The following is a 69,751-nucleotide window of genomic DNA, read 5'->3' on the forward strand; positions in this document are numbered from 1 at the left end:
AATATTTTGCGGGTGTTACCTAAACTAACATGGTTAAGGCGTTAAGGCTAGTCTAGTCTCTTTCCACACTTTACAATACTTCTATGGCAGTCAAATTGACCTAGCGTGCTTACGATAAAAGTTAGCTAACATACGAGTCCATGACAAAAATTATGGCACCTATGGGTTGTGATTAGAACAAATACCCCAAAACTCTTGCGGACAAGGTTTGATGAGCTTTTGTAAGTATGAACCAAACATGCCTTATATTTGATGTCAACAAAAGGGGTACCCCTGCTCTCCAAAAGCCCAAACATGGCATGTAGTAGTGATATATTAAATTTTGAAATAAGAAACACATCCTGTATTTTATCAAAGATATGACATTTTTTTATTATTTTACTTTTCTCATTGTGCTTGGCTTTCTACACTTTCAATGTTGTTTTAGTCATTTTTCCCCTTGCCAATGTCCTAGGAGTACATTATGAGTAGTAAATTACTCTCTAGATCTGATCCAAAATAAAAGATGTGTTTGACATTTTATAGTCTCCGATGCATGAGTTTGACTCCAACTTTTAGTTATAGTATGCCTAAAATGAATAAAATAATATATGATGCAAATGTATTTTGGAAGATAAATACAATAATATTATTCTTACATTCTCATTCTATATACAGTTGCACATATTAAAATGTTCACTGCACGCATAACAAGGTGCCTTATATTTTGGAACGAAAGAAGCATATTTCTAGTAGTAGTTGTACTTTCGAACCTTTTTATTGACTCAATGTAACTAATATATCAATTTACAGGGACATTGACTCAATACAACTAATATATCGATTTGCATGGACATCAATCTATTTATTGTCTTCAGAGAGGGAACATATATGAAACTAATCAAATCTTATGCTCAACCAACAAAAATGAAGAAGAATGTGTGCATCAACGTATCCGGAGAAATGTCCTTAAGAAAAACTCTCAAAAGAAGATCGCAAGCAAGAGAAACGGCCAAAACAAGAAGTCAAATACTACCTTTTATATAAATCTGTTCCCTTGTTTAATTAACAACCCAAACACGACAGATATTTCCTCAAGGAACTGCCTTGCGACTATTTTAGCTTCGTATAGACAAAAACACACACAAAGATTATTGTCTTACTTGTTGATTTATATTTACCACTATAAGTTGCATATAAATGTGCCACACCTACAACACCGAGCAGAGAGAAACATTATCCAGAAGATATGCATCCAGAGGAGCATGATTTAGTTGGCACAGACATGCGAATAAACATATGCAGCACCTTAGTTGAAGCTCATAAACGGTTGGATCGTATCTCATACTACCTTGCGCCGAATCCACGTGCTGACTTTCTTATAGTCGTGCACAACCACCGCTGATCATGTCATGCTCGCGACGCGGGCTGAAGGATCGGATCCCGCGCAGGTCAAATGATTTTCAATCTCGTTGCTACACCGCCGATTTTTAACGTATAAACAAACAAAACCAGCGCTAAACAAACAACAAAGATAATATCCGGTACAGGAATTCTTTTCTGCTGAACCAGAGGAAAAAAAAGGGGGGGAAAGAAAAGATGAAAGGCGAGGACTAGGTGGGGGAAGAGTGTGGAGAGATTCCCCGACAGCAAAATCTAGAGGGAGGAAAGCATTTCCCGTGCCCCACGAGCTGCCACCGCCGGCGGGACCCGCAACACGCGAGACCGGGGCCCGCACATTCTCTCTTTCTTCCTTCCAGCCTCTCCACGGTCACTGGCTCTTCTCTTCTCCTGAAGAAGAGGAGAGGACTCCTCAGAGGGAGGGAGCCTTCATTCATCACCAGGCCGTGCACTGCTGGGTCATCAAATCAAATGCTTCTTCTCTCTTAATTCCCCTCCTTCTTCCTTCTCCTGCCGCGGCAGCTTAAAAAGGCATTCTCGGTGCCCCCCTGTGACCTCACTCGGTGAAACAACTCGCGGTAGTAGCAATCCTAGTATCTTTGCCACTAGTGGTACTTGCTGCTAGCTGCTGCTGTTTGGACAACGGGAGTTCTTTGTTTAGATGGAAGGAGGAGGCGTGGAGGGGGTGATGAGGGTGCTGCTGGTGGACGACTCCCCGGTGGACAGGAAGGTCGTGGAGCTGGTGCTCGGCAGCAGCGCCTGCGCCGGCTCTTTCCACGGTCAGTCAGCTATCTCCATTCATTCATTTCATTCACTCTCGATCCCATGGCTTTTTTTATAGTACTATTTCATTTGATGGCTGGCGGCGGTTCAATTTCATTTGCTGCCCATGCTGAAATTTCCGCCGGACGACGCTTTCTTATTTGCCTTGCCTCCCGTGCTATTGCTCTGTTTGCTTGTTTCCATTTCGCGGTTCGGTTCGCAAGTTAAAAAAGAAGAAGGAAATAATCTGTCTAAAGAAAGAAAAGGAAAAGTAAATCGATGCTTCTTTTCTTCTTTTGTCCTGGAGAGCGAGCATGTGTGCAAAGTACAAAAGCGGCTGCAAAATCCATCGTTCCATCTCCGAACTCTGTTTTTGGTCTTCCTTTCTCATTCTTGTGGTGTTTCTGCGCCATGATGATTCCATTAGTACTACAATCTGAACCATAGCTTGATTTCATACAGTTATCGCCGTCGACAGCGCCAAGAAGGCCATGGAGTTCCTCGGCTTGAAGGACGGCAAGGTAAGATTATACTGCAAAACAACAGCTGAGTTTTTCTTCTTTTTTTCCTTGCCTCTGGCCAATGGCGCCACGGTGGCGCACCGCCAGCCGGTGGCACGCCGGCCGACCACCGTACCGTACGTACGGGGTGCTCGCGCATGCGCGCGTGAGGGTTTCTGTGAGAAGGAATGAAAAGGTCGATACTTTTTTATGGGGAGAAAGTAAAAAAAAAAGAAACTTTTCATCTTACAACAGCGGCCCTGCCAAGGCTGTCTGGCAGCTAGATGACACGAAACCTGTAGTAAAAGGCACGGTTAGAAAAAAGCTGTTTCTTGGATTAGGCTAATTAATTGGTTTCACCTGTGGGGTTTTGCAGGAGCAGCAGGACATCGACATGGTGCTCACTGACTACTGCATGCCGGAGATGACAGGGTACGACCTTCTCAAAGCCATCAAGGTAAAAAATTGATCACTGCATATTTTTTTCTTTCGCACTTGTGTTATGAGTGACCCTCGTGCTCGTATATACTGGAGTATTTGCTCTTGCAATTTCCATAATTTCCATGGATGTTTTCAGGCGCTGAGCCCCCTGAAACCCATCCCGGTGATCGTCATGTCCTCGGAGAACGAGCCCCAGAGGATCAGCAGGTGAGCCTTGCCTTTGCTTTTCTTCCCTTGAGCATCCATTTTGTGCAAAGTTTGTTAAGCTATACGGGGGGCAAAAAAGTCTTGTCTTTGCTGTAACAGTAGGCAGTAGTGCATAAGTGCATCATGGGGATAAAGGAAATTAAAAAGATAGATTTGTAACCACTGTGCCGGCTTCGGCAAATATACTCTGCCAGCTCATTATATTGCCTGTACTTGCCTTGGCATTATAGCCTTGCCAATGAACTTTGAACGAGTGGTATCTGATGGAGATCTCACTTTTGTCGGTGCATTCATTGTATTGTAATCTTTTGATTGTACTATAGAATCCTGCGGCCGATGCCTGATAGTAACTGGTTTAACCTTTTGCTGGGAGCAGATGCCTCAAAGCTGGTGCTGAAGATTACATCGTGAAGCCTCTGCGGAGCAAGGATGTCCCACGCTTGATGAGCTGCTCAAACGTGAAACCGAAGGACACGCTGTGTAATACCGTGAGCAAGAAGAAGCTGCCTGCAGACCATATCGTCGTCGACGGCACGCCCTCGTCAGGACGGCGAGCACACCTCACTGAAATTGCCATGGCACGTCACTGCTCGCACCCCACATTCCATACCAAAACATCTCGTTATATGATGTTCCAGAACTGATCGTCTTTGCTTGTTGTTGTTTCTTCAGATTCTGCATTCGTCGAGCGCTGGGCTCTCACACTACTTCCCATTCCTCTTCAAGATCATCCTGCTGGTGTACGCCATCCTTTGTCTTGGTGAGCTCCTGCACAGATGGTCAAACGGGTGCTTCCTCTCACTGTGGTGATGATTCAGTCCATGACATGCTGCAACCCTGCAAGGAGTGGCATTTCTGTAGCTTCTGCGGTGAGCACTGAGCAGTGACCCCTCACCGTGCTTCAACAACCATGGATGGAGCTCTAGGTAGATTTATTTGCTTTTGAGATTCTAACCGGGCGTTGGTTCTTCGCCTTTGGCTGATGAGTCAAGGAAGAACCCCTTGTATCCTTGTACAAAACGCATAATGAGGCAGGCAATATCTGATGTCCCTTTTGGCGTGGATCTTGGCTGATCTGCTGATGTGACATTCAGGGAACTTTTTCTTTGCCTTTCGCTTGCTTGACGGCGACTGCTCACCTGTTTCACAGTTCAGATCCCATGAGAAAAGAACAGCACAAGTTGACTTAAAAGTAGCATCATATGCTTCTAAAAGAAAAGGAAAATGCAGATACCAGACACGTTCGCCTGAATGGTTGGTTAGGTCTATGAACTCATGGGTCGTGTAATTGCACTGAGACAGTAGTTCAGAAAGTGAAACTAGATACGGAGTAGAATGCTTCCTTTCGGATGCAGACCTTTCAAATGGACGACTTTATATTAAATATTTGCTATTTACATGCCTAGTAATGTACAAAGGTAGAGATCTGAGTCTTTGCAATCACAATATTGCCCCTTGTAAGGGGTATGGGATCAACCATATTCCTAGCTAAGTCTGATTCTTGTATCATGACCATATTCATAGTTGCAAGTTCCTTTCGCTGTTCTACATTTCATCGCTGGGTGCAAATTCTTTCAAAATCTCTTCCTTGTATGGACCTGAATCGTGGAGGACCTTGACGACATGCTTAACCTGATATTCACGTAAAAAATGAGCATTAGTTGGAAAGGGCAGCAAGGTTAATCACCGCTTTGAGAATATAAAGATTTAAAACAGCACTGGAGGAGCGGCGTAAAATCAACAGCACTGTTATTCTATGTCCATCAGTTCAAAAGAATGGACATATGATAGACTGGAGTTAGCTAAGAGGAAGTAAATCCTGCAATGGTATGGAGATTAAAGCATGCAAATTTTTGTCAGGAACCATAATAACTCATATTTGGAGTAGACAATTTCAACCCGGGCTGTTCACCCCTTTCCATTACATATTTTGAGTGCCAAATAGAAGGTCAAAATAAAATAATGAAATGGAGGCAGCCGTACTTGGTAATATATAGTCAAAATTATGTGGAAAGATGGAAAGGTCAAGTTGCCTACTGGTTAATTTCTGCTTTTGCACACCAGCATTCAGCAGTAAGTTAGAAGGAAATGTGGATCGATATACGTATCAGCATTCTTTCTGTGACAAATGGATATGTAGACAAATGTTGTGATTTAACACAATCATACACTCCTTTGCATGAGTGCTGGCCACTATGGCTTCACACTTGGCTCTCCAAAAGGTGAGTCTAATGAACGGCAACAATAAATTCTTCGGACATATACAGAAGACTGTAAGGGAAACCCCTACATCATAATTACGAGCACCAAGATTTGAATCCTAATGGATGGAGTCATGCACCCACAACTCCACCACCACACCAAGAGGTGTTTCTCAACATATACATAACTCATAGTACAATGTGATGGAGATAGTAGAATACGAACTGTCGGTCAATGAATTACACTGGGTTTAATGATGATGCATGCTGTATACAGTACAGACTCAAGTGCACTCAATCTTGCACAGCAGAGGTGCATCAGCCATAATACTATAAGGCCATAACATTGGAACAGTTTATTTGAAAACAGGGTACCAAGATTCACATTTAAGGATGCCAGATATTGTACTCTTCTGCAATAATTTTAGCTTTTGGGTGACAATAGTGCACTAAATAACTGCAGAGACCATGCATTCATATAACTGAGTAGCAACTGTGGATGAAATATATTTAGGAAATCAAATCACAGAAAATCCTATCAGGCAGATTGAAGCGAGCAGATCAAGACGGCTTAGTTATATTTAGGAAAACGCACTTTTGAATAATTTCTAGCCACTGATTAAAAAAAAAATTCACGAGAAATACCTGAGCTGTCTCACGTTCAAGAAAGTTTCCTATAGCTGTTGCAAAACCAGGTTCTAAGAAGTAGTGGCAGCTGTATGTTGTCACTGGAAGGTAACCACGCTGTATCTTGTGCTCTCCCTGAGCACCTGCCTCCACCTTACTCAAGTTTAATTCTATGGCTGCTTCAATTGCCTGAATAGTATCAATATACCATAAGAAACCACATGACCACATTGTTCAGAGTATCAGTCATATATAATAATATGTCTGCTATACATAAAAGAAACTTTTGAATTGAAACTGGCACAAGAAGTTCAATTTATGTAGAAATGAGAAGCAAGTGTGCAATTAATGGCCACCATTTGAAATAGCTCAGCTTTTTTAACTGAATGCTTTAATTAAAATGTCACAACATAAACTGAGAATGGTAATGTCAGTTTTACCATACAAAATGTGTGAGGTACCTGATAATAGCAAGCTTCAAAATGCAAATTGGGGAAATAAGCATCTGGCAGGCATCCCCATAAGCGACCAAATAATGTATCACCTCCAATAAGATTAAGAGCTCCAGCGACAAGTTTATCGTCATGTTCAGCGACAATAAGCATTACCTTGTCACCCATCTTCTCTCCTAAAAGGTGGAAGAATTCTCTTGTCAAGTACGGTCTGCCCCAGCTGCAAACAAAAATATCCCGAAAGTTAAAAAGTTTCAAGGGGGGTTATGTTAAAACTACGCATTAGTGAATGCAGACAATTTACCAGCTATTACCCAACACATGTTTCAATATATATTTCTATATTTATTTAATTAGAGTTCTTAATTACTCAGTACCCAGTAGCACATGTATTGGTGAAAATGGATTATTCCTTTAGCAAAGTTTAGTTTAATAGAATGCTTACTGAAGATGGAACCATTTTAACAACACCCTGTGAATTATTTTAGGACATAACTTCTTGGGAATTGTTTATCATGACATAAAGAAAATATAAGGAAGAGTATTATTGAACCAAACTGATTATCAGTTGTGTTGCGGTAGAATTTGTAGAAGGTATCCCAATGGCTGCTCTGCAATGAGAAAGAAAACAATGATAAGTTCATTGAATATGTAATAGTTTTGTCGAATAAATTAAAGCACTTGGGAGTCAAGGAGGTTAAGCAGGTGTTAGTGAAAGTATCTGATGATGCCAAGAAAGCTATTGGTGCCTACAACCATGTACCTTTATTTCATCTCCACGAAGTCGCTTCATTTTCAAATTTTGAGCAGGAATCTGGAAAGTAGTATGAGATATAAATGTCAAATTACAGCTAGGTTTCAAATATAGGAATATAAAATAAAGGCCAACCTTTTTGCGTTCTTGCCTGATATTCTTCCGTTTGGGCTGCTTCAAATCCATCAAAAAATCATCAAAACTGGGGGAAGGAGGGGCCAAGGAGGTGGTAAACAAATATCAGTAGGTACTGATAGACCAACAGTATGTAAGCTCATAATTTTTTACCCAAGCAACAAATGAGGGTAATGGCTCCACCATGAAGTCCACAAGATAGATATTCACACTTTTTACATACAGGTGGTCTGCATCTCCTTCTAAGGTCAACAACATTAACTTTAATAGGTTATTTTCCCTACAATTAAGATTTATATAGCTTGTTCACCACAATCTCCAGATAAACCGACCCAGAAAAAATCAAGCAAAAAGTATACCACGTTATCAACAACCTGACATCGTGATTTGTCGACAAGCGTGCGAGGTTGTTGACAAGAAATCCTAGATTTAGGGTTCTTGTGACGAAAATTTTAGGTGCAACCAAGCTGTGGGCTTGTTTGTGCTTCTAGCTAGGTATAACCAGCAGGCTGTGCTTACGAGTAAATGCAGACTCTGAGTTACAGCCTCATATGGCTGTGGAGTTCTTAAGAATCACAATCCAGAAGTAAGTCCTAGAAATCCCATGTTAGCACACCTTTTGTAATTTCGGTTTCTCCAGTGGTATTGCATGCCGATCCTCTGCATCAACCCATTACACTTCAGTTTTCCGAATTCACCTTCAGATGGAAAAGTTATATGCAGTGATGACACCTTGAGCTGAAATGGAGCAGAGAGCAAAGGTTTGTCAATTCGTTCAGTACATCTGAAGGTTGTCCTCCTCTTTAAGAGTCAAAGAAATTTTCAATAAATCAACAATTAACAGGCAACTTGCATGCTATTCATATTTCGTGCATTCCAAATCAAAAGCAAACACCATGAAGAGACAGCAGATCTAAAGAGGACAAGACTTTAAAACCTTTGCTACTTCCACACCGACTTATTGCTGTTAGGCAATTCACTGATGACCTAGCATTGATTTGGAAACACTCTAGCTTATCCATCAGCAATGCAAAGAAAAATATAAAAGCAGAAGAAAAAAAAATCTTATTAATGAAGTGAGGAGTCCTAATTAATACCACAATTCAATATGAAGCAAAGAGTTGCAAAGGCAGAATCATTACCCAATAACACAAAGACAGCATAGCATACTGTAGATTTTGTTATAGTTAATCGACAGCCATGAAACCATTAAATTAATATAAATTCATGCTGCAATTCCAATTTCATTACCTTGGTAGCCAGATTCTTTAAAGCTTTTACTAAAGCATCAAAAACTTGATCCTGGTAAGGCGTATCTCGAAGTAATATTCTTTGGCCAGTTACTGGAGTAAAAGGCACACAAGACTGTAACTTAGGATAGTATTCAAGTCCATAGCTGTAGTAAGCTTCTGCCCATGATTGATCGAATACAAACTCCCCTCTAGAATGGCTGCAAGTTCACATTGTCTTTGTTCAGACAATGAGCAAGATGAAAGGGAAGTGAACAGCAAGTAAACATGAGATGATATTGTGTTAATGGACCTTTTCAGGTAAAGCGGAACAACACCAATAATATTTTCGACCTCATCCCGTGCAACAACATGCAGAGGTAACCAACCAGTTTCCTGAAATTGGCCAAGGACATGACGGTCTCAAGGAAGGTCATAATAATTAACAATAAAGTGTAGCCCCATGCTTACTGGGACAGCACAAAGGTTAGAGCCAACAGGTATTCAAGATTTTCGGAAGTGATTTCACAGAATGAATCAAGGAAATGAACTATGCAATGAAGTATCAAATCTAGTAATCGTCCGTAATGAAGTCAATAAAGAATAACTTGATTGCCGTACGTAGGCAACACACAAAAACATGCTGCTCGCCAAACCTGGTGATGTTGCAGAATCATGTTCACTGTTCTAAGTTAAATGTGGCAAATTTATTGTCCACTACAGTGCCGACAGTGCAGATGCTTGGAATCTAGCTGAAGTGCTTAACGAAAATTTTCTTTAAAGACCAATGAGCAAACAAACAGATGCATCACACAGAGGCTCATGCATATAAAAACTTAAAATAGTAACCCACCATTGGAGTTGTTATTAAGGAATCAATATATGGTGCTTTATGTGCTCACCTTCACTGCAGAACCTGATTCTTCTAAGCTTGAGAGAAATGCATGGGTAAGAAAAGGATTTAGCTTTTCAGGCTCAGCTGAATCAACTGCACAGGCATCCCATTCTGCCGGAGGAATGTCCATGATAGAAGAAACAACAGAGATTGATACCTCACGTGGTTTCATGTCTACCTAAAATCAAGGAATGGTTAAGTAAGTCATGAATCAGGTACATAATCGAATAGGGGGTTCATATGAGAAACACAAAAACACCTCTGAGGCTGACCCTGTGAGAGTGTATGATTCAGCAGAAGGGATCAATTCACGAGTCCTCGTATCGCCCTTAATCCACCCAAAAAGTGCAGTAACCTTTAACCGTGAAGCTGAACTTTGAAAACCCAGGTTGCAAGGCGAATACCCCTGCAAGGATAGATTGAAGAAGCCTGGGTTTGGTAATATAATTTGGCACGAGATAAGAAAAATTATACAGGACAAGGAATAGTCAGAGAAGGAGGTTACCATACATTCAGAATGGATATAATTTCTAAACTCAGACAATGGAGTTCGACAAATGACTGATTGCAGTTTGTAATATGTGATTCATTTCTCTCATGCTTAATGAAGCCCGTGTTCATAAGAGTGTCGACACTTAAATGGATGAATTGGCACCTGCATATTTTTTGAGGAAACGGCACTCACATTCTTACATATTACTTCCTCCGTTTCTAAATGTACGAAGTCCAAACTTTGTCCTAAGTCAAACTTCTTAAAATTTGACCAACTTTATAAAACAATTTATCAACATCTAGAATATCAATTAGGTATACTATGATAATATATATCATGATGGATGTAATTAAACTAATTTGGAGTCATAAATGTTGGTAGATTTTTCTGTAAATTTGGTCAAAGTTTCAGAAGTTTGACTTAGGACAAAGTTAGGACTTGTTACATTCAGGAACAGAGGGAGTACCGATTTAATAATGTCATTATCTGCTTGGTGCCAATTTTTTTTTTGACAGAAACAACAAAATAACTGGTGACACGGGCATGTTTTGATCGAAGCTAGATCAAATCAACCTCACTATAAACCTAATCTTCCTGTCTGTTCACGTCAAGTGGAACAAATCCAAGAGCAAAGGAATGAAGGATTCCCCTCAAACTTGTTGGTTCGCGTAGAGTGTGCTACTCAAACTATGTAGAGCTGGCAGAACTACCTGTATCGCTATACGAGGGTTCCACGATCAAAGAACAGAATTTCGCTATCAAAGCGCAGAAATTGATCGAAACGCTCAGATAAGGGCTCAGAGAGTTTCGGCCGGGCCCGGGCCGGCGCTACGGGAGCGACGAGAGTGGATACTCACGTGACGGCGGAGACGGCGGCGAGGTGCGGAAGCGCGGACGGTCGGCGAGGGGCGCCGCATCGCCACCGCTGGCGAGGCCATCGCCTCCGCCCTCCGGCTACTCGGAGGTCCGTGGAGATTGGAGTTTCCGGGGAGGGAACGAGCAGTGGGAGACTGACACCTGGGTCCCACAGAACGCAACTCAGGGTTGTGTATCAAGCCGACGATGGTAGAGCGTGTCGTAAAAACTGCAGCCACGTGGCAACTTCCTGGACGATGAACCGCTGCGTCCCGTTTTATCTTCTCTTCGTTTCTTTCTTTTAATAATTTTTTGTTTTGTTGAGTAATTTTAATTTGTTCCGAATCACTATCTTTTCTCCTTGTTTTGATTTTGTTGTCTTCATTCATGTAGCTTACAGCTTTTAGATATGCAAGAATACTATACTAGCATGTACTGCAATTGGTGCTGAACTTGCATGATGCAGAAGACACAAAAAAAACTGCCACAGAGGAATCACAAATCATGGTGCAGCAATAAGCAAATAATACTCGCCATTAATGTTATTCTGTATAGTTACATACAATCATGCATCTGTTTACCCGCAAAAAATATTATGCATCTATTCTCAGGTGGCTACACAATAACATCAGAATCTGTATAAATTTGCTACATTCAAGAGGAATGAACTGTGAGTTGCCTAAAGTCCAATTGTTTTCTTTTGCTGACAGCGTTGTACAGAAGTTTATTTGCCGGGCTGATAGAACTTGATCAGATTATACAGGCTTCCACAGGTTCACTGGCGCCGGAATTTAGGACGAACAGAAAAAACACCAGGTCTCGTCTCATCAAATCGGTACCCATTTTCAATAAGGAAGCCCCTAACTGCAGCAGGCAGTGAAGCCTGTCCTTTGCTATGCTTGCCAATCCCTGTAAAATCGGAAGCAAATAAGTTCCTAAGTATGGTGTGTTGCTTACACGAGGTACATGTAAGAAAAAGAATAGGGATGCTATCATGTGCCAAAGACAGTGGAAACAAGTGCTAGCTATGATTATCATATAAACTGGAAAGCTTGATAAATACAAAAACAATAGAAGAACTGTATATTACCTGTGATCACCTCTAAGACAGATTGTCTAGGTCGAAGAAACACCACCACCTTCTCCGCTGCAACCCCATTTGAGCCAGGAATTGTGGGTTCAGACTTATCAAATCCTTCAGTTGAAGCTGCACTATTCCCTGGTAGCTGGAACTCTATCTTGTGCAGATGCCTCTCCAATGCAGCTACAGCTTCTGATGCATGTAGACCATGCATGTCAATCTTCCAGGTGCCATTGTTGGAGTTCCTGAGGTGAAATATTTCTTCTGCTGCCTTATTATTTAACTTTTCAGCAGCGGTCCGCTCTTCTTGAGCTCTGGCAGAAAATTCCTTGGCAGCAGTGTGGTCACCTCTCAAGAATGCATTGCTGGCAGCCTGAGAATGCTTTGTGGCGGCCCTATGACCAAAAGGAAACAAAATGAATCAGTTTCACCCGAAAAGACTCTACTTCAGTCCACACCAAGTGAGGTGTGCAAGAACCTCTGCTTTAAGAGTGCATCACATTTTCCGGGCATGTTTTTTATTCTTTTATCGTCAAATGATATATCCGTCATTTAGATGTAACATGTGCAGTTTATATAGTTATACCTAAGTTTGAAGGACCAGCTTCCAAGGGATAGCTCCATAATTCGTGCTTCTCACATTCTACTAAATGCTGTTGACATCATTGATAATGCCATCATGCTCATGCAAGATATGAATAACTAAAGTATGTTTCTGCGCAAGTCTGCACTTATGATATTTGTCCAAGTTTTCCTGAGATCTAAAGAACTGTAAAAATATTATGATAATACTAGGGCTAGAGCATTTCTAAACACATAACATAAACAAGGATTTGGAGTATACCTCATCATCTTCAATGCATCTTTCCGGTGATTTAAGTAATCGTCATCAACCTCTTCCAACTCAGGTTCCATGGGTATAGAGACCACACTCATTGGCAGTGTTAACCGTGATCCATTTGAATGTTTATTGTCTGCTGTAGCATTTCCTAATTCTAAATCATGTGCCTTATTCATATCAAAAGCAGCATGACCAGTTGTTCTACTCTCTCCTGGCGGCAAGTCAGCAGAGACCATAGCTTTCAACAAAACAGATGCTTGGCCAACATCATTATTCACACCAGCTAAGATGTCCTCAATTAAATTACTGTCGGCCCAACTATGATCATCTTTCAGGAGCTTAATTTTGTTGTCAGGTGCAGAGTTTACATCAAAATTTGATTTTGCCACGCTATCAGTCAAATTCTTATTTCTGTTTTCATTACCAACAGCTGCAAATTGAACAGAGGGGCGAATCACTGATGCAAAAGGCTTTGCCTTTGACACATTATTACTTTCAGTAACTGAGCTGCTAGCAGAACTGGAACCTCTAGAACTCGAAAGAACTGGAAATGAGTTGACATCAACATCATCTCCTCCATCATCCGTGCCACGCGACCTTCGATCGAAAGCAGCCCAGCCAGAATTGGGGACCTTCTGCCTATGCATGTTTACAGTTGACAGTTTTCTTGAAATGGTCTTAGTTTAGCTCCCAAAGATAAGACCCCAACGCTCACCACAAGGATGCTGGTCACCCTTCACCTTACTTCCTTCAATCAATCAAGAAATCCACCGATGCTTTCCTATAATGTGGGCAAATATGTCAACTCACTTAATCTAATACAACCTTCTCAAAAACTCACTTCAAAAGTGGCAAAAAAATGAAACAGAACATATCACTTACAATAAATAAATCGAAAAACAACATGATCCCTTTTTACCATTTATAAAATTTCATAACAAGGTTTAGTTAGATTAATACATGTCGCTAGATCATATTAGTACAAGCAACGCTGAAGTAGTAGTTTAGTAGTAGCTCTGAATATTTGGGAATATTTGCACTTGTTTAAAATTTCAGATTTAGAAAAAAAAAGTTACAGTACATGAATTGGAACATTGAGTAGAATGTGTAGCATTAAGCCCCATGACTGCATTTGTTTCACAAAGCCCCATCATTATCTAAGAATTATATAACGCACTTATCACACTGCAGAATACAGCTGTCCCTGTCCTGTACATTAATTTGGAGGAAAACATATAGCCTTGAAATTATTGTTGGCACTTTATTGCTTCAAAAACATTTAGGCCCCATTCAGTGTTGCCTTCGAAGATCATCCATGTCCCTAAGAAGACACTAAAGATGAGAGAAGTTGTCTAGCACCATTGCCAAGGAATGTGACGGTTGGTACTAAGCTCAAAAGGCTTCTTTAGAACCGATCGGAGCTCTCTTTCTCCAAAGAAGCAACAGCCGTTCCGAGGTTCTTATCGATATGCTGGATAAAGCTACCTGCACCTCTCTTTTTTCTTACCGAATCCACTTTGACCCTCTGGCTTACCCCAAACAGTCCGTCCTCACAAATTGAACAGCAAGCCCACCAAAAATTTAGACGAACAGCACAGAAAATCTACCTCAGAAGTCCAACCACACACAGCCTAAAACTTCCGCAAGATCTTTTACTCTGAAGCAAACAGAATCGATAGAAGACACAAACGTACTACGTACGTACCTCAGCAGAAAAAAGCTGTTATTTGGAGGCGTTGACCCACAGCTCCCTGAACCACGGCGTGGAGGGGGCCGCCGAGAAGGGCAGACCGGACTGGCGGGGGGAGATGACCGTGCTCTTCGCTTCAGACGTCCGGTTGGCGGCGGTTCTTCCGAAATCCATAAACTGCAAGAAGCGGCGGCGGCGGGCGGAGGATTCCGGCGAGCAAAACAAACGTGGGGAACTCTTTTCTTTTTGGCCGCGAGGTCGCGAAGGGGACACAAAATCGTGGGCGTGGCCGGGAAGGTCGTTATTATAACGCCGTGGTAGGGTAGCTGGTAGGCAGGCGGCTCTTTCCGATTCGGATGGTGGACGTAAAAGCGCGTGCCAATCTTTCTTTTTTTTTTGAGAGGGAAAGCGCGTGCCAATCAATTGCCAGGGTAACTTCGTGCTGGACTCGGTTTCCGTTTCCGTTGCCAGCAAGCACAGTAGGCTCTGCGGACGCTGCTGGACCCATGTCTTCTGGGCCGGGCCAGGCCGGGCTGCACATGCTTTCTTTCCTTTAAGCACCTGGTGATATTACTTGCAGATCCACTAGAAATGCCACTCAGATTTTCAAAATGCTGATATGCGTCGTTTCCAACAATTAACGAGACTACCATGCAAATGTTCACAATTTCACATCAGACATCAAACTTCAGAGTTCATATGTAGCTACTCTGATGGATTCTACGAGAACACTGAAACTAAGGGGAACGTTGACATATGATGGGTGAACTAAAAGAGCTGCCAACAGAAGCAGCTCAACCCCAGACTTCCCCAGCCCTTACCTTAATGTTAAACTGTTCGAGGTTCTAGATAGCATTAAAGGAATACTACATAACACAGGAATCGTGCCTCTCCCACACGATTGCTGTAGTCCACTTGACAAGATCAGACTCTCCAGTCTTCAGTTAACCATGATCTAGTTAATACTTCTACATCCACTGGCACTGTTCCCAGCATGTGTCCTGCACAATGTGAAATAACAAAGGCATGGTGAAGTTGAGTAGAGAGGACAAATCTGTAAACAGAATGGGTCAAGAATGATCTCATGTTTTCAGTTTGTCATCTCCTTTCTTATGGGAGGAGATTGTGTAAGAGCTGCGCGATCGCAGTCCGACAGCATATAGATATATAATTTTTACGAAGTGAGACACCAAAGTAAGATCTTCGAGGATCGAACTCTGCTGGGCTGCCTGCACACTTGCCTGGCTGATTCTCTTGGGAGGAGATTGTTAATGCCATATGGCAAACCCCAAACAATCGCAGCCCAGGACCAGATGGTTCTATTAATGAGTTCTATGAGGCGGAAGTTAAAGCTGCTCAAAGATGGTCTCGTGCCTTTCTTTCAGGATTTCTACAGTCATAGAGTTGGATGTGGAAGGTATCAATCTAGCTTATATCACTCTGCTATCTAAAGTGGATTGACCATCACAGATCAGGATTACCTAAACAGGATACGCCATACCAATCTGAAGCTGCTCACTAAGGTCTAGAAATCGGACTGCAGGACAAAAATCCTGAATTAATCTATTCCATGCAGTTCGGCTGCATAAAAGGTAAATCCATCAAGAAAAACTTTGTTCTAGCATGAGAGTTTGTGCAATGTGCTCATAGAGGAAGGTGATGATCATGCTACTAAAGTTAGATATCAGGAAAGCCTTTGACACTGTTCACTGGGATTGCATATATGAAACTTTAGGACAGGAATTCACCGAATATACTAAGCACTTAAAAGGTAAATGTGTTGATCAAAGGAGAACTGTGAGAAACTTTCAGGTTTTGAAAGGGAGTGAGCAAATGTACCCTTTATACCCCCTATCTTTTTAAAATGGTGGCCGATGTCCTAAAATTTACGTGTGTGAAGGACTGAAGGCTTTTGATCAGTGCGTCCTGAAACATCCTCCCAAAGCCACAAATTTCTTCCCGGTTGTACGATACACCGATAACACTCTGTTGCTGCTGACGCGGGGGGTGGGGGTGGTTAGTCGAGCCAGCGTTTGTTATCACTAATCAGGAACATCCTACATGCTTTCTCCCAATTCACTGGGCTGCAGACCTTTGTTCCAAACAGTATGCAGCCAGATTTAGCAAATAGGGTGGCTGGTGTCTAGGCTGCAGTATCAGTGATATGTCATGTGACTACCTAGGCCTTCCACTCTACAAGGTACCGTTAAGTCTGTTGCAGACAGTTATTCAGAAAATTGATCGATGTTTGCCTAGACAGAACAAAGACCAAACCAGTTTTGTCAGCTACTCCTAATTACTACGGCGTGCCTTACATGGCCCAAGGAGAGCATTCAGAAAATTAATAATTTGCTGGGTTTTTTGTGCAAAGGGAAGGATATAGTTACTGGGGGGCAGTGTCTTGTTGCCTATAGTCAGGTGATCCTGCCAAAAGAAAACATAATCAAGAAAAAATAGCTGGTGGCAAAACATGCTGTCTGTGACAGATGCCCTGCAGTTGAACCCATTGAATGTATGTCCTCAGGTGTCAAACTGCAACTCAGAGTTAGTCACATGTAGCTGTCAATAATCAAGCCATTTCAGCTACATCGCTGATTGCCTTCCTGGAATCAACTACGGGACAAGGCACCCGATGGTGGCACGTGGTTTTTGCGGCATATCTGGCGGAGTCTTTGAGGAACAGGAAATTGAGCCGAACATGGTTATGAGATGAATTGCCAAGTCACTCAACCTTTGGAGCAACAGGACTAAGAATCAGAGGGCTTTGACCGCTCTGAGCAAGAACCATGGTTAAGAAAGAGATCTACCGTCTTGTTTCAAAAATCAAAAAGGCTCAAGAACACCAACAGAGGCACTTACGCCTTCACTGCTACAGAGGCTACCATGAGATGCAAATTTCAACTTAATTTGTTTTCAGAAAATGTTCTCTCAAAAGGTAAATGTACAGTCACTGACCTACTATTTTAGAGTGTCGCCCATGTTCACCACCATTCCTGTGAGATCACTTTGCCCTGTATGCAAAAAAACCCTTCTAAATTGGGTTATGTAGGATTTAATTTTACGCTAAATCATGGCTGTTGGAAACTAATCTTGAGTCTGAGTTGTGAACGTGTTAGTCTAGCTGCTGTGTCTTAGTTCATGTGATTGTGTCTGAGTAGTAGTAGGCTTAAGTTCCTACGTGATGTTAGTGTTTGTGTCAGTTTAGGATTCATGTCCATGTGCAAGTAGGTCTAGTAGCTTGGCATTGGTCCTATATATGTACATGATACGTAGCTTGTAATCAAGTCGTGTGTTTTGAGTTGAGAAGAAATAAAAAGAAAATAGAGGGCACGATACGCGCCCTTGGCCAAATAATCGTGTGATCGTTTGTGCGTGTGTGTCTTCATGTGATTGATCTTTGGGCAAACCCAACATTTGGTATCAGAGCGAGGTTAAAGATTTGAACACGCGCTTGCCCTGGGGAGGCGATGTGCTAGCGCCTCGGGGCGGGTAATCAGCGGCGGAACGGCGTCCGCAGATCACAGCGGGCAAAGGCGCCGTAGAAGCGTCCCCGTATCGGATCAGATCGGGCAAATGGTGGCAGTGCGCGGAGAGGCGTTCAGCGGATTGGATCGGGCAATCGGTGGCTGTGCAGTGGAGTGACATTCAGCAGATCAGATAGGACTATCGTCGCAGTGGACCGATCTCCTAGTAACGGGAGATCATCCTGATCGTCGGAAAGTACTTGACATTGGGTCAAGTTGCGTATGTACGTTCAGGTCAGCGTCTGTGAGTCGTGGTTGTGTCCAAGTGCTCGCCTGTGTGGGACTCTGTTGCAGTGGAAGTGCGTCACGGTCAAAGTGCTGTCCGGTGAGGTGTATCACTAAGGGCGAAAACGTGCGTGCAGACAAGGTGCCGGGTGATCATCTGTGTGTCTCGGCAAGAAGATGGAAGCTCAAGAGTATTGTGAGGCGGTAACCAGTGAAGGTGAGTCTATTCAATGAGGCCATGTCTCTACGTGGAGCTATGAGTTTAGCTAGCATGTATTGTGTTAGGAGTGTACGGTGTAGTGCACAGGGTTAGCGTGGCCAAGTTCGGGGGGGGGGGGGGGGGGCACGAGGAAACGGCAAGTCAAGATCGGGGGGGAGAATGTTGCAAACTAATCTTGAGTCTGAGTTGTGAACGTGTTAGTCTAGTTGCTGTGTCTTAGTTCATGTGATTGTGTCTGAGTAGTAGTAGGCTTAAGTTCCTACGTGCTGTTAGTGTTTGTGTCAGTTTAGGATTCGTGTCCGTGTGCAAGTAGATCTAGTAGTTTGGCATTGATCCTATATATATACATGATACGTAGCTTGTAATCAAGTCGTGTGTTTTGAGTTGAGAAAAAAAAAATAGAGGGCACAATACGCGCCCTTGGGCAAATAATCGTGTGATCGTTTGTGCGTGTGCGTCTTCATGTGATTGATCTTTGGGCAAACCCAACAATTGCATCTGATGTAGCTACCACCCAATTAGCAAAGCCATCGAAATGCATTTCAGCAGTAGAATGTTTGTTCTCCTTAGCTGATAAAAAAGTAGGCATCTTCAAAACGAACACAAGCGTCAAAGCCTACGACTACCGTTATGGCGCTCCAATCAGGAGTGAGCACATCTAGTGCAGCATACCCAAACCATGGTTCTAGCCAAAAGTAACAATAAATAATCTTTAAGGGGCAAAATGTTAAGCTCTTACCTGCGAGTCATCCTGGATTGTGTGTCTTTCAGACGCTTCACTTGGCTGCACATGTAGTCAACGCTCTCACCGAGAGTGGCCTTCCTCTTCTCCTCGAAATTCCAAACCTCAGATACGACAGTTCTGTCCCTCAGCCGGCCACATTCTTTCATTTCCATCAAACAATTCACCACAGCCTTATGCACCTCTTTACCCCTGCTGCATGTAGCTCTTGCAGCTTGTCATCATGCATATCAATAATCTCCTAACCACATCCACATGAGTAGCAGTTTAAGGTCAGAATCTATCATCTTCAACAAGTGATAGAATGCAATTGAGGTATGGTCTGTACATGAACTTGGAGATCTAAATAAGATGGCATACTACCTCAGGGATGCCTCCAACTGTGACTGTCTTGAGCGGATTCCACTGTGGGTTCAACAGCTGCTCCTTCCAGAAGTAGTACAGCTCAGAAGCTTTTTCCTTAGCTTTTTTTGGAGGCAGCTTCTCAAGGCATGCCGATAGGAATGGCTTGTAGTTCAATTCACCTATGTATTTTATTGCAATATTCCGTCCTCCAGTACTGTTGATGTCAATAAATCCCTGGTACAGCAATTTGAATTTGTCATTTTCTAAATGTAAGACTTACACGTAGTGTGATAAAATTGCAAAGTATCTAATATCGACAAAGGCTGGAATTTATTATAGATATGACCAAACCTTGATCAGCTTAGAGTGGATATCACAAATCTCCTTTCGGGTATCCTCGATATCCTCATCAGCTTCTTCACAATGTCCTTCAGATTGCCGCTTCTGGTTCCACATTGATCTTGTTGCACCTGCTTTCACAGTGACAGATGCTATGAAGAAGATGCGGTATGTTCACAACACATAAAATTTATAAAAGAAAGATATAAAAGAAAAAGCCCTCCCTGCAAAAGATTCATCAGGGGATTACACACAAAAATAAGTGGTTGTATTGGAACTTTGCTAAGTCACCAAGATTCATCAGTAAGAGAATGGTCACTACACTAGTTTAGCAGTGAGTGACCCATTGAAGTAGCAGGGAGACTAGTGCACATAACGATCCACTAACATCAACCGCAGCCAATAATAGGAAGAACAGAATTAGAAGTCCATACACACCGAGGACCATAAATATATTAAACTGCACTCCACAACCTGAACAACGGTGGCTTTGGAATAAGTACAACTTAAGGTGAACTAGTTAAGAACTACTGGACAAAAGCTCTAGCCACTATGCTTCAAACTATTCACATCATCACATTCATCCAAAGCAGCAAAGAATAGTATTCAACAATGCTGGTATGGTGATAGAACAAATGAATACATATCGCTTTAGAATTTCTCTACAGAAAGTACTTACCCTTCCAGGCTGGTGATGCTGAAACCCACTTTCCCTTGCTTGGAGTTGTTCCTTTAGCTCTGAATTCCCTTTAGTGAGTTCATCCTTTTCAGCGATCAGTTCAGCAATCACTTGGTCCTTTTCAGCAACTCGTTGGTCCCTTTCAGCAACCAGTTCGACAAACGCTAGTCATAGTACCAAAAAGTACAGAACGAAGCTAAATTTATCATTTTAAGGCTTATATTTAGGTTTGAATGAACAAAAAGGTACAAGTGTGAAGTATCTGTACTATTTTTGTATAGCTTTTCTGTTGTGCAAGCAAAACTGATCTCTTGTGATATGACCTTATTATTTTGTACAGTGTAACTATATAACATGGTGTCCAACTGTCCATGTCATTGTGAAGTATTATGATCTAACTTATACTCTTTTTGAAGAAGTAAACAGACATTAGTACAGCATAAAGGAAATGTGGATCCTACAAGGGTGTTACCATTCTGTTCTTGCTGGAGCTTCCCCGTTTCTTCCATGACATGGTGGAGTGCATTGCTGATGCCGACGTAGTCATAATATGCACCTTGTAGAAGTCATGCTTGCAGCGAACATCTGAAGCCAACGCATTAAGGCGTGCAGGCAGACGACTTGCATCTCCCATCTCGGCCATACAGTCTGCAGATTCACAAAGATAATATCACAACACAATCCATTTGGGTTTCTACTACAACATATAGTGGGAAGCAGCTGCCTACATCACTAAAGGGAAGATTTGCTAATGAGATGGCCAAAATCAGGATCAGTGGTTGGAAGCAGTATACAATCCAACTGTCCCCTGAACTTAACTTGCATTATTTCTCATATTCTTCATCCATGAGAACTTACTTTGGTACTAGCCTAGGGCCCGTGCTTTGCAATGGAACCACCGAGACGAAGAAAATCTTTTGATTAGCAATAACAGTGGCGTTTAAGTCTGACGTGGGCTTTACTGAATTTGAAGTATGAATCTAAAGTCATGGAGATTGGAGAGTAGATGCGTTGAGGGGGGATGAGTGTTATCTTTGCTTCACTAACTCGCTGGTTTGCATGGAACAACTTGTGAGTGGTGAGAAGAGAATAGTCAAAAAGTAGTGAATTGACGACCACCAACTCCAAACTTTTGAACCTAGCGGTACTGGGCTAATAGGGAAAGAAAATCGTTTGGGCCGTGGACCATGACGGCCCAGTCGCCGCCAGTGCCAGCCCGCCATCTGTACCGAGGCCTAGGCCTGGCCCAGACGCATATGACATTGATTTTTGAATTTGTGTGGTCCTCAAATACAACAACATGCTATAAGGAGAAACATTTTGAATCTTGGAATAAAGTTGTCATAGGTGTGTAAAAGGAAGAATAAACAACCATTTCTCTAAGAACTAAAAGGAGATTAAAAGTTACAATCCCAATGCACATGGACGGTACCGATGGTGGGCACCGGGGAGGATAGGTATATATATAGACACACACACACACACACGACTTTTTCGTACTGCCGGGTGTAATTACTCCCACGTACGTTTCACACAAATTTGGTATAATATAGCGCAATCGGAGAATATAGAATGTATAATGTAGTATATGGATAGTATGTAGTATGTAGAGCATAGAATATATTCTATTTTTTAGATAGAATATGCAGTTTTTTAACATACTCTATTGTATATACAAATATGAAGATATTTCTAAAACATAGTAAAAACTACGTGCCAACTTGCAATTTTTTCATGTAGTTCGGTTTGAAGTATCTTATAAATAGTATCTGAATTTATTAAAACGATAAATTAGAAATAGAATATTCAACATGAGAATAACTACACCCGAGAGTATTTTGTAATTTCCATATATATATATATAGTATATAAACTCTATTACTATTACATAGCCAGGGATGCAGAATAACTATTTTACACCTGGTCTGTCTAACGAGCCGGACGCCCGGACAGAACAAGACCCAGGCCACTCGACCTCGGTCGACGTAATATGCCACTGCCCCTTATTTTCTTTCCCTCCCGACTTATTCACGATTTCAGTAGCAGAAATTCTACGGTTTAGATTTACCGAAAGTTATCGTACGGTCCAAATTTGTCACAACATAATACGAACAGTCCTAAAATAAATCAATCTCCTTGGCATGAAATCCAAAATTTTTCGTATCCATCTCAGCATGGAAATCAATCCGAACCCAAACAAAAAAATCTCGGTATCAATCTCAGTATGGAAATCAATCCAATCAAAAAATCAATGTCCAGACTTCGTCTCCATCGGCTCGTGCTTGATATATTTTCCGTTGTTGCACGGATTCTTTTGCTAATATATATAATATATAAAATCTATTACATAGCCACGATGCATAATAACTATTTTACACCGGTCCGTCTAACGAAGCCGGACGCCCAGGCCACTCGACCTCGGTCGACGTAATTTCAATTTTTTAACCGAGCCCACCTTCCTGTAAAAAAGAAGCACACCTTTCTCAGATTGTGCGTGCGGTTCGGGTGGAGCAGGGGTGTCGTGGCTGGCGAGTGGCGCGGGCGCGGCTGGAATTGCGGCTAACCTAGGCGGCGCCGCGCCGGCAGCTTCAACGACGACGACGACTGGGCCTGAGGCCGGCGGCGAGTGGCGTGGGCACGGCTTGCGCCGAACGTAGGCGGCGCCGGCGACTTCGATGACGACGACTGGAGCCTGAGCGAGGAGCAGCTCGACAAGCTCGTGCGGGACACCTACCGCGAGCTCGCCGAGGCCGAGGCAGCGCACACGACGCATACGTCTCCGACACCTCCTCGCCGACGCCGCGCTGGAGGCAATCGAAATCCGCTCCCAGGCCAGCACGCACCCGTGGCTTGGCGTCGTCGACCACGTGACGTCTGCTCCCACCCCCTCGCCAGCAGCTCCTCCCTTGGCCGCGTTTTTGACCTCGCTGCCACCGTGGCCACCGACATCGGCCAAACCCGTGGATTTCTTCTTTCTCATTTTCCCCCAATTTTTCCAAACGAGGTCGCCGCCTTGCTGTGCCTGTACTTGCCGCCTGTCGCCGCAGACGCCACCCGGTAAGTCGTCATGCTGCCTCCGATTGGTTGCTGGATGAATCGATGGAATTTTGTTTTCTATATGCTCGTTTTTATCCTTGTCTTGCGATTAAAACTTGTTGCTGCTATGAGTAGGCGTAGTTGATTGCATCAGCCATGAGAAATATCACATTGGATCAAGTTGACTTGCACCTGTTTGATGGAATGCTCGTGAGAGTGTTTTTTATTTTCTGGGTACACTGCAGGTTTGTTCTTTACATCCTTCTCTGCAAGCTTGAAACTCTGACCAATGTTACAAGATTTTACTTTCTATGGAAGTATTTTATTGAAACACTGATCAAGTTGGTTCAGCATTGGACGTTGGCAGCGCATTGGATTCGTTGGTGGCCGTCCTTTCAGACCGAGAACATGCTCGGCGACCTCGTCCCCTTCAGAACCAAGGTCCAGCGACCGGGAGGTTCTGCAAGCTTGATCTGAATCCCTTTGTCACGCAGGTGTACAACGGCAGCCTCGACCGGCAGTTGGGGATCACGGCGAGGTCCCCTTCACTTGCAGCAGCAAGGAGAATTGCATCACGCTGTTGCCTAAATTATTGCTGCGCTGCAATTTGTACAAATTTGTCCGACCTGTGCAAGGAGAAGTTCTGCAAATCGCCACCTCGTAATGCCCCAAAAGGTCCATCACTCTGACTCCATGATTTGCTGTGTTTCCCGTCGGCAGTAGCTTGTGTTTGCCGCAGCAATGCTTGGTTACTACCAGTTTCAGTGTAGATTTATTTTGATTGCAATGAGGTGGACAACTAACACTCTTCCTGGATGTTGCTGATTTTATGGTTAAACCAACTAGTGAAGAAAAAATATTTTTTATATGAAATCCCATAGCTTGCTTGCTTCTCCAGTCATATGTACTTGTTTATATTAATTGGTTAATATAGCTGAAAGAATTTTACTGTAGGCTGATAAGAATCTAATTTCTGATGCTATTATGTTAGAGCAAGTTGCAGCTTTATTGTTGTCCCTTTTGGGCTCATTTGAAGTGCTAACCTGATATAAGCCTCTGAGATAGAATCCAATTTTGTGTTTGAGTTCTTAAAGTCCAATTTCTACATGATGTAAAATGTGTTTTTGCGCTTACTTACCTACTGCGAGCTCACGGAGCGCAAGACCTCCTCCTTCCCCGCCTCCACCTCTCCCGCGACCTCGCCGCTCCCCAATCGCCTGCTCGGTACCTCTCGACCCTAGACAGCTTCGGGACGCCCTTCTACGGATTTGCTCCGCCAGCGATGGCGACCGAACATCCGTCGGAGAAGACGATCCCGCCGCCGGAGAAGAAGGCGCCGCTTCTGAAGGTGGTTACCCTCTAGGCCCTCAAGCTGGTGAGCTCCGCTTCTACTTCTCCTCCGTTACTCCTCCTTACTCTTCCCCTGTTTCCAATGTGTCCGATTCAACCCTTAAATTAGGTGCGCCATGGTTTGTGTATATAAATGCAGCGGCTGTTTTCCAATTAGGTAACTATTACTAGGTCATGGAAGCGATTTATGCTGTGTCTAGTAGCATCCGTCGCCATGGCTATTTACATGCCGTATAGATTTTGTTTACTGTATTGGTGGAGTCTTTGATGGAATCCTGAGTTCCTGACATACTCATTTTTAGCCCAGATTTGGGTGGACAAAATGAGTGTGGCGTAGCCGGATGAACTCAATGATAAGGATTTTGAGGCGTCCTCGAGGCTCGGCCTCCTCCCTGTCTACGCCAGCGGCTGCTCGGCCTGGAGGTGGGCCGAACTTCCAGGCCTACAGCACATAGACGGCTTGGCCTCGGCAACCAGGTGCTGGAGCTTGTCCGCGACCAGTTTATCAATCAAAAGTTCCTTCTGCTCTGCGGTGAGTTGAGGTATCTTCTTCCTTCCCTGGTGATACTCTCTTCTTCCCTTCTGCACAATTTCAAGGTTAACATTCCTTCTCACTTGATGTTTCTTGTTGATTTATCCATTTTATACACCCATGACACGAGCTGACGAGTACTTTCAGTTTGCATTGATTGTGCACTGTTCATGAAAAACTGCAGTGTCGTTTTGCTGTATTCGGCTTTATGGGCAATATAAGCTAAATTAAATGCTCAGATGGAAATGTTCCAGGTTGTGATTCAATCAATGAAAAAAAAATGAATGACATAAAAAGATAAAGGCTTGTTATATGGCTTACTTCCTATATTTGTTGATCTGATAATTGCCCAAGAGGATTTAGATTATATCTTGCTGTATCCTGAAGAAGTGTTGTATTACTGTACAGTTTCAGATACCATGTCATAAAAATAAGTGAACTGACAATACTGCATTTGGAGTCAAATTCACTAACCATCTAAAGAAGGCTCCACCAATTTTCCATTTTCCTTTCTTTTCGGACTTTGTTTGTTCGATAAAAAGCTCCTGCTGGAATTCAAGGGGTTCATTTTCTGCCGTTTCAATGCAACTGAAAAAAGGTAATGCAGATTTCAGGAAGTGCTGATTTTCAGTAAATGCAGAAAACTTCTGTTGCTTCGGTAGAGTAGAAAGCATTTGTTGTTGAGTTCAAACTCTAAAAACTGGTAAACGCACACACCAAAATCACTCAAATCATGGCTGGAACACGACATACTCAGCTGTAATATATGTGCGTTTTGTGCAATAGTGTAAAGACATATGTTCAGTTCGTCTGATATTTAACCTGCAATGCATAGGTGGCCTTCTAGTTATTATGGTGGTGTTAATGGTGTACTAAAGCTGACAAGTTTGTGACCTGAAAACGTATGCAATCTTAGTTGTTGCATAATCCAATCTAGTTAGTTAGGAGAAAGCGGACTATGTTGTGCCCATGAATGTTATCATTTGATTTTGCTGCTGAGTTGACCATTATTTTTAACTAATTGTTTCAAGAAAGATGTGAGTGCTGTTTTCAATAAGAGTTGTTTATAAATGCTCCATTTGATTCATAATAAGTGTCTCAGATCTAGTACAACTTTGTACTAAGTTAGGACAAAATCTGAGACACTCATTATGGATCAGAGGGAGTAGCATGCAAGGTAGTACTTATGTTGATAACATCTGCTTCAAGAATTTTTTTTACTTATGGTTTTTCCCCCTAAATTGAAACATGTTACTTCCAGTATCTGAAGTTTGGGCAGATGCAGAAGATACGTAGCCGCAGTTAATTACTATAAGAGTATAGTGGGTGTTGATTATTTTTCCTAGACCCAGTTTCATGGTACTGTCATACAGGTACTTCTCTGAAACAATCATTTCGGGCCTATTGCTAATCAAAGGAAAATAATTGTCACGATTCAGAGTTTTTTATTTACTGGAGCAGAGAAAGGCTTGATCATCTTAAAATTAACCTACAGCTCAAAGGAGCCTGTCCCTTTAGCTTAATAATCTGTTAACATAAAAAGTTCCACTTCAGTTTTTCAGAATCATCCTTTTCACTAGTGTGCTATGGTAGTATCAGTATATGCTTACAAACATGAACACTGAAAGTCAGTTTCAGGTTTTATGTAAGAATATATTACTAATGCTTCAGTGTCTGAGAATGATCTGTACTATTGAATTTAAAAATAGCTTCAGGTGGAGTTGTTTGTTCTTTACAAGAACGCATATTAAATTGAAGAAATGAAACCTCAGTTTTGTCAAGTTGAACATTTCAGAATTTCAGCGACAGTGAAAAAGAGTTGAGCTTATGTTCTTGTAGTTCAATAACATGTCAAAATAAGGATTCTTACTAATGGCTGTAAGTAACCCCTTGCATAGCTTGGTGAACTAAGATGCATTCCAAACTGACTCTCATGCTTGCACAAAAAGTATGTTATATGTTTTCAGGTATAAATTATATCACCAATGGTATCATCACCATGCCATCTTGACGTTCATATATCTGACCGTGTAACATACTAGCAGGCATTAACTAGTTATACTCCTTTTTAATGCGCAAAACGTATGTAAATGCTTTGTTCAGAAATTAACATAAGCTTGTTATGGTCATCTGCAGATCACGCCATGATTACCGTGCTTCTCAAGTGGATATGTGTTCTAGATGCTACCAAAATCATGGTTCTTTTTAAGTGTATAGGTGTAGGTGATATAGATGCCAATTAAAAAGAGATACGGGACATATGTGCAGTCCGCCACCAAGGAGGAGCAAGAGTCAAACACGCATCCTTCGAGAAGGCCTCGAGTAGAAGAAATTGCAGGCAGAAAACAAGGTTCAAGTCATATGCCTCCAAAGGATCCATCGATGCACAAGGCAAATGTCACACCTCCCTGTCCCATCGATCTTCGGCAAGGTACTCCTACAGCCCAATGATGCTACACAGACGTAAGTGATCTCAGTTGAGTGAAAAAATGGAAGTTCACTGTAGTACTTGATGGGAAACAAAGTCTGTGTAAGTACGTTACAAACGCATGAAAAAAAATATTGCTAAAAACATGCAGGCACCAGAGCTCCCGAAAAATCTGATACCAATCGTTGGTCAGCATTTCAGTACGTTTGATGAAGCATTCAAATTCTACAATGCATACGCCAAGCACACAGGCTTTGGTCTGAAGAGGAGCCAGCGCAACACGTATCGTAGCTACATACGATGTACGAGGGAGGGTAAGTACACAACAAGTGTTCGTGACGGCGAACGGCAGCGTGACAGGGCACGTAAGAAAATTGGGTGCAAGGCTCATATGGGACTGAAGGTGAATGGTGATGGTGGTTGCATCATAAAAAGCATGCACTTTGAGCACAACCACCAACTGTCCCTCAGCCTGTCGATGCTAGTTTTACTCCATTCACACAAAAGAGTGAACCCAACCTTGCAGGACTACATAAAAGACCTCCAATTGAGCAACGTTAAGCATGTTAACATCATGAGTTTGCTTACCAGGCTGAGTGGTGGCCGTGACAAGCTGGGATGTCATAATAGAGATGTGTTGAACATGTACGTATGGTTTTACCCCCTGCTGGCACGATTCTTTAGTGGTGCAATTTAATAGTAGCAAAATGGCTGAAAACTTTGTGAACACATGTGTTGCAGGAAAGCGAAAAATACACGCAAGGAGTCTGCGGATGATGTGCAAATACTATTCAAACTTTGATGACATGACAGCTGAAAATGAGAACTTCTACTACGATGTGCATGTCGACGAAGATAATAGACTAAATAACATTTTCTGGGCAAACGCAAGCTGCAGAGGTGCCTATGCTGATTTCGATGACTTCATCACTTTCGACACTACGTACAAGTCGAACAAATACCACTTACCCCTGGCGGTATTTATCAGCGTCAGTAACCATTTGCTCTCATCGATATTTGGTGTTGCATTGACGGGTGATGAAAGTGTAGATTCATTCAAGTGGGTGTTCAACACATTCTTGAAATGCATGCGTGGGAAGCAACCAATCTGCATACTGACAGGTTAGTGAAAAAAAAATAGAACTTCCCCTTTTTTATCTACTTTTGGATAGTGAAAAGGTAGGTTCTGTTTTATGAACCTGGAAGTTCAGATTTATCAGCTGGGCAGTTCGTTTGTTGGAAATTTGGCAGATCAAATTTGGGGACCAGGAAGTTCACTTGTGCTAGCGGGGGGGGGGGGGGGGGGGGGGGGAGGGTTCACTACTATAGTAGCTTGATAGTATTATGTAAACTTGGCAGTTCAGTTGTGTTAGGATTGCAGTTCTCTCATAGGGACTTGACAGTTCACTTCTTGTTGCTCTGCTGTTTTGGTTTAGTATAACAATGTAAGAATTCATCTCTGCTTGTGTGAACATGCAGACCAGTGTCCATCGCTGACGAAGGCTATACCGCAGATATTCCCACGATCTCTTCATAAACTGTGCAGGTGGCACATTATGAGAAAACACAAAGATTCGCTGTGAAAGCTATACAAGCTGTTTCCTGACCTGAAGGATCAACTGGCAGTGGTGCTGAACCATCCGCTTATGCCGACGGAGTTTGAAGCGACATGGCATGAACTGGTCAACAAGTACAATCTTCACGATGTCAACGTCATGGTTAACCTTTGGAATGAGAGGAAAACATGAGTCTCCGCTTACTGGAAAGATGTTTTCTGTGCACGCATGACATCTACGCAGCGAAGCGAGAGCATGAACCATGTGCTGAAGAAAGGATTTGTGAGAGAACAACATGATCTCCACATTTTTGCACAGCAGGTTAACAACTGCATACAGACAAGGCGTGAGTCGGAAGCAGCGGAGGCAACAGCTTCTATGGTATGCAAAAATAAAAATGGAAGTTCATTTAGCAAAGCCCTGAAGTTAACCTGTCTACAGTGTGGAGTTATCTTCGGGTTTTCTAATTTTTGTTGAACTAATTTGCAGGGAGTTATGAAGCCATTGGCACGATATGGCTTCGAGGCGCAAATCCTAGAGCATTACACTAGGGCCGTGTATGGTGTGTTCCGGGAACGACAATTCCATAGCACCGGTTTCCGAATTAAAACGTCTCCGCATAAAAAACTGAGTTCCTTGTGCACCACTACAACAAGAGCAAAGTATTTGCGTGGTCAATGCACGAGTTTCGTGTGCTAGCGGACGAAGCTGTAGGCATATTTGAGTGTGAATGCAAGTTGTGGGTATTATTTTTTGTCCTTTTTTGCGTATAATCTGTAGGAGATATATAAATGACGTGTGTGCATTTAAAGTTTATAGAAAAACAGTCACAACACACCAAAACTGTTAAATTTTAGGTTTGTTCTGCCTCCATGTGATAGCTATGTTTGAACGCCTGCGGCTAGACGAAATTCCATGGCGATACATCCTGAAGAGGTACACAAAAAATGTAGTTACAGACCCGGTATTTAACCGCAGGGACTACAAAATGACGGCACAGGACGGGACATCCCTAGAGTACAGGCGAACAATGCTGTTCAATGAGGCGATGAAGACAGTGAACAAAGGCATGTCATCGGACCACATGTTCAACGTAGGCATGTGAGTTTTCAAGGAAGTGAATTCACGAATGGATGAAGAAGGGATCGAAACAAACGCTGGGGCAGATCATCACACAGAAGAATGCTATCCCGAAGGGCCGGCTGTCTCCGATAAGATTCCAACGACAAATCATACTGAGGATGATACGGTGAAAGAAGCAACAAAGATGTATGCTCATGCACAGCCGCCTAAAGTTGCGAAAACAAAAAGAAGTAGGAACAAGAAGAAGGATGAAGCGCCTGCACCTGCCCCTGCTCCTGCCACTGTCGCTGCCCGTCCAGAACCAGAGCTCGACGCCAATGGAAGTCCCAAAGGTCAAAGGTTGTGCAGCAACTGCAACAAGATAGCAGGGCACAATGCAAGAACATGCAAAAAGAGGCAGATGGCGGAACAACTCCTTGAGGCCCATCAAAAGGTGTACGGGGCTTCCACCGCGACAGAGAGAGTAAAGATATGCATCAGAAATGTGCTTGCAAAACAGGATGTAGGAATACTAGATAACGAACAGCTTCTGGACACGGATGAGGATGAGGATTATGAAGACCAAAGGACGATGTAGAGGATTATGATGAAAATGAAGAAGATCAAGACGGAGAAGGCGAGGAGGAAGAACAATTCCAGACAGAAGTGACGAATGAGCAAACTCTTGAAACTGCTGACAACAACAAACCATCTCTCGCTGTTCCAGAAGGACAAAGAATGTGCATCATATGCAAAAAGAACGCTTCGCACAACTCACGGACATGCCCTGACAAGGATGAGATCCTGAAAAAGCAGCTTGAAGAGCAACAAAAATCGGGGGATAAGGATATGGTGCCACAAGGGAAGAGAACTTGTAGCAACTGTGGGAAGATTAGAGGGCACAATGGTAGGACTTGCAAGAAGTTGCAGTTGGAAGAACAACTCCGCTCGCAGATGGAGTTGGAATCACGGAATATTGCTCAAAGGAGCAGCCCCGAAGAGCAGGTACAACCAATGCGTACCTCAAGACGTAGTGCAAGGCTGCAGTAGTTCGCGTTCCAAAAAGATACCTTCAGAACTGTTAGGGTAGTTCACTTAAAATCGTCTGAGTTTAGCTTGTTACTGTGATTAATGTGCAGACTTCACTATGGGAGTTCAGTCATAACTTTTTAGGGAAGTTCACTCTTTACTGTTCGGAAGTTTTGTCTTATAATAGAAAGAAGTTTAGCTTGTTACTGTGATTAATGTGTAGACTTCGCTATGTTAACTATGGGAGTTCAGTCATAACTTGTTAGGGAAGTTCGCTCTTTACTGCTCGAAAGTTCTGTCCTATAATATACATAAGTTTAGCTTGTTTCTGTGATTAATGTGTAGACTTCACTGGGAGTTCAGTCATGACTTATTATGGAAGTTCACTCTTTACCGCTCAGAAGTTCTGTCTTACAATAGACAGAAGTCCACAATATGCAGGTGCCCAAGAACAAGAAAAAAAATGGAGAGACAAGGCATAAATAAAAAACAGATCAGAAATTGAATACACAATGTGTCTATATATATATATTCTGCTCTCTGCCAGGCACGCGCAGGGTGTTGGGCAGGGTGCAGAATAATATTCTGCTCCCTGGGAGTCAAATAACGCGTCCCTGTACTCCCGGAATTCATTCTTTTTCGCACTAATTTCGGTGAACTGACTTATGGCGACGCCCATACCATCACCACCAACTCCAATTTACCCTGTAAATGGTATGGTATGGTATGTTGGTGGTGATGGTATGGGCGTCGCGGTACGTCACTTCACCGAAATACGAATCTGCCACCGCTGTCCTCACACGCCTTTTAATCCCGGCTCCCGTGGTCCTCAAGTGCAGAAAAAACACGTACCGCCCAAAATAGAAAAAAAAACAACAGAGCTCTTCTCGCTCCTCCTCTACTACGAATCTCACCCCCACCCGATACGGATCTCGCCAGCGCCCGCCGCCGCTCTTGGTCGCCTCCACCAGCTCGTGCGCGTCGGCGGCATCCGTGTGCGGAAGGCGGCTGCGGACCCGTGTCTCCGTCTGTCGCACCAGTGGCACCCGGAGTACCACCGCTGCACGACGCGTGGGCCCCTCCCCCGGGTTCCCGGGAAGGTCTCATCCCGGGGAGTGCCGACGAGCTCCCCGGCAAGCTACCAGCCCGAAAGGGGCTAGCGGGGCTTCTGGGAATATTCCTGCTTAGGCACCTCCCGGGAAGCTGATTCCCGGGAGGAGGTTCCCGGGTGCGCTGGGCCCGGGTGCTTTCCGGGCCGACTTGCGGGGACTGGGGGTTCCCGGACGCGTGCCCCCGCCTCGGGTCATGGGGTCCACTGGACAGCGCCACACGGGCGCGTGACAGGCGCGGAACGCGCGGTCCCACCAAGGCAAGGGGTAAGGCGCGCGGCCCAGTAAACGAGCCGACCGACGGGTAGTTACCCGTCCGATCCAAGAAACAGTGGTTGTCCAATCCTACCCTAGGGCCCTAGGCCCCTAGCAGCGGAGGTGGCACCTATGCATGCCACCAGCTCACCAGGAAGAGTTGCGTGCCTCCCCGTTGGACACTTGTAGCCCATGCACCGTGGCACGTGTGGCATCCCCTTTGTGCATAAAAGGAGGACCCATGCCAACGGTCAAGGGGGTTTTTTTTAGAGGGTGGACGGGTCAAACAGTGGGAGAGGTTAGTCAGTTGGTCAGTTAGTTGGTTCGGACGAAGCTCGCTCGATAGATGCTTACTGGCTCCAGTAGGCAGCCAGCGGGGAGTAGTGAGGAGTGCGTAGCCACTGAGAGGAAGCCCGGGAGCTTGCCCGGCAACCTGTAAACATTTGATCCGTAATCAATATCAGCTCAGGCAGGACGTAGGGTTTTACACCTCCGGGTGGCCCGAACCTGGGTAAAGAACGTGCGTGCGTCTGTTCTTGGACTAGCGCGTACCCCTAGCACTTTGCCTCGCCGGGCCCGTAGGGCCTCATCGGCCGTGCCGGCGATCATCTGGTCTCCACCCCGGACGCCCCTACCGAACCTAAAAGGAGCACCGAGCGACGACACCGTCGCGCGCCCCGACCGCCGCCTCCACCGGCTCGTGTGCGCCGATGGCTCCCCGCGGGACTTGGACGGCGATGGGATGAGCCTGAGGCGGGGATGGCGGTGGCCTCGCGCAAGGCAACAGGGACCGCGTCGGCGCGAGCCATCGGTTTTCAGGATCGTCGGATCCTCTTGTGTCACAACTGCTTCGTCTTTCAGACACTTGATCCAATTCTTCTTTTTCCTCGTGGTGGCAGCTCTATGAAAGAACCACGAGTTACGATCCCCGTGGTTGAGCCAGTTTGCCCTCCCGCGTTGCATCCTGAAAATCTCCTCCTGTTCAGTTAAGTTATCGACAAGCACCTGAACCTCCTTCTGTTGGGCTACCATTTCCAGAGTTCGAGGTTTACGCCTCGGCTTCTCTAGCTTCTTCTTTAGATTCCTAATTCTATCATCGTGAACGGCGTGGATGTGTGCATCAGTCGATGCAGAGGCCGGGGGTTTCCTCCTTTTCGAAAAAAAAAAATCATCGTGAACGGCTTTCATTCTGTCAGCCAAAGTAGGGCCAACCTATTCATATTTGCTTTCTGCCAGGCAGTTTTAACAATTTCATTAACCGTTTCATCCGCAAGCCAACGAGCCTCAAACTTTTGGCTCCCGGAGCGAGCATGAACATGGTTAGCGTCACAGTACTCCGTATCGATGACAATAGGCCTGTGATCCGAACGCCAATGTTCCTCATTGCAAACAGCAGCCCCCGTAAACAAGTCAATCCGGGCCCGTTGGCCACAGCTCTATCCAGTCGTTCTCTGATTAGACCCCTCTGCCAAGTGAAAATGTCACCGAAATAACCGATATCCATCAGGTCATAGTCTTGCAAATAATCCTGAAAGTCCTAAATCATACGTTGGGGACGGGCATTCCCCCTTCTTTTTCATGACTACTGAATCTTGTTGAAATCTCCCGCAGGCAATTCCACGACAGATGCCGGTCATCCCACCCGGGCTCCCCATATAAATAGATAAGCCGCCAAGCCTCATCAGTACCCCCATCAACCACAACATCAATGTAATTCACAAGCACAAGCCCTCTCGACCGACCATCACTCTCAGAAGCACAAAAGCGATCAAAACCTAACTTACGACGCAAACTCTCAGCACCCAAATTATCTAAATGAGACTCAGACAAGAACACAAGGTCGGGATTTATTTTCTCTTGGAGCTCTGCCGAGGGAGATTTCATCCCCTGGCAGTTCCAGCAGAGGATCTTCATTTCTCCCAGCGGAACTCCGCAACGGAGCCCACCGATCTGTCAACAGTGGATTGTCCGCCCTCCAGCAACGCCCCTGCAGAGAAGACGTCCTCAGCCACCTGTTCCTTACTGCCGTCCTGCTTCAGTTCGTCACCATTGGCCATCTTGTTCTTGAGGCGCTTGTTCTGATCCAGCTCCATTTTCGTCCCAGGGCGCTTTCCAAGCGACTTAGACCGCACGCCCGAGAAAGCCCTGGTGATTTTTCTAGCATGTTCCCTCTTCTTCTTGGCTTCCCGTATCATCTGCCGCTTCCACTTACCAGTCCTCTTCTTCTGCACCCCCTCCCCATCCTGAGGAGCTGTCGTTGTCATGTTCCCCTGTTCCAAACTTTCCTGTGCATCGGTCACCACTAAGGATGTCGAGGGAGCAGAAGCCTGCTCCTTCTGGGCCGAGTTGACATCGGAATGGGCTGTCTTTCTCACCTTGCGACCTTGGGGCATGGGCTGTAGTCCTTGCTTCTTCTGTACCGACATGGGGATGAATTGGAGCTGACGTTTCGGCGCTGACTTTGGCAGATACCAGCTGCGGTGTTCAAAGGTCTTCTTATCTTCTTATCTTCCTCATTCATCAGACAGTCATGGTTGACGTGTCCAATCAATCCACAGTAAAAACAAAAATAAGGCAAACGTTCATATTTCACCTCGCATTGCTGGATCTCCTCTTCATCCTCCTCCTCATCCACAACTGGGATATACCTCTGTATGGGCTTAGAGATATCAAGCTCAACATAAGAAGTCATCCCACACTCGCCCCTTCTTGTCGGCTGTCACCGTCAGCACCTTGCCCAAACGCCCTCCCAGCATGATTGCCACTTCTTCGTTGATCATGTCCAGAGGCACGTTAAAGATGCGTACCCAGATGGGTAGGATATGCATCGGAGTCTTAGCTGCCAAGAATCGGCCATCATATGGAGCTATGAGCATAGCACAGCCGTTGTGAGCCCATGGCCGTCCTCTCAAGATGCGGAGGTAGTCTCATTCCTCACCGAGCTCGATGATGAAACGTTTGTCCGCCAGCTTCTTATGCGTCATCCCGCCACGGAGCTGCCAGATCCTGCACATCCTCAAGAACAGGTCACTGACACTGAACACCTCTGGGGTGTCGTACCTGCCGATCAGCAACCATCTCGAGCTGGAGTTCAGCCGGAGCTGCTTTTTTTTTCTTTGCCGTGAAAGGCAGGAGCTCTGCTTGAAATTTATGTCAAAGGACTCTTCATCCACCTCCAGCTGAGTGCCAACGCAGGTAGTTTCAAGCATGACTCTGCCCTCAGCAAGGGCAACCGCCTTCTTCTCCTCCTCCCTACTACTCGGATCAAAAGCCGTCTCTAGGCCAAGGACAATTTTACCCTGAACCGTCTGTTCCTTCTCCTCTCCCAGGTTAAGTGGCGACTTCTGGTCAATGGAGTGTACCAATGCCTCGAGGATGGTGTGTACTAGAAGAGGTTAGAAGGGGGGGACAAAGGTCATCACAGCTATAGTAGTCAGCAGGCACCACACAGCAAACAGGCAACCGAATCGGGACAATCTCCCAAGGGGACATCTAGGAAGTGCGCGCGCACTTCCTAGTCTTCCACACTGCTCGTCCGACAGCCCACAAAAGGCAACGCTAGCGTCGGTCCTAATTTCCAAAAACAGGTATATCCGTCCGCGCGGCCGCGCTGCTTGCATGCTTGCCTTTCATACCCGTCTGCGCGGACGCGTTGGTTGCCTGCTTGCGTTTCGCACTGTTTTCACTGTTCTGAAACCATCACAACTACAAAAAATTCTGAGGATACATGTAAAAAGCTCTAATTAAGCTTCCGGCATATTTGATCGGCCGTTCATTATATATTTTATTCATCAACAATTAGGGGATGGTCTGAGACCCACAAAAGCTCTAATTAAGCTTCTCATAAAATTATCAGGATATATTATTTTATTATTCACACAAAAGCTCTAATTAAGCTTACAACATCTGATTATCAGCAGACGTTGTAAAAACTTGAAAAAAAACAGCTAGCTGATATGATATCCTCGGCATGCATCAGAGTTGCATCCAAGAAGACACTAGACATGTGAGTTTTCTCAAAAAAAAAGTCCTCTCCTTCATTTCTCCATCGCCACCGCCTCCTATGCTGTATCATATCTCCCTCTTCTTTTTCATGAGAACTTCACTGTAGTACCAGTGGTCCACGGGGTCCCATTGATACGGGATGCGTGGGTCGCCAGTGACGAAGCCCCGTCAAGAAGGTCTCCCCGGAAGCGATAGGTCCGGCAAGCCTGCCACAAGGAGACGGTCCTTGGTGAAGGCGAAGCTAAGGGCCGAAATAGAAGAAGCACCCAGGAACCCTGGTCCTGGAAAGTGGGAGGAACGCCTCCCCGGGAACTAGCCGGGTGTGCTAGTCGGACAACCCACGATCGGGCATGCAGGCGGGGCCCGCAGAACAGTGAAGACATGACAAGAAGGCAGGTGCAGTGCATTTAATGCACCGACAGGAGTCCTATCAGCAAGCCTAGGCTTGCTGAGCAAGGCTAGGGCGTCTACTCAACAGATCATTTTTTCTACCATGTACAGTGAACCGGGCGCTGCATGGCGCCCAGCGTGGATCAGCGGGAGTGTAATCTTTGTGGCTGTGACACGCGTCTAGGAGACGTGTCACGCTGCATGCGACGGCGGCTGGGGTATCTCCCTGTCTATAAAAGGAGGACCGATGCCACCGGTCAAGGGGTTCCGATCAGTCTTAGTTCTAGCCCTAGTTTGAGTCATCGCCAAGTAGCTCCTCGGGAACTCCCGGGGCACCTTGTAAGCCACATAAATAATCTTGAATACAACTCAAAAGCAGGACGTAGGGTGTTACACCTCCGGGTGGCCCGAACCTGGGTAAATTCACGTGTCGACACTTCGTGTCTATCACCACGCCGGCGATCGCTAGAGCAATCGCCTTGCACTCCACCGAACCAAAAAGAGGGTGCTCGACATCCCCGGTGCCGGAGACCCGTGCTCCGACATCTGGCGCGCCAGGTAGGGGGCGTGCATAGAGCTTTGGGTGACCGCCGGTGTCATCGTCTTCAACACCGGCTTCTTCATCTACGACATCCACAACAACTAGCTCGCCATGCCGCCCAAGAAGGCAGACGAGCCCCAGATCGACTTGCGCACCCTCGCCATGCGCACCCGATCCCACGACGCCGCTCGCGCGTCACAAGTACAAGGGGACCAGGGGTCCCCTCCATGGTAGCAGCAGCAATCGTAGCTGCCACCTCCACCTCCTCGGCCGTCGGCGGACAACAGGCTGAGGGGGCCTGCGGCGCCTAGCAACGGAGCCAGCCGCGCGAGTGACCACAACATCGTGTGCGCCAGCCAGCGAGTCCACTCGCGGGCTGAGGACGCGCCGCGACAGCTGGCCACGACCACAGCGCATCGCGTGCGACGTCAATGGAGTCTCGCCCCACACATCCGAGGGCACCGGGTGACAGGGCGGAGGGCAGTCGGTCGGACAACCGGCAGCCTCCCGCCCAAACCCCGGCGGAAGCTATCATTGCCGCACATGTTATGGTGCATTACGAGCCACAGCAAGGCACGCCAGCGCATGACGCGGGGAGTGCGGAGCTGGACGCACTCCTCGCGCTCGCTGCCCAACAGCCGCAAGGCGAGGGCGGCCCGGCCGGTTCGGGCCGAGGACATAACCAGGGAAGCAGACGCGCCCCGCGTCTCGGGGCACGGAGAGCACCCTCCCCCATCGGGAGGGCAAGGAGACGAGGATCCCGAGGGATACTCGGACTCATCACCGACCGTCACGCCGGGTGACACGCGGGGCGTCCTGAACGCCCGCCAGCAGGAAGACCTCCGCCAGCGCTTGCAGCACCGGTGCCGGCGCGAGGCAGAGCGCCAGCACCCAGAGGAGCAGGAAGACGCTCCCATGTGTGCCGATGACGGCTCCGCCGCGTTCACTCGCGAGCTGCACCGGGTGACATGGCCCTGCAAGTTCCGAGCGCCGACGCTCAGGACGTACGACAGGACTGTGAATCCCAAGGACTTTCTCCTGACCTACACGTTGGGCATGCACGCCATCGGTGCCGACGACAAAGTCAGGGCCAACTGGTTCCCGATGGTCCTCAATGGATCAGCGAGGACTTGGTTGCTCAACCTACCCGCCGGATCCATAGCCTCCTGAGTGACCTGCGCGAGCAGTTCGTGAACGCGTTCCAGGGCGACTACAAATTCTCGGGAACCATGGCGGAACTGCACACGGTAGTGCAGAAACTGGGGAAGACGTTGCGGCACTTCACTAACAGGTTCTCCAACCTCTCCTACTCCATCCCTTAGGCGGAAGCGGCTGCCATCATCAACACGTACGCCATCAACGTCCGCGACCCGAAAATGCGTGAGAAGCTGAACACGCACCGGATCCGGACTACAAGGGATCTCTATGCTCTCGCACACAAGTGCGCGATGGCCGAGGAAGGATGCTTGGCTCCCGAGCTTGCCGCCAAAGCAGCTGCAAACCCACCCGAGGGCTCCAGGAAGAAGGGCTCCCGGAAACGCGGCGGGAAGGAAGTGCGTGCCGCGGAGCCGAGGGCTCCCCAGAGGCCCACCAAGAAGGCGGCGTCGGCGGGAGCATCGGGTAGCAAGCCGGTGGTGGACGCGCGTTGCCCCATCCACACCAACGCCACCCACGAAGCGCAGGACTGCCGCATTCTCCAGACCAACAAAGAGAAGCACGAGCAGCACCACCGAGGAGCGCCACGCTGCCGGGGCTTGCTTCAACTACGGGGACATCGGGCATCTCTCCGAGACTGCCCGAACAACCCCCGCAGCAGAGCAGGCCAGGGCGCAGCCGGCGGCGACAAGGCAGAACCCGCGGGGGGTTGCGGTCAAGCCCGCGGCGGCAAGGACCGGCCTCCACGGGGACGCGACAAGCCTCGCGCCGAACAGCGAGAGGATGACTGCAGTGACGACGTCAACGAGCCTGGCTTCCAGGAGCCTCGCGACGTCGCCTGCATCCACGGGGGAGCCTACGCTCTCACGCCCTCCTCCCCAACGTGGAGGCGCAGCAGCCGTTGAGGTGGTCGCATGTGCCGATCACCTTCAACTCAAACGATCACCCGATTCGTCCCTTGGGGTCAGGGGTACTCCCCCTCGTGGTGTCACCGATCATAAACAACGTGACGGTGACCAAGGTACTGGTGGACAGCGGGGCGAGCCTCAACCTCCTGTCCGCCAAGCTGGTGGAGAAGCTTCAGCTGCCCCTGGAGCAGATGAAGCCCACCGACCCATTCCAGGGGATCAACCCTGGAGTGGTGCAGCCCATGGGGCGAATTACGCTCCATGTGACCTTCGGGTCCCAGGAAGCATTCTGGACTGAGCACATCGTTTTCGATGTAGCTCACACCCCGTTGCCGTACAATGGGATCATTGGTCGGCCGACGCTGATAAAGTTCATGGCGGCAACCCATTTCGCCTATGGCGTGATGAAGATGCCGTCAACATACGGCGTACTCTCCATCAAGTGCGACCTGAAGGACGCTACCTGGTGCGTGGGCGAGGTCGTGAAGACCTCCGCAGTGGTGGATCCCGGCGACTATGACGTTGTCGGGCGCGTTAGCAAGGGCGTGAAGTTGAAGGAGGAGGGCACCAAGGTCAAGAAGGTGCCCCTGCATGTCGGCAATGAGGCACGCACCGTCTCCATCGATGCGAGCCTCGGCGACAAGTAGGAAAGTGCCCTCGTCACCTTCCTCCGGGAGAACTCTGATGTGTTCGCTTGGGAGCCGTTAGATCTTCCCGGAGTCCCCAGGGAGGTGATCGAGCATCGGCTGGCAGTGCGGCCAGACGCGCGGCCCGTCAAGCAGAAGGTTCGCCGGCAAGCACAGGAACGGAAAGACTTCATCCAGTAAGAAGTGGAGTAGCTCAAGAACGCCGGGGCAATCAGCAAAGTGTTGTACCCTACTTGGTTAACAAATCCTGTTGTCGTCCGTAAAGCCGGAAATAAATTGCGCATGTGTGTGGACTTTACTGATCTTAATCGTGCATGTCCTAAGGACCCCTTCCCTGTACCCCGAATCGGTCAAATAGTAGATTCTACGGCAGGTTGTGAGTCTTTGTGCTTTCTGGATGCCTTCTCCGGCTACCATCAGATTAAGATGACAGTCAAAGACGAGGAGAAAACAGTGTTTATCACCCCGGTTGGCTGCTACTATTACACGTGCATGCCTTTCGGGCTGAAGAACGCGGGCTCGACATTTCAGCGCGCCCTGCGTGAGTGTCTGGGATCCCAGCTAGGCCGGAATATCGAGGCCTACATGGACTATATCGTCGTCAAGTCACGGCGTAGGGACTCGCTCGTCGGCGACCTACAGGAGACGTTCAACAACTTCCGCAGGATCAAGCTCAAGCTTAACCCCGAGAAGTGCACGTTCGGTGTGGACTCGGTCACTTGCTGGGCTTCCTGGTGTCTCACAGGGGAATCGAAGCCAACCCACAGAAGATCGAGGCGATCTTGAAGATGGAGGCACCCCGTAAGGTTAGAGACGTCCAGCGCCTCAACGGGTGCGTTGCGGCGCTTGGGCGTTTCATCTCAAGGCTGGGCGAGCGAGCCCTGCCTTTCTTCATGATGATGAGGAAGAAGGGTCCAATCAATTGGACTCCCGTGGCGGAAGCGGCATTCCAGGACTTGAAGCAATACCTAAAATCGCCGCCGGTCCTCGTCGCCCCCAAGCCGGGCGAGCCGTTGTTGCTGTACCTGGCAGCGACAGACCAATTAGTGAGCTTCGTGCTCATTGCCGAGAGGGAAGAGCAAGTCCCGGGGGCTGAGACGTGTGGTGACCCAGACCCGTAAGGATCCGGAATCTCTGTTTATTCTGTACTAGTCCCTGGATCAATAGCTAGTACACACAGTCCAAGATGAAATACCAAAAACACATGTCTTTTATTAACGATAAACAATAATCCAGAGTACATATTTTATTACACAATGGAAAATGAAATTGAACACCAATGAGTCCATCAACGCCACAGGCTTGTTGAGTATAGACCCGCGACCCTGCGTAACCTTTCTTCATATGTCAACATCTGCACATGATAGGTGCAGGTCAGTACATTGAATGTACTTGCAAGTAGATGCCTGTGTGGTTAGGAGAAATGCAAGTACATGCTTAAGGATAAGTCCTAAATAGGCTTCTACGGTTTCTTTTGCAAAAAGCCAGTTTTGGATTATGAAATACTCATAATACTTTTTCTTTGGAAAACTCTAACTCTAGAATTTTTTAGAAAATAGTTTTTGAAAACTAATATGTCAAGTGGAATCTGCACCACAAGACTTAACTCTGTGATCTGTCATCAGTGCTTCGATGACTCACAAAGCTTTCCCTTACTATGCATTCTGGGTCAAACTGATGCTCACATAGTAACCCTCTGACTCATCTGTGGATACTTCCATCGAGTAGAAACTCATTCTGTGGATACCATCGAGTCTAAACAGTTTTTGGTTTTTGAAAACAAAACTAGAAGGTCTCCTCTTGACCAGACTTAGTAGCTCAATTCGCCCGTAACCAGGGGCATGGCTAATCGATTAGATTGAAACTCTGCAGAGGTTTGTACACTTTACCCACCAGACACAATCAGTCCAAAGTGTTGCCTAACGACAAGCGTGCGCAACAGGTAAAGATTGTGACGAAGTCTTTCACTAGAAGCCCCCTATACTTAATCCTGGCACCGCCCGCCCCACACATGAGCGCATTGGCCCCTTCTCCGAATGGCGATACCCAAGTAAAGGTTTCCTGCCAGTTACTCGACTAAGCCAAAGCCACAATAGCAAGTGGTCGTACAGGTAAGCTTTTGGGTTTCATTGGAAAAGAATTGAACTTTTAGATTCTGGATGACGGTCCTCACCGAAAGTCATGAGCATCTGCAGAGCCAAACTAGATGCTGCCCTTGTCGACAACCAAAAATGGTCTCAGACATACCAGTCCGCCCAGTGGAAAACATTTTTTGGTTTTATTTCGAAAATATTTTTGCAGACCATATACCGGCTCAAACTGAGCACTTAATACTTCGAAAATAGTTTTGGGTCCCTCCCGATACAATAATGTAGGAAGCACTTTGTAAAATCATACAAGTAATAACTTAGGGTAATTGGTGGCATGACAATAACCTATAGGCATGCTACTTACGACATAGCTAATAAATTGCAAACTCATTTTATAAATACTTCATAACAATATAAACCTACACATGCATGCTTACAACTTGTAAACAAAGTAGCATATGCAAAAATTATAGGATTCTAGATGATCAAAGGTATCCACTTGCCTTGGCCTGTGTTGATACAAACTTCTTCACGACACTCGGCACAATCGCACTCTGAATCATCTATCACGAAGAACAAATAAAAACAATAACCAAATTGTTCGATAAATCCAAATGAAGAACCAAAAGTGATAATCAACGATTATCTTTATTGCTAAAGCATAGGATAGGATTCCGGAAAGGATGTGAATAGTTTGATAGGAATTATAACTACGGAATAAATACTAAGCCCTTAATATCCCACATGTTTTACTTATGAAAACATGAACAATGCACATCTCATGATCCAACTAAATTATGGCATGATATGCAACATTATGACAAAGCTATCATTCAAACTACGAACTTAGGTGAACATGATAGATAATAGAAAGCATCAAGTTAATTGTTGTTCTAGCATGCTATGGTACTGTTATATAGAGAGAGTAATTAATTTCAATGCATGAAGTTCATCTATGCAATGCAAACACAACTATACATTTAATTTATCAATGCAAATTGATTAAGCTATATGAGAGTTAATTTTATTAGTTGTTGCTTATTTACATGCAAAGGCTAACTATGACATAAACCTCATGATGAAAAGATAGATGAAGAACCTAGAGTTTATGATAATCAAGATTAGAAAAGAATCTCTAAGTTGTTTGGGACAAAATAGAGAAAGGCAAACTAATCTAAATGAGTTGAAGAAAAGGACATGTTTGATAAAATCATAACATGTGATAGATGAAAAGGAAATTTGGATTAGAAATCAATACAAAAGGCTAGGATTGAATTGGAGTTGAAACGGTGAAGTTCTGGCTGTTAACAGATACAAACTTCTATGGATCATGGGATACTGTAGATGAAGATGAAAAGGTGCACAAAGGGGTTCAGACTGTAGGGTTGGATGGATTATTGTCAAAACAGAAAGAATCATCTAATTTGGAGCAATGTATCAAAAGATAGGGACTTTGGAATACAGCTAATCAATATTTCAACACAGATAGCATGTAACAGTGTTAACAGATAGCAACTTCGGTTGAGGATGCACTAGTGTAGATGATACATAACTTGTGCAAGAAGTGCACTGATGTGTAGAGCATTATGTAGTAGATAATCTGCAGAAGGTTTGAGACCAAACAGATCTATGGAATATTCTACAAGAATTTCGAAACATGGCTAATCCAGAAACAGGATGCTGTGAATAGCAACTTCAGATAAAGATTAACTACTGAAGATAATCCAGACGGGGCATGCAGACTGATCTAATCTGCAGAGCACGACGTGATCTAATCATAGCGTAAAAAATTGGCTAAATAGGACATACGGTTGATAATCTACAAGCTACAGAAGTAGGCTAATCAAATCAGACTGCAGCTCGAAAAACAGAACAAGAAGCTCACCGGAGAAGATGAAGTTCACCGGAGTTGATGGGATTTGGCGAAAAAGAGGTTTCCGAAGGCGAGGCTGTGGTGGATGGTGTTCTAGGGTTTGAGAGGGATCTAGTGGTGGTGATGGCTCGGGCTAATTTGGGGCGAGGTGGTAGGAATTGCTCGCCGGAGTTCGCATGGAAACAGCGACGAAAACTCGAAATTGGATGCGGGATTGACAGCGGCTTCGATCTAGGTTTCGAGGGATAGGTCGGGGCTCTCGAGGGCATCCGGTTGGAGGCTTTTATAGGATGCGGGGCGCTCGGGATAAGGCCGGCGGCGGGTGATATTTGAACGGGATCTGTTTCGCTTAAAATTTGGACGAGATAGAGTCCGGAATGGTTTGATTCTTGTTTGGATGGATTCCTTGCAGTGTGGGTCATGAATTGGCGAAGAAATCGCGGAGAAAAACGGTTCAGAGGGGGGAATGCGAGGTGGAGGCGGCCATGGACGCCGGTTTGTCCTCGAGCTCGAGCTCGGGCCCGGGCTAGGGCAGAAGGGGCGGGGCAGGAGAGGCGCGGGCTACGGAGGCGAGCGGCGGAGGAGGGCGGGGCTTGGCGGCGGGGCTGTGGGGCTGCGGCAGCAGCGGCCGGAGCTAGCCATGGTGCTGCAGCCAGAACAGGCCGTGCGTGAGTAAGAAGAAAGAAAGGAGAAAAGAAAAAGGAGAAAAGAAAAGGATAAAAGAAAAGAAAAGAAGGAGAAAAAATGGGCCGTTGGATGAGAGATGATGGCTGAGATTATACCTCTTCGGTACACTTAAGTGGAGACGGTTTTCAGTAGAATACGCCTCCTCGCAGAGAAAACGTACTCCGCAGAAGAAATGAAAATGAAATAGAGAAATAGTTTTTCTGGGTCTCTAAATTGCAAGAAATTCACATAAGGCAAATAAAACACCAAACGGATTCGGAAAAATTCCAGTAAATTTCAGGAATGATAATTTACTGTTTAGAATGCAGGAAAAGTAATTCTTCCTGGAATAAAATATTTCAATAGGTTTTATAGCACATGAAACTCAAATAAACTCCAAATAAATACAGAAAAATATATCTATGTTTGAATAAATTGCCAAATGGGTATGTAACCCAAAATAAAGCTTAGGTGTACCAAATTGAATGTTCTCCAACTTTATAATTTGGAAAGTCACATTATTCCTTCTCATTAACAAATAGGCATGTGTTGGAAAAAAAATCATATAATTGATTTTAACGCCAAACCGAGAACATGCAGAGTTTTGAAAATGTTTTCCCAACTATAGGATTAGAAAAGTCATGTTATTCCCTCTCTTTAACATTTAATAAATGTTGGGAAACTTCTGAATTGATTCGAAAATTCCAATGATGCTCTCAAATGGTCATGGCATCCAAATTGGAAATTTGGGATACCATAAATCCTTTATATGGTCCCCAAAAAGGAATAGGATTCGGTTCTTGAAATCCCATACAACAACATAAGATGCAAAAATGGATCCAATTGAAGTACTTTTGAATTCGTAAAAATCTTTCAACCATGTGATATAATTTGGATAGTCATATTAATCCACTCTTTTGTTTTTTAAATTCAAACATGGTGAGAAAAATTCAAACAAGTCCTGAATGTTTTTTAATTCTTCAGATATTCTCAACCAAAATATGTTCAAAATCAAACAAATTAGATAAAATAATTAATATTAATTAACATTCCAAAATGGGAAAATTTTGGATGTTACAAGACGGAAGTGCCGGAGGCTCCTGGCGAGCTGAAGGATCCCCCGACTACCACGTCTGCCCCTGGACCTGAGGGACAGCCCATGCAGGCTGCCCCCCGCAAGCGGCTAGTGCAACATCCCGTGTACTTCGTTAGCACGGTGCTGCGCGATGCCCGAGTACGGTACCCGCAGGTCCAGAAGCTTCCGCTTGGGATCCTGCTTGCTTCAAGGAAGCTGCGCCATTACTTTCAGGCGCACGGTATCACGGTGGTGTTGGGGTTCTGCCTAGAGCGAGCCCTCATCAACCGTGAAGCCACCGGGAGGGTGGCCGAGTGGAGGATGGAGCTGGCGGAGTTCGGGCTGTGTTTCGCAAACACCAAGAGCATCAAGAGTGCCGCTCTCGCCGACTTCGTCGCGGAGTGGACATTGACGGGCATAGAGGAAGAAGAGCCGGAAGCGAGCCTTCCTGGCAGATTGGACGAAGGGTACTGGGTCATGTACTTTGAAGGCGCCTTCTGCTTGCAGCGCGCCAGTGCCGGAGTGGTGATTGAGTCGCCCACTGGAGATCAGCTCAAGTTTGTAATACAGCTCGCATTCGCGAACTCCACCAACAACATAGCCGAGTATGAGGGACTGCTTGTCGGGCTGGGCGCGGCGATCGCCCTCGACATCAAGCGCCTGGTTGTTCGCGAGGATTCCCAACTTGTGATCAACCAGGTAAAAAAGGACTACGACTGCCCTCAAATGGCAGCGTACGTGGAGGAAGTGCGAAAACTGGAGTCCAGGTTCAAGGGACTTCAGTTTGAGCATGTGAAGCGCAAGGACAACTTTGTTGCGGATGAGCTGTCCAAATGGGCAGCGTAACGCAGCAAGGTGCCTCCTGGGGTGTTCATACAGAGACAGTCAAAGCCCTCTGTCGATCCCAAGACGGTTGACGGGGAAGCCCCTCCGGCAACTCAAGGTGACCCTGCGGCTGCGGGAGACCATGCCACCAAGCTGGTGGCATACACTAGCCGAGAACCACCACCCTGGGGGACGGATATTATTCGTTATCTCAAGGACGGGACCCTTCCGGAGGAAGACGTTGCCGCACAACTTGTAGCCCGGCAAGCCAAAATGTACGCCCTGGTGGACGGGGAACTCTACCGGAGGCATCCCAACGGAGTCATGCTCCTCTGCATGCCCCAGGAAGAAGGGCGCACGTTGCTGGAGGACATACATCGAGGCACATACTCGCACCATGTGGCCTTCAGGGCATTAGCTGGGAAAGCATTCCGGCACGGCTTTTACTGGCCGACAGCACTAGCCGATGCCGAGCAATTAGTCAAGACCTGTGAAGCGTGCCAGTTTCACGCCAATAAGAGCAACCAGCCAGCGCAAGCCCTGCAAGTCATCCCGTCCTCGTGGCCGTTCGCGGTTTGGGGGCTGGACATTGTCGGCAAGTTGCCGAGAGCAGTTGGCGGCTACGAGTACTTGCTCGTGGCCATCGACAAGTTCTTGAAATGGATAGAGGTGGAGCCTGTCCGAGCCGTCACGGCGCAGGCGGCCATCAAGTTTTTCAAAGGCATTGTGTGTCGGTTTGGGGTGCCTAACAGCATCATTACCGACAATGGCACACAATTCACTAGTGCGGTGTTCCAAGCTTACTGCGAGGACTTGGGCACTAAGATTCACTTTGCCTCTGTCGCTCATCCAAGGAGCAATGGACAGGTGGAGCGGGCCAACGCAGAGGTGCTGCGGGGCTCAAGACGAGAACCTTTGACAAGCTCAAGTGCCACGGGAAACACTGGGTTGAAGAACTCCAGCCCGTGCTGTGGTCGCTGCGGACCACACCAAGTCGGGCGAGAGGTCAAACTCCATTTGCCCTCGTCTACGGGACAGAAGCTGTGCTGCCCCTCGAGCTCAAGTATGAGCCACCTCGGGTACGCGCGTACGGCGACAAGAGCCAACACATGCAGAGGATTGATGACCTTACCTTCATCGAGGAGATTCGATGCCAGGCTGCAGTGCGAGTTGCAGGCTACCAACAGGGACTCCGTCGTTATCACGACAGGAGAGTCCGTCCCCGGGGGCTCGAGGTTGGAGACCTCATCCTGCGCCGGATACAAGGAACGAAGGCCGGGAACAAGTTGACTCCAATCTGAGAAGGCCCTTTCCGGGTAGCGCAGGTGACCAGACCGGGGGCTGTCCGGCTAGAAACCGAAGAAGGCTTGCCGGTGCCCAAAAGTTGAAACATTGAGCACATGTGCAAGTTCTACCCGTGAAACGGTGGTGCCTTACCCACGGGTGACGCTGCGGCAGCGTGCCTCTTTAAGCTAGTGTAGCCGGGCAAGGCCCGATTGTAATCCGCTAGCACAAAAATTGAATAAAGATAAGTGTTGCTTCAATGAATATTGTCCTTTGCTATTAATGAGTGCTTCTGTCTCCTGCTCTAGGTGCACAGAATTGTCTCCTCATCCTTGGCTGTGAGCAGGAGGCTGCCGGAACCCCGAAAACCAAACTCGTTGCCGGGACGTCCCGGAACGAGGCCTAGCAGTTGCCGGACCCGTCCGCAACGTGCTACATGCCAGCAAAGCATCAAGGAAATATGAGAGTGCTCATACCCAAGCCTGAGGTCGACTCTTCTGTGCTCGGGGGCTGGGAGGCAGGAGGTTATCCAGTTTGAACTGTTTTTCGTGCATTTCGATTTTTTTTGCTATGCACCTTGGGCACTGCAGGAATCTGACATGCAGGTTAAAGATAGGGCGAAGGCACACTGTGATGCTCGTGGGGTGGTCACGGGTGTCGTCGTCTTGCGAGTAAGTTGTGCATATATGGCAATCACTTCGAGGCTTGATGCAAGAAACTGAGACAGGGCCAGTGCTTCCACGCGGCGACTGGTGGTCCCGTGCGTGTGGAGGCAAGGGCAGCGCTTCGGCTATTTAAGGAGACCGAGGCAAGTGCAGCACCAGCAACGGGCAAGAAAGCAAGAGATGTTGCAGAGAGGCGATGGTGGTGCATCCCTCTGCGCTTGTCGTTGAGGGTGTTCCCACCATCGCGGCCCTGCCACATCTCTTATGGAACGACACCTGAAATGGCAATGAGACAAGCGAGAGGCGTCACAAAGTGCATGCCTCCGCGGCTCCGAGGGTGCCGCTGGAGGGTGCACTGCCACCGCGTCCTTGCCACGGCTCTCAGCAAGGTGTTGCAACACCAAAGAGAACGGAAAGCTAAGTACTTCGTTTTGGGTCCTTGGCTCTTCCTTTAGTAGCGCTGGTTTGCTAAGGTAAGCTCGGTCCCCGTGTTGCCGGAGCGTAGGAAGGACGCTTGCGGGGTGAGGACGGCCCCCACACACGGCGATTGGGTAGTTAACCCGCAGGCGGAGTGACTAGCTGCTGCTGTTTGGCCCTAGGTCGGCACCGCGGGTCCGTCCCGGGTCCCTAGTCTGGCTAAGCATGTAGTTGGCGAGTCCTGGATACGCAAGGATAAAACACGAGAAGGACATAGCCCCTCCCTGGCAAACTAGTCTTAGACAAAAGAAGCAAGTAAAAGTAGCATCGGATATAGCAAAGCTTGAGTAAACGAGTTAACAAATAACACTTGTGATGACAAGGGAAAGCTAACACAAAAAGTTCTAAGGCGCCATGCGCCCCTTGCAGGGAAACAAAAAAACGAAAAAATAGACAATCATGCAGGAGGCGCTCCCGGGGCGGCTGCGTCGGCCTCAGGTGCATCCTCGGCGCCGGGGGCTTCCCCGGCAACTTCCTCGTCAATGGCTTCGGCTTCATCGACCTTGCCTTGCATCCGTGCCACCATCTCGTCCACCATGCCCTGCACTGCTTCTCGGTGGGTCTTGGCCTCTTCCTCGTCCGACCAGGCGTCAAAGACCGACTCGAACGGGAAGTCGGGGCGGGCGGTGTGGAACCGGGTAAGGATTTGCCCGGCGACCTGCTCGGCTGCAAGGCCGACTTGCCGGTCCTCAAAAGCCATGACACAGTTCTATAGGCCGCTCAAGCCGACCAACACAGTCTGCGAAGAAGGAGGTGAAGCTGCCCATGTTCGCCCCGTCGAAGGTGGCCACCGGGATGTCGAACCCCCGCAGCGCCTCCACCGCCGAGTCAACCAGCTTCTTCAGCCTGGCTACCACCCCCGTCGTGCGGGCCCGCAGCTCGGTGCACGCACCACGAGCTTCCTGGGCCTGCAGCTTGTGTGCACGGCACTCGGACTTCAGCCTGCCGATCTCGGACGCCTTCTTGGTGTTGTCGTTGTCGACTAGCCGGAGTTCCTGCCGCACCATGTCAAGCTCGCCCTGAAGGGACGAGCTGACTTCCTGGGCGGCCTTGAGATGCCCTGCAAGCTCGCGCTCCTGGGAGCGAGCTTGGTCCTGCAGCTCCTTCTCCCGGTGCGCCGAGGCTTCGGCTGCTGTTGCAGCCCCCGTCTCCGGCTCCTTGACCTCGCGGCGGAGGCGCTGGATCTCCAGGGATTAGTTGGACAGTAAGTCCGTTTTCTCCCGGAGACGCCCTTGGAACAAGTTCAGAGCCGCCTGGTGCTCCTCCTCGCTCTTGGAGTGCGTGGCCTTCACCAGCTCGAGCTCCCGCTGGTGCTCTTGCTGGACATCCCACGGCTGCTGGAGTACTTCAGCCTCTGGCACCCCTTGCACGGCAAGCGCCGCCCTGGCTTGCTGCGCCTGCTGGAGCTCCTCCCGGAGCCGTTGCAGCACGGCCCGCTGCTCCTCCACCTCCCGTCACGCTGCGCCCAGTTCCGCTACCACACGGGCGTGGTCCTGCTGCGTGTCGTTGAAGAAATCGACGAACATCCGCTGCTACTGATGGATGTTGTCGATCACTTGGTGTCCCTGCTGGAACACGCTGGGGTCAAAAGTGATCCGACCCCATGACCGTCCGGCGAGCTCCCCTGCTCCCGGGCTGAAGGTGGCTCCGGCGGAGGAGGAGGACCCCGCCGCAACTGTCTGTGATCCCAAGGGCGCGTCGGGATTTGACGACGCGCCCCCGGCCTGGCCAAGCCCTGCTCCTTCTTGTCCGTCCAAAGGGGCAGGCTGGGGGCTTGGGGGCTTCTCCAGAGTACCGCCGCCTGCTCCGGCTGGCGGAGGCTGCTCTGTGTCACCTTCCACAGATGGTGCCCCCTGCGTGGCGTCGCCCCGGCAGGTGCCGTGGCCGATTGCTGAAGGGCTCTGACGGAGGCAACCTCCGCCGGAGCATCGTCGTCAACCTCGCCGGTGAGGTTGATTACCCGCACCTCGGTGGGCACGGGTGCAACCGGAGCATCTCCGGCAACTGCACGAAGAGCACCTGCGTCAAGTATGGGAGATGGCACAGATGGGTAAAAGAAATGTTGGAACTTGCAGGTACCTGCCGCCGGGCCGGTGCCCTGCGAGCTCGAATTGGGGACGCTTGCCCCCAGTGGCAACTGCCGCCGTCACAACAGCCGCGTCAGCGGCATCTTGATCACCACCGCCCGATGCCGGGCGGGGCCTCTTGGTCGGGGCTGCCGGCGACGTGCTTGTCTGGCCCCTCTTCCTCGAAGAACTGGAAAATGCAAAAGCAAGTTAGTTAGACATGTAAAAATTCACGAAATCTAAAGTGTTCAGAACAATGTTGAACTCACCCCGCCAGTATGAGCTTGAGCACCCTGTCCGCCAGGATGCTCCTCGCCGAGGGGCCGCTTCGCGCGGGGGGAACTGGTGGAGCCGCCGGAGCCGCCGCTGCAGCCGCCGGAGGCCCCAGGCCCCACGTCGGCGTGAGGCTCCTGAGGCTGCAGGCTGGCCTCCTGCCTGCTCGCCCGCTCCGCCGCAGACCGCCTCACCAGGGGGACGTCGTATTTCTCGTCATCCTCCTCCGGCGCAACCCCGCTGGCCTCCGGGGGGGCGACCCCGCTAGCTGTCGGGGGAGCGTCGTCGTCGTCGCTGCGGTCTCCTCCGACGCCCAACGAGGAGTCATCGGAGTCGGAGTGCTCTGGCTTGGCGGAGCCCTTGCCTTGGCTCCCCTTCCCTGAATCGGTAGCCGGCTCCTTGCCCCACTCATCGCAGAGTGGGAGATCCCGGGCTGCGCCGAGGGGTCCTCCACGATCCCCCACTCATCGCAGCGTGGGACATCCCGGGCTCCTGGGTTCGGGATCCCGACGTGGAGCGGGTGCGCTCCAAGCGGTGGCAGCCGGTAGGCTTCGTCCTCGCCGGTGATGCCCTTGACCCAGAAGTGCACCTCCTCCGGCAGGAGGTCTGTGCGCTGCAGCCGGGTTCGGTCGCTCGGCCCAGTGTACATCCATGCCAAATGTGAGCGCCGCTGCAGGGGAGCCATGCGCCTCCCGATGAAGTGGCGCACCACATCCGTGTCCGCGAGCCCAGCCTCACGGAGCGCCTTGATCTTGGCACAGATTGGAGCCAGCTCCTCGTCCTTCTGGTCGCGAAGCATCTAGTCGTCAGAGCCCTTCGGGGGCCCGAGGGGCTCCTTGTGGAACTCCTGGAGCTTGTCGGTGCGCACCCAGCACCAGTCGCGGTGCCACTCGTGCTCGATCTTCTTCTTCCTCAGCCGGATGAACTCCGACTTGATCCTGTCGCAGAACCGGAACACCACTCCTGAGGATAGGGGAGCCTTCCCCTCCACCCTCGGGTAGTAGTAGTGGCGAAACAGAGCCACTGATGGCATCACCCCCACGAACGCTTCACACAGGTGTTGGAAGACAGCCAATATGAAGAACGACGTGGGGTGAATCTGCGCCATGATGAGCCTGTACGTCTCCATGATGGCGGAAAGGAAGAAAGAGTGCGGCAGCACGAACCCGGCTAGGATGAATCTCCAGAAGACCCGGAAGTACTGCTAGTCGCGCTCCGCGCCGACGGGAAGAATCCGCGTCGGCCCGTACACGTTGTGCTTGGTGTCGAGCGCCAAGACCAGCTTGTCAATCTCCTCGCCGTTGTACCCGGGGGGGAGAATGCGAACTTAGCCCGCATGTAACGACCCGAGACCAACCTTTTCCTTTTAAGCCCTTTTGGACTGTTTTGTAATTTAATTATCTTCATCTTATCATGCTCATGTCATCATCAACATTTTGCCATGTCATTAGCATCATGTCATATGAAATGTTATCCACTTGCATTAAACTTGTTGCTTCTTTTGCATTGTCAATTTCATGTGCTTTAAAAAACCCAAAATAGTTTTGCTTATCTTTAAAAGGTGGCAAAGTGCAACCTTAAATTATTTATGAAACCAACTTTGGTTTTAAAATTTATTCTTGGGATTAATTAAACCCAACCATTCTCTTCCCTCTATTTGAAATCCATTTCAAACAACAACTTTAAACCTTTTGCTAAACTTCTCTCTCCTTTCTTTTATTTTCTGTTTATCTAATTTTCCCTAAAAGCCAGATTTGAATTTGCAATTCAAATCAAGTTGGGAGATTAAATAAGTAGAAAAGGAGAAAAGGAATAAGCCTACCTCCTTACCTCAGCCGGCCCAGCCCAAATGACAGCCCATCTCCCTCTCCCGAGCACACCTCTCTCTCTCTCTCGTTCTCTCTGTTCCTCGTGTTCCTCCCGTACGGTAGTCATCCTGAGCCTCCACGTGCCCTGCTTCTTTGATTTGACAGCCGGTAATGATATTCTGGTAATTACTCTCTTCTGTAGAGTTTTGGTAATGATATTCTTCTGTAGAGTTTTGTATGAGCTTTTTAATTACTCTCTTTGTATTGAAGTGTTTATCGTAGGTTAAGAACTTGAGGCTTGAATTATGCAAAGGTTAGCAATTTGGGGCTAAATTGCATAATTCCGGTCCCGGGGTCTTACAACTTGGTATCAGAGCTAAACTGACTCTAGGATTCCCTGGCTACTTTTGGTCAAAGTTTAGTCTAGAAATTTATTTTGTTCCTCTAAACTATTTAAAAATGTGAAAATAGGCTCTATTTTTCTTCTTTCCCACCCACCCATCCTTCTTGTTTTCCGAAAAGTTCCCTCTCGCCTAAGTTTTGCAAACTAAGTATCTCGTTGGTTTTTCCTGGAGTTCCTCAGGTGGTGCCTTTTCTCGTCTCTTCTTTGCTTCAAGACAGATGAAGACCTTCTACTTTCTCTTCTAGCTGGTGTTTTTATATGTGTTATAGACCAAGCTTTCCTTCTCTTCGCTCGTCTCCTTCTTTTGTTGTCTGTTCTTTCCTTCCTCTTCCTGGCATTCTATATTTGTTATAGAACATGCTTTTCTACCTTGGCTTTTGCCTTCCTTTTAACGACTTCATAGATCGCCTTCTTCTAGGTCGGTTGATTCATATGTTGTTCCTTTGCCCATCGAGTCAAGATCTTTTGTCATCCAGCTACATTTTGCGATGCCTTGAATTAGTAATTATCCCAGCGCCCCGTAGGGTACGGATGCGACCGTTACCGAGAAGCAGGGTGCTATAAGGCTCCACAGCTGTGCCGTGGGGTGAACACTTAGCCCCCCAGCCTTTCTCCCCCGTCTTCCGACTCCCTGCGCCCACGAGCCTTGCTAGCTTCCGCCCACGCTCCCCATGGCGCCCGCCACCACCAGGAAGGGAAAGGAAGGGAAGGCTCCAAAGAAACCGGCAGCCAGCAAGAGCGAGGCGGCCACCAAGGCCGCCGTGGACAAAGAGCAGAAGAAGCGGGCGATGAGGGCCACGCTCGCCTTCTACTAGCCCGGCTACAACGGCGAGGCGCTAGCCAAGATCTGGCACGCCGTTGCCTCCGGGTTCAACGAGCATGGGGAGACCCTGATCTTCCCCGACCGCGCCGACCACCAGGAAAACGACTTCCGGGTGTCTGGACGCTTCATCCTCGCAAGATTGCTGCTGCCGTTCTCCCTGTTCCTCCATGCACTCATGGAGTCGTACCAATTGCGGGTGGTGCAGCTCCACCCCTCCTGCCTTTATCTCCTCGCCACCTTCCAGTTCCTCTGTGAAGCGTTCGTCGGAGTAATGCCGTCGGTGGCGCTGTTCCGGCACTACTTCTACCCTCGCATCGATAACGCAAATGCGATGTCGTCGGGGGTGGTGTTCTGCGCCCGCGACCGGGTGAAGTCCAAGTTCATCGTCCGGTCGAAAAAGAAGATCGAGAAGGAATGGCGAGGTGTCATCGCCCGGTGGTCCGACACCGGGGGCGTGCGGTCACGGCCCCTTTTAGGTTTGGTAGGGGCGTCGGGGTTCGCCCGGGCAATCGCCGGCACGGCTGATGAGGCCCTGCGGGGCCGGCGAAATGAAGTACTAAAAGTGCGCGCTAATCAAAGAATAGATACACTCACGTTTTTACCCAGGTTCGGGCCACCCGGAGGTGTAAAACCCTACGTCCTGCTTGTCTGAGCTGGTATTGGATTAAAATCAAGCGTTTACAGGTTGCCGGGTGAGTTCCCGGGCTTTCTCTCCCTTTGGCTAGAGGCTCCTTACTATCCTCTGCTAATGTTAGAGGCTAACTGTGGGCTGATCGAACCGAACCCTACTGTCTACTAGAGCCAACTGAGAGTCCAACTGAATCGAACGAACCAAAACCGAACCCACTGAACCAACCAAAACCCAACCCTTTGACCGCTGGCGAGGGTCCTCCTTTTATACTCAAGGGGATGCCACAGGTGTCACGGTGCATGAGCTACAAGTGTCGAGCGGGGAGGCATACAACTCCCCCCGGTGAGCTGGTGGTGCGCATGGATGCCGCCTCCGCCGCCAGGGGTCTAAAACCCTAGAGTAGGATTGGATAGCCACTGTTCCCTTGATCGGACGGGTAACGCCCTGTCGGTCGGCTCATTTAATGAGCCGTGCGCCTTACTCCTTGCCCCGGTGGGGCCGCGCATCCCACGCCCGCCACACGCCCGCGTGGTGCTGTTGATCTGGCTACTGGGCCCCACGCTTGAGGCGGGGGCATGCGCCCGGGAACCCCCTGTCCCGGCAAGTCGATCCTTGGGAAGCGCTCGGACCCAACGCACCTGGGAAGCAGCTTCCCGGGAGGTGCCCAGGCGGGAATATTCCCCGAAGCCCCGCTAGCCCCTTCCGGGCTGCTCATAGACGCTGCCCGGGATGAAACCTTCCCAGGAACTTGGGAACGGGGCCCACGCGTCGCGCAGCGGTGGTACCCCGGGTGCGACTGTAGCCCCCGGGCGTGGGCCGGCATCACCTGTTCCCGGAAGAGTCTCCCCCCGGCCGGTTGCCGGGCTACGCCCTTAACCGACATGTGGGCCCCGATCTGCCGCGGGCCCGCGTCCTTTCGATGCAAGAGGGCGCGCACGCAGGCCGGCAGCAGCACCGACCTGGCTCCTTTGCTTTCATCCCCTTCGCTAGCTGATCCGCCACCATACGGTCCTCTGTTCCCGCAGGCGACGTCTAGCCTGCGGCAGGCATCCCGGCAGCGGCGGCCGGAACGGAGGAGGAGGAAGTTCCTCCCGCAAGCCCGGCGGCCCCGCAAGGTACTCGTCCAGAACCTCCTGCGTCCGCCTCCGGGCAACCTGGCTAACACTTTGGATCCTAACCGTTCTATCTGCTGCAGGCTCGACTGTGCCTGCGCCGGGGGTGGGCGATGCGGTGATTGACCTGGACCCTGACGCCAAGCGCCGCGACACACCAGCAGCCATAGAGGCTGCCGGAGTGGGTTCTCCAGCCAGCCAGCAGGAGGTGGCACCTGCCGAGGGCGTGGCAACCCCATCATCCCCGCAGCCCTTCGGCGCAGGCGAGGGGGGGGGGGGCTGCGGCGGGGGAGCAGTAGGACGCTCCACCGCAGGCGGACGACCCCCTGCCCGGCCATACGGTGGCAGCGAGCGCTTCGTCATCGTCGGCCGCTACCTCCACCACGAGCCTCGGCACCCTCATCGGGGTGGCTTGGAATCCCATCACTTGGGATCCAAGCATCTTCGACAAGGGGCACCGGTTCCTTGACGCCATCAAGGACCAGCAGCTGGCCTTCGTCACCTCCTTCAACCAAGTGAGGGAGCACCATGAGTTCGCCAAGAGCCAGCTAGGCGAGGTGCGACTGGCCGTGGAGAAGGAGCGGCAAGAACTCTCCCGGCTGCGGGAGGAGACACGCCTCGCCAGGGAGGAGGCGCGCCTCGCCCGGGAAGCCCTGGATGAGGCCGCCACGCCGGTTGTCCCCAAAGAGGAGCTCTACCAATGACTGGAGGCTCAGCGCGCCGAGCACCAAGAAAAACCCTGGACTCGCTGATGGCGGCTCAGGTGGAAGCCAAGAAGAAGCACGCGGAGGTGCTCGCCGCGGCTCAGGCTCGGATCGATGAGAAGAGCGACCTGATCAGCAACTACCTCGGTGAGATCCAGGGCTGCGTGTCAAGCTGGAGGTGCAGACCAAGGCTACCGCAGACGTGGTAACAGCGGCTGTGCGGCAGGAGGTAGAGCTCAATTCTACCAAGGATAGGAGGGCCCAACTCGAGACCGAGCTGACCACTGTTCGGGAAGAGCTCGTTAAGGCGGGCGAGGACAATGCGGCCCAGGCCGCACAACTCTCAGCGCAGGCGAGCCTCCTCCGCAAGGCCAAGCATGCCCTGCATTTGGCTCGGACCAACCACGGCACGCTGATCGGGCAGCGGGAGCTGGAGACCAAGAAGCTACTTGGAATCGCCCAATCGCTGCGCGACCTGCTGCCGCGGTTCGAACTGTGAGCCACGCGGGTGGACGGGACTGACACCACGCTGATCCCGTTCTTCTCCAACCTGGTGCAGAAGCTCTGGCGCTCGTTGTGTGGATCGCCAATTTCGGCACCAAGGAGATCGCCAACTGCGCCCGGGAGGTTGCCGGGACGATCCTACCGAGGGTGCACCTCCGGCATCCTGAGTTCCCCTTCGAGACATTGCTGGACGATTGGTCGGATAGCGAGGATGCCCCCACCCACTGCCAGACCGTGAGTGGGTTCGTCGACAAAGTGGTCAAACGGATGCAGCAGAAGCCGGACCCTAAGCCATCGCCGGAGCCCCCAGCGGAAGCCGCCTCAACCAGTCGCCGGGGCCCCTTCCCAGCCCTTGTCATTCCTTAGTGTTGTTTTCTTTTTACTTCTGTTCCCTGCAAGTGTGGCGCCTGGCGCCATTTAAACAATTAATACCTTATTGGTCTGTGCAACTGTTTACTGTGTTCGTTTGTTTAGTTCTCTGGTTCCGCTTAATTCTTGTCTTTTGTTCCCGGGGTTGTCTCGCGGGGTGGATCCCTTTGCCTTTGTGCGTTATGCCTTGTGTTACCGGGGACTTGCGCGCCACGTACTCAGCCGGACCAGGGACACGGGACGGACCCGCAGTGCCGACTTGGGGCCAAGGAGCGGCGACGAGCCACTCCGCTTGCGGGCTAGCTACTCCCAAGCATGCGCTCTGGGACGGACCCGACAGCCGCACGAGGAGCGCACTCCCCCCGGAAGCGTCCTTTCAACACCCTGGCTACACGCAGGGTCTGGGCCACGCTAGCGAGGCAACGTTCAGTTTCAGAGAGTTTATCGTTCAAGTTCATGCACTTAGCTTTTCGTTCGTTCCCGTGCTTGGAATGCTTGCCGGAGGGATGCGGCAGGAACGCTATGGTAGTGCACCCATCGGCGCTGAGCACTGATGGCATGCACCACCATAGCGCCGCTGCAGTAGCCCTCGCCTTTTGGATCCACCTGTTTGAGAGATGCGGCAAGGATGCTATGGTTGGGCAGCCGCCGGCGCCAAGCACCGGTGGCTGCGCCACCACAGCGCCCCTGCGGCAACCCTCGCCTTTGGGGACACTCTTCGGAGGGGTACGGCAGGAACGCTGTGGCGGGGCCGGCGCCGGGTACCGGTGGTGGCGCCACCACAGCGTCTCCGCAGCATCCATCGCCCCGGAGTGGCCTGGTGGGGAGATGCGACAAGGGCGCGGTGGCAGTGCACCCATTAGCACAGAGCACTAATGGCATGCACCACCATTGCGCCTCTGCGGCACCTCTCACCCTTGATTCATCTTCGTTGGCTCTGCTCTGAACTGCTCCATGGCCGGCACGCTCTTTTATAGGCGCGGGGAAGGGGCTTGCCACCACGTGTGCTGGGTCACCACAGCACACGTCGTGCCGCACCCCCTTGAAGTGAGGCCCGGTCTTTGCTACCATGCATGCCAAGTTACCCTGGCATACGTGGCGCCCCCCTCCTGAAGAAGAGGCCTCGAAGTGCGACACGACCCTCGTAGTGCGGTCACTCCACACCACAGGGCGCCACTAAACGCCGCAGCCCGTGGATGGTCCATGAGCGTTACAGTGCGCTGGATTCCTCCTTTACCCTGCACGTCAGATTCTTACCAAGCCCGAGATGCTGCAATTTTTTTTTCGAAATTCACAAGAAATTCACGAAAACACATAGCAACATGGGTAGCTCCCTGCCTCCAAGCCCTCGGGCACAGAAGGGTCGATGCCAAACTTGGGTGTGAGCACTTCTTATATTTCAGGATGCAGCGTCTGTGTGATGCATGTTGCGGTGAGCCCGGCAACTGCATGCCCCGTGTCGGAGTGATCCGGCAACGGGTTATCGCTTTCGAGGCTCCCGCAGCCCCCTGCTCACAACCAAGTATGGAAAGAGACTTCTGTGCACCTATACCAGGAGACAGAAGGAGGAGAAAAACGCAAATAACCGAGGCAACTAGAAATTTAGGAAACAACACTTATCTTCATTCACAACAACTAGTGGTTTACAATCGGGGGTTGCCCGGCTACACTAGTTTGAGAGGCATGCGTCGGCGGCATCATGGGTCGGGCACCACTGCTTCACGGGTAGAACTTGCGCAAGTGCTCAAGGTTCCAGCTATTTTGCACCGGCAAGCCTTCTTCGGTTTCCAGTCGAACAACCCCCGGCCTGGTCACCTGCACTACCCGGAAGGGGCCCTCCCATTTCGGAGTCAGCTTGTTCCCGGCCTTCGTTCCTTGTATCTGGCGCGGGACAAGGTCTCCGGTCTCGAGCTCCCGGGAACGGACCCGCCTATCGTAATAACGGCAGAGTCCCTGCGGGTAGCGCACAGCTCGCATAGCAGCCCGGCATCGAAGTTCTTCGATGAAGTTCAGATCATCAACCCTTTGCTCGTGTTGGCTGGAGTCGCCGTACGCGCGTACTCGGGGAGATCCGTGCTTGAGCTCGAGGGGCAGCACCGCTTCTGCCCCGTAGACAAGGGCGGAAGGAGTTTCGCTTGTTGCCTGGCTAGGTGTGGTCCTGAGTGACCGCAGCACGGGCTGTAGTTCTTCGACCTAGTGCTTCCCGTGGCCTTTGAGCTTGTCAAAAGTTCGTGTCTTGAGCCCCCGCAACACTTCCGCGTTGGCTCGCTCCGCCTGCCCATTACTCCTTGAGTGAGCAATAGACGCAAAGTGTATCTTGGTGCCCATGCCCTTGCAGTAGGCCTGGAACACCACACTCGTGAATTGTGTGCCGTTATCGGTGATGATGCCGTTAGGCACACCAAACCGGCACACAATGCTCTTGAAGAACTTTATGGCCACCTGGGCGGTCACCTTCCGCACTAGTTCCACTTCCACCCACTTGGAGAACTTGTCGATGGCCACGAGTAGGTACTCATAGCTGCCAACTGCTCTCGGCAGCTTGCCGACGATATCCAGCCCCCAGACCCGAATGGCCAGGAGGGCGGAATGACTTGCAGGTCCTGCGCCGGCTGGTTTCTCTTCTTCGCATGAAACTGGCACGCCTCACACGTCTTCACCAGCTGCTCTGTGTCGGCTAGGGCCGTGGGCCAGTAGAAGCCGTGGCGAAACGCCTTGCCTGCCAAGGCCCGGGAGGCCACATGATGGGAGCACGTGCCTCGGTGAATCTCTTCCAGTAGCGCGCGCCCCTCGTCCTAGGGCACGCAAAGCAGCCTGACTCTATTTGCACGCCTTCGGTAGAGGTTGCCATCCACCACAGCGTACATCTTGGCTTGCCGGGCCACGTGCTCCGTGGCAACGTCATCTTCCGGGAGGGCTTCTCCCTTCAAATAGCGGGCGATATCCACCGCCCAAGGCGGGGTCTCCCTGCCAACGCATGCCACTGTGTCGGCGGCATGGACCTCCGCCGCTGCGGGGTTTCCTTCAGTTGCCGGGGGGGCTTCCCCAGCAACCAGCTTGGGGGCGACTGAGGCGCAGTCTGCCTGTGCAAGAACACCCCCGCCGGAACCTTCCGGCGCTCCGCTGCCAACTTGGACAGCTCGTCAGCCGCGAAGTTATCCTTCCGCTTGACGTGCTCAAATCGCAGGCCCTTGAACTTGTGTTCTAGCTTGCGGACTTCATCCACGTACGCTGCCATCTGTGGGCACTCGTAGTCCTTGTTGGGAGTCCCCGCGAACAACCAAGCGCTTGATATCTAGAGCGATTGCCGCCCGCAACCCGTCGAGCCGCCCTTCATACTCTGCCGTGTTGTTAGTGGAGTTGGGGAAATTGAGTTGGATGGCGAACCTCAACTGATCTCCCGTCAGCGACTCGATGACGACCCTGGCACAGGCTCCCTGGAGGCTGAACGCGCCGTCGAAGTATAGGATCCAGTGGTCCTTGTCCACCTTGCCCGGCAAGCTGGTCTTCGGCTCATCCTCCTTTATGCCCGTCGAAGTCCATTTTGCGATGAAGTCAGCCAGGGCCGTACTCTTGATGCTCTTGGTGTTGGCGAAGTGTAGGTCAAACTCCGACAGCTCCATCCTCCACTCGGCCACCCTCCCGGTGGCTTCACGGTTGGTGAGGGCTCGCTCAAGGGAGAACCCTGACACCACCGTGACGCGGTGCGCCTGGAAGTAGTGGTGCAGCTTGTGTGACGCAAGCAGAACTCCCAGCAGGAGCTTTTGTACCTGCGGGTACCTCGTGCGGGCATCGCGCAGCACCGTGCTGACGAAGTACACCGGGTGCTGCACGAGCCACCTGCGTGGTGTGGACGTTGCCGGCTCGAGGGTGGTTCCCGGGTCCAAGGCGGTTGCCGGCGGCGGCTCAGCCCCCTGCCCCACGACCTCAGTCCCCGGGATGTCCTCCTCTCTCTCGGCAACCAGCACCGAGCTGACCACTTGGTCAGTCGCCGCTTGGTAGAGTAGCAGCGGCTCGCCCGGCCTGGGGGCGACGAGGACGGGTGGCGATTTCAGGTACTGCAAGAGATCCTGGAACGCTACCTCGGCCTCGGGGGTCCAATCTATCGAGCCCTTCTTCTTCATCACCTTGAAGAAAGGTAGGGCGCGTTCGCCCAACCTTGAGATGAAGCGGCCCAGCGCGGCAACGCAACCGTTGAGGCGCTGGACGTCCTTCACCTTGCGGAGGGCCTCCATCTTCTCGATAGCTTCTATCTTCTTCAGATTGGCTTGAATTCCCCTGTGCGAAACAAAGAAACCCAGAAGCTGGCCCGAGTCTACACCAAAGGTGCACTTCTCAGGGTTCAGCTTGAGTGTGATCCGCAAGTCATCAATCAGCGAGTCCCCGCGCTTTGTCTTGATGACGATATCGTCCATGTAGGCCTCTACGTTGCGGCCTAGCTGGGGTCCCAAACACTCGCGCAACGCACGCTAGAATGTTGAGCCCGCGTTCTTCAACCCGAAAGGCATGGACGTGTAGTAGTAGCAGCCAACTAGGGTGATGAACGTTGTTTTCTCCTCGTCCTCGACTGCCATCTTAATTTGATGGTAGCCGGAAGCATCCAAAACTCAGCAAATCGCAACCGGTACTGGAATCTACTATTTGGTCAATCAAGGCACAGGGAAAGGATCTTTTGGACATGCATAGTTAAGATCAGTAAAATCTACACACATGCGTAGCTTATTCTTGTAACATCCCAAAATTTCAAACTTTTACATGAGCATTGCATCCATAAGCATCATGCCATAATTGCATATTTGAAGTCAATTTTGAATCTCAAAAGGCTTTTAAAAGGTTTTTATTTCAATTTAAACCCTAGGGTTTTCACCCATTTGGGCTTTGGATCTTCAAACCAATAAGGTTTACTTATAAAAGGGATTTATTGCACATATAAGCTATCCCATAATTTTTGGATAATTATTTGGAGTTGAAAAAGTATTTTATTTAAATAGTTATATAGCCCTAAAGGCATTTATAGGGAAAATGTATTTTTATATATTTTATTTTGAGGGGAAATTGCTCCCAAAAGTTGAATCATGATAGAACAAGATTTTACAAATTTTCAAGAATTTATTTGGACCAATTTGAAGTTCAAAATCAAAAGTTATCAAAGAAATAAGAAAAACAGAAAAAGAAAAGGGCTAAAAGAAAAAAAAAGGGAAAACCGGACAGGCCCAGCGCCGCGCGCGCCCGCTGCCACTGATAGGTGGGGCCCACCTGTCAGGGCCTTCGTCCCCGTTAGGAAAGCGCCGCCCCCCCGCCGCCGGATCCGCGCCGGATTCCGCGCGTGCCATCGCCGCCCCGCCAATTTAGGCCTTCCCGAAGCAAGCCGAGCGCGGCACTATAAAGCCCGGAGCTTCCCGTCTCTTTCCCCTCTGTTCGCCCCCGCTCGCACGCCTCCAGGCCGTCGGAATCGCTCGCCGGAGAAGCTCCACGCCCGCCGCCGTTTTCGCGTCGCGCCGACGAGCTCGGTGAGCCATCCTCGTCGCCACCTGCCTCTTCTTCTTCCTCGCTCTCTTGCACGCATTTTGACACGGTTGGTTTTCCGTTTGGCACACCGCAGCTCCCCGTCGACGAGCGCCCGAAGCTCCGCCGCCGTCCGCCGCCCGCTGCCGTCTTCGCGCCGTCCTAGACGACAGCCCCACCGTCCCCAAGCGCTGCCGACTGCGTCCCCGAGAGCTGCCGATTGCGTCCCCGACCCCGCCTCGTCGCGCCGCGCCTCCCGCACGCATCGCCGGAACCGCCCGCCGCCGCTCCCCACCGTCGCCGGAGCTTCGCCAGAACCCTAGCGCCGCCCAGTGAGCTCCATGATCAATCTCGACCGTGCATTCTTCATCTACGGCCCAGATTAGATCAGGTTAATTCCCTTAAGTGAACCTGTATGCACCAATGAGAAGCTGCCATGTGGCACTTTAACTATAAGACGAAAAATGTAATTTTAATCCCACGGAATAATTAAATGGCACTTTTGCAGAAAAGCCCGTGTAACTTCAAATGATCATAACTTTTAAACCCTTTGGCCAAATTTGACAAACTTGACCTTTTTGGAAAGCTCTCAATCTGTAGAATATTTTGGAACTGTCCAATTTCCAATTTGAATATTTGAATCACAGTCAATTTACAGCATAGGGTTTAATGCCATTTAAATCATAACTAATTATTTAGAAGTCCTTTTTAAATGAAACCAGTGCCCAAAAATTTATTTTAATGTCCTCTGTCCACTGGGACAGAGAAATAAATATTTAAAATTAAATTATTTGGCTGATGCCAATAAAACCTTAGTTTAGGGTTTTAATAAATTGTTTTTGCCCTTTTGTTTAAAACCCTAATTTGTTTTAAATGCTTATGCTTAAGTTCAGTTGATCACCCAAATAAAATAAAACCAAATCATGTCACATGTTTGCATCGCATCATAGCATACTTTATTTTGTCATGATTTGAATTGTGTGTTTATGTGTGTGTATATTGTTTGTATTTGAATTGTTTTCTCGTAGAGCGAACCTTGTGATTGTGACGAGTGTTTGAACTCCAACTGCTACCAAGGCAAGTTCACTTTGATCATATCCTATTACTGTTTGTTTTTTAAATACTTATGCATTAGAGTTGTTTGTAGAAATGCATTGATAGGACTTTACTCGTACTTATGCTAGCTATGATTGACCTACTAGCTATAGGGTTACCTTTGCCATGAATCCTCCACCAATAGCCATCGTGATTAGTATTGCTTAGCCATGCTATGTTAGTAAACGTGGGAGAGAATCTCAATCACTGTGAAATGATGATGTGGAGTGATTTTGGAAACTTGGCAAAACAACCCTAATGAACCATCCTGGGTGGACTGCTTTGAGATTTTGAGATGTTATGCGACATCAGGTCCATTTCTATGGGTCTCTCCGAGTCGAGTCTCCGTGGATTCGGAGATGGATCATCCATGGACGTCTCTTCCATGGATTCGGGGAGCGCTTGCATCGCAAATGTGGAATGCCACCTGGGGTATCAGAAACTTGACTAGTTTCCTGTTTAGTAGCTTCCAGTGCAACCACAAGCTAAATGGGCTCTGGCTGGATGGTGTAAGAAATATGAACCCAGATCTGAGGGATTGTAATGAGGCAGTTGTGTAGGTGGGAGCGCGGGTCCCTCAGGTGGTCTGGATGAATATGTTCTGAAAATTCTTGAAGTCGATGCCGTTGCTACTCTACCCGGAGGACAGCAAGGGATTAACACGTCGATTTCTTGTGGGGAATGTGTACAACCTCTCGAGAGTGTCAAACTAAGTACTTCGCCGTGTCCCCCGTTATGGACAATCATGAGCAACTAGATATTGGAGCTGCAAGGAAAGTCTCACTCATTCCAACTTCAAAATAAAATGAATGGTTTGAACAGGGTAGGGGCACTTGATGTTTCTACTCAATAGGTTAATAGGAGCATGGGTGTTTATACCCCGTGTCCATTAATTAACAATAAAGTAACATTCAATTGTAGTAAGATAAAATATGTTTTGCTACCACGCCATAAAGCCTGAACCCCACTATACCTCAATTGCATATACTTGGTAGGATCTGTTATAACTTCAAGGTGAACTTGCCAATACATTCAATGTACTGACCACGTAGTGGCTGCAATTAATAATGCAGGTGAATCTGACGAAGAGTGAGGTTCGTCGATGTCTTTCGGGTCATGTGCTTACATTCCAACATGCTCTCTCCTCTGGGAGTAGATGAGGCCCATTTGCTCTACCTTTCCGCTGCAGTTTTATGATACAATGTTATCATGGTTTTGAAACAATATTTGCTTATGCTGGCCTGAGAGGTCATGCAAGTTTGTAAGTACAATTACGCTCTGGATGATACGATGTAATAAAGTTCATTTGACCTTTGTATCTCGGTATTACATCTTGAAACTGTGTGTGCTAGTGAGTCGATCCAGGGACTAGCACAAATAAGCACAGAGATTGAACCCTAGTAAGGGGGCGGTCGCTTCAATTCTCCCCCTTGGGCACTACAACAGGATTAGCTAACCAAGTGGGGTACAGTACTTCCGTGATAGCCCCCGCAGATTTGAGCTTGTCCACTTCTTGTTTGATGAAATCTTTGCGCTCCTGTGCTGGCCGACGGATCTTCTGCTTGATGGGGCGGGCGTCCGGGCGGACTGCGAGTTGATGCTCAATCACCTCCCTAGGGACTCCGGGAAGGTCCGACGGCTCCAAAGCGAACACGTCGGCATTCTCCCGGAGGAAAGTGATGAGCGCTTTCCTATTCGGCAGTAAGGTTCGCACTGACGGTGATGGTGCGCTCCTTGTTGCCGGCTTGGAGGGGCAGCTTCTTCACCTTGGCGGCCTCCTCCTTGAGCTTCTGGCCCTTGCCGGGGCACGAGCTCGAGCCTGCACTCCCCCCCGCAAGATCCTGCAGGGCAGCGCGGGCCTTTTTAGTTGCCGGGCCGTCGCCCGGCGACCCTTCACCTCCGGCAACGTCGTCATCACCGGCGTCGGCTGTGGCGGCGGCCCTAACGACCTCGCCAACGCACCAGGCCGCGTTCTTGAGGTCGCACCTGATGGAGAGGACTCCGTACACGGATGGCATCTTCATCATGCCGTAGGCGCAATGAGTCGCCACCATGAACTTGATCAGCGCCGGACCAAGGATCCCGTTGTAGGGCAACGGGGTGTGCGCGACGTAGAACACTATGTGCTCGGCCCTGAAGGCCTCCCGGGACCCGAAGGTCACCGGCAGTGTGATGCGCCCCAGGGGGCGCACGATCCCGGGGTTTACTCTCCGGAACGGGTCAGTGGGCTTCAGCTGCTCCACCGGCAACTAGAGTTTCTCCACCAACCTGGCGGACAGGAGGTTCAGCCCCGCTCCGTTGTCCCCCATCACCTTGGTCACCGTCATGTTGTTGATGATCGGTGAAACCACGAAGGGTATGACCCCTGAACCCAGCTGCCGCGCCGGGTGATCGTCGGAGCTGAAGGTGATCGGGACGTGCGACCACTTCAGCGGCTACTGCGGCTCCGCATCCGGCAACAGTGCACACACCTCCCGGGTGAGGCGCTTTACCGCAGCGTGGGATGAGAGAGCGTAAGCTCCCCCATGGATGCAGGCGACGCCGTGGGGCTCCTGGAAGCCCAGCTTATTTCCCCCGGTGCAGTCGGTGTAACATTCCAAAATTTCAAACTCTTTCATATGCATTGCATTGTAACATCCCAATTTTCAAAACTCTTCATATGCATTGCATATCATAAGCATCATGTCACCTTTGAATTTGATCACTTTCAAAACCCTAAAATTTGCCCCAGAAAACCCTTTTGCGAAAATGCCTTTATTTTGATTTTGGGCTTGATCTTGCTTTGAGTATTTACATTTTAACCCATGAGGTTATTGGTTTAAAAAGGGATTTAATGCATATATAAATCTATCCCATAAATTGACTTTTGAAAGTGTTTTGAAAAATAATTTGTTTCGATAGCCTAAGGGCCCTAAAAGCCATTTTATAAGCAAATATATTTTTAAATATTTTATTTTGAGGAAATTCTTGTTCCAAAATTTAGATCATATGAAAATATGATTTTACAAATTTTGTTGCAATTTATTTGGAGTGTGTTGGAGCTTCGAATCAATTTTGAGGTTCAAAAACAGAAAATACATAAAAGAAAAGGAAGAACCGAGGAAAACCGGACCGAACCGGACCAGACCGACCGGCTCAGCCGTGCCCGGACTGCCTGCAGCCACTGACAGTGGGCCCCACGCCTTCTCCTACCTCCAACTACCTCCGGATTAAAAATTACTTGTTTTGCCATACACTAGGAAACCATACTTTAATTCAATAACGTCACATTGTAATAATACCATCCACATATACTATCATAGCATAGCATTTACAAGTACGATGGCAATTGGTGGTGAGGACATGGCAAGGGTATACTATACTACTAGGATAATCATAGCTACATAGGTATAATAATAATCCTAACAATGCAACTAATAAAAATAATAAAATAATGGGATAATGGTCAAAGTGAACTTGCCTTGATAGCAGTTGGAATTTAAGCACTCTTCGCAATCACACAGTTCGCTCTCCGGGAAAACTAATCAAATACAAACAATGCGTACATAAACACACAATACAATCAAAAGGAGATATATGCCATGATGCAATGCAAAACATGTGACATGATTTGGTTTATTTTATTCAGGTGATCAACTGGTCCAAAGCATTAGCAATTAAAATTAATGCATTAGGTTTAAAAACGTAATGCAAAAACTAGAGATTAAAACCCTAATACAAGGTTTTATTGGCATCAGCCTATTAATTTAATTCAAAGAGTTTTATTTCTCTGTCCCATTGGATAGAGGGTGATAAAAAAAAATTTGGGCATTGGTTTCAATTAAAAAAGATTTCTAAATAAAAAGATATGATTTAAATGGCATTAAAAGCCTTTCTGTAATTTGACTGTGGTTAATTTATTCAAATTTAAATTTAAACTATGCTAAAAGATTCTACAGGTCAAGACCTTTCCAGAAAGGTAAATTTTTTTAAATTTGGCCAAAGGGTTTAAAAGTTATGATCATTTGAAGTTCTAGGGGCTTTTCTGCAAAACTGCCATTTAATTAAACCGGGGATTAAGTTTTTCATTTTATTAGGGACACGTGGCAGCTTCCTATTCGTCGGTACCGGTTCACTTAAAAATTTAACAAGATCTAATCTCGGCTGTTGGCCGAGATCCAACGGCCAGGGGCGCTCGGGCTCACCTCCGGGGACCCTAGGGTTCCGGAGATGGAGTTCCAGCGGTGGCGCGGTGCGGGCAGGGCGGCGGACGGAGTTCCGGGGGTCGCCGGTCGTCGAGGAGGAGGTGGGCGTGGGCGGCGCGGCGGGACGAAACCGGTGACGCAGTCGGCGCGGCGAGTCGGGCCGGGAACGTCGCCTGGGACGACGGTAAGCGGCGGTGGCGCGGTTCGGGGCTCCGGCGAGATCGACGAGCGGTGTATTTCTTCTCTTTCTTTAAGAGTTCTGTCATGGGTTTAGCTATCTTGGAGAAATTCTCAATGAACCTCCAATAGTAACCAGCAAGTCCAAGGAAACTGCGGACTTCTCCGACGTTCTTCGGTGTCTCCCATTCTGTAACTGCTGCAACCTTAGCTGGGTCAACAGCTACTCCGGCTCCTGACACTATGTGTCCAAGGAAGCTAACTTGTGACAACCAAAAGTCGCACTTGCTGAATTTGGTGTACAGCTTGTGCACTCTCAGCTTCTCCAAAATAATGCGTAGATGCTGCTCATGCTCTTCTTTGCTCTTGGAATACACCAACATATCTTCGATGAATACCACGACAAACTTGTCCAAGAATTTCATGAACACCTTGTTCATGATGTTCATGAAGTATGCAGGTGCATTGGTCAGACCAAAAGGCATCACGGTGTACTCGTACAGTCCATACCTAGTGGTGAAA

At 48.5% G+C, this 69,751-nt stretch overlaps 3 protein-coding genes, 2 long non-coding RNA genes and 1 pseudogene across 11 annotated transcripts; 2 read left to right on the plus strand and 4 right to left on the minus strand.

Moving 5' to 3' along the window:
- Positions 1–1,748: 1,748 nt before the first annotated feature.
- On the plus strand, positions 1,749–4,398 carry LOC100830273 (two-component response regulator ORR1). Its single transcript, XM_010241658.3, has 6 exons — positions 1,749–2,159; positions 2,605–2,663; positions 3,019–3,099; positions 3,220–3,290; positions 3,667–3,868; positions 3,963–4,398. The coding sequence occupies exons 1-6, from the start codon at positions 2,042–2,044 to the stop codon at positions 4,098–4,100; spliced, it is 669 nt and encodes a 222-aa protein (XP_010239960.1). The 5' UTR covers positions 1,749–2,041; the 3' UTR covers positions 4,101–4,398.
- Positions 2,241–3,683, minus strand: LOC104585347. The gene is made up of 2 exons (XR_002960767.1): positions 2,893–3,683; positions 2,241–2,818 (listed from the first exon to the last, which is right to left on the minus strand). It is a non-coding gene; the product is annotated as an uncharacterized LOC104585347 (long non-coding RNA).
- Positions 4,399–4,621: 223 nt separating the features above from the next.
- LOC100830579 lies at positions 4,622–11,106 on the minus strand. Of its 3 annotated transcripts, none has more exons than XM_024455479.1 (12): positions 10,934–11,106; positions 9,843–9,989; positions 9,591–9,761; positions 9,002–9,084; positions 8,711–8,909; positions 8,076–8,197; positions 7,460–7,526; positions 7,334–7,384; positions 7,129–7,181; positions 6,727–6,790; positions 6,137–6,307; positions 4,622–4,922 (listed from the first exon to the last, which is right to left on the minus strand). In XM_024455479.1, exons 1-12 carry the CDS (start codon positions 11,012–11,014, stop codon positions 4,836–4,838), a joined length of 1,296 nt encoding a protein of 431 aa, XP_024311247.1. In that variant the 5' UTR covers positions 11,015–11,106; the 3' UTR covers positions 4,622–4,835. The 3 variants fall into 3 exon arrangements, with proteins under 3 accessions (XP_024311247.1, XP_010239961.1, XP_003579846.1); XM_010241659.3 differs by having other exon boundaries at positions 6,580–6,790; positions 9,856–9,989; positions 10,934–11,105; XM_003579798.3 differs by having other exon boundaries at positions 6,580–6,790; positions 10,934–11,105.
- Positions 11,107–11,436: 330 nt separating this feature from the next.
- On the minus strand, positions 11,437–14,831 carry LOC100830888 (polyadenylate-binding protein-interacting protein 7). The gene is made up of 4 exons (XM_003579799.4): positions 14,559–14,831; positions 12,857–13,634; positions 12,022–12,407; positions 11,437–11,840 (listed from the first exon to the last, which is right to left on the minus strand). Exons 2-4 carry the CDS (start codon positions 13,498–13,500, stop codon positions 11,707–11,709), a joined length of 1,164 nt encoding a protein of 387 aa, XP_003579847.1. The 5' UTR covers positions 13,501–13,634; positions 14,559–14,831; the 3' UTR covers positions 11,437–11,706.
- Positions 14,832–15,172: 341 nt separating this feature from the next.
- LOC106865521 lies at positions 15,173–21,251 on the minus strand (annotated as a pseudogene).
- Positions 21,252–23,077: 1,826 nt separating this feature from the next.
- LOC106865630 lies at positions 23,078–30,318 on the plus strand. Of its 5 annotated transcripts, XR_002960981.1 has the most exons (7): positions 23,078–25,028; positions 25,306–25,545; positions 27,672–27,998; positions 28,115–28,608; positions 28,705–29,085; positions 29,443–29,900; positions 30,009–30,318. It is a non-coding gene; the product is annotated as an uncharacterized LOC106865630 (long non-coding RNA). The 5 variants fall into 5 exon arrangements; XR_002960984.1 differs by lacking the exons at positions 28,115–28,608; positions 28,705–29,085; positions 29,443–29,900; positions 30,009–30,318 and having other exon boundaries at positions 23,082–24,328; positions 24,802–25,028; positions 27,672–28,109; XR_002960983.1 differs by lacking the exons at positions 28,115–28,608; positions 28,705–29,085; positions 29,443–29,900; positions 30,009–30,318 and having other exon boundaries at positions 23,082–23,674; positions 23,789–25,028; positions 27,672–28,109.
- The last annotated feature ends 39,433 nt before the right edge of the window (positions 30,319–69,751 follow it).

This window comes from Brachypodium distachyon, chromosome 5 (assembly GCF_000005505.3).
Source record: "Brachypodium distachyon strain Bd21 chromosome 5, Brachypodium_distachyon_v3.0, whole genome shotgun sequence".
Taxonomy (NCBI): Eukaryota; Viridiplantae; Streptophyta; class Magnoliopsida; order Poales; family Poaceae; genus Brachypodium; species Brachypodium distachyon.

Coding starts and splice junctions, on each gene's coding strand:
- LOC100830273 (XM_010241658.3), top strand. CDS start 2,042: ATGGAAGGAGGAGGCGTGGAGGGGGTGATGAGGGTGCTGCTGGTGGAC. Junction 2,160..2,604: donor CTGCGCCGGCTCTTTCCACG/GTCAGTCAGCTA, acceptor GATTTCATACAG/TTATCGCCGTCGACAGCGCC. Junction 3,291..3,666: donor GAGCCCCAGAGGATCAGCAG/GTGAGCCTTGCC, acceptor TGCTGGGAGCAG/ATGCCTCAAAGCTGGTGCTG.
- LOC100830579 (XM_003579798.3), bottom strand. CDS start 11,014: ATGGCCTCGCCAGCGGTGGCGATGCGGCGCCCCTCGCCGACCGTCCGC. Junction 7,527..8,075: donor AGAAACCGAAATTACAAAAG/GTGTGCTAACAT, acceptor TCCTTCCCCCAG/TTTTGATGATTTTTTGATGG. Junction 6,308..6,579: donor TTGAAGCTTGCTATTATCAG/GTACCTCACACA, acceptor GATACTATTCAG/GCAATTGAAGCAGCCATAGA.
- LOC100830888 (XM_003579799.4), bottom strand. CDS start 13,500: ATGCATAGGCAGAAGGTCCCCAATTCTGGCTGGGCTGCTTTCGATCGA. Junction 12,408..12,856: donor GATGCATTGAAGATGATGAG/GTATACTCCAAA, acceptor TTTTGGTCATAG/GGCCGCCACAAAGCATTCTC. Junction 11,841..12,021: donor TGTCTTAGAGGTGATCACAG/GTAATATACAGT, acceptor CCGATTTTACAG/GGATTGGCAAGCATAGCAAA.